Source organism: Zea mays, chromosome 1 (assembly GCF_902167145.1).
Source record: "Zea mays cultivar B73 chromosome 1, Zm-B73-REFERENCE-NAM-5.0, whole genome shotgun sequence".
Taxonomy (NCBI): domain Eukaryota; kingdom Viridiplantae; phylum Streptophyta; class Magnoliopsida; order Poales; family Poaceae; genus Zea; species Zea mays.
In genome coordinates, this window is record NC_050096.1 from 18,767,314 (window position 1) to 18,838,839 (window position 71,526).

At 44.9% G+C, this 71,526-nt stretch overlaps 2 protein-coding genes, 1 non-coding gene and 3 pseudogenes across 6 annotated transcripts; 1 reads left to right on the forward strand and 5 right to left on the reverse strand.

The window, feature by feature from the left end:
* Positions 1-14,266: 14,266 nt before the first annotated feature.
* LOC111590711 (small nucleolar RNA Z247) lies at positions 14,267-14,405 on the reverse strand. The gene has a single exon (XR_004855751.1). It is a non-coding gene; the product is annotated as a small nucleolar RNA Z247 (small nucleolar RNA).
* A 2,435-nt stretch (positions 14,406-16,840) lies between these two features.
* Positions 16,841-18,982, forward strand: LOC100277316 (uncharacterized). Its single transcript, NM_001150916.2, has 2 exons — positions 16,841-17,259; positions 18,288-18,982. Exons 1-2 carry the CDS (start codon positions 17,105-17,107, stop codon positions 18,664-18,666), a joined length of 534 nt encoding a protein of 177 aa, NP_001144388.1. The 5' UTR covers positions 16,841-17,104; the 3' UTR covers positions 18,667-18,982.
* A 6,367-nt stretch (positions 18,983-25,349) lies between these two features.
* Positions 25,350-26,639, reverse strand: LOC103631827 (cullin-associated NEDD8-dissociated protein pseudogene; annotated as a pseudogene). The gene is made up of 7 exons (NR_161277.1): positions 26,575-26,639; positions 26,376-26,499; positions 26,156-26,206; positions 26,001-26,083; positions 25,722-25,805; positions 25,547-25,648; positions 25,350-25,449 (listed from the first exon to the last, which is right to left on the reverse strand). The product of NR_161277.1 is annotated as a cullin-associated NEDD8-dissociated protein pseudogene (transcript).
* A 21-nt stretch (positions 26,640-26,660) lies between these two features.
* LOC114574113 (antheraxanthin epoxidase pseudogene) lies at positions 26,661-26,889 on the reverse strand (annotated as a pseudogene). The gene is made up of 2 exons (NR_161279.1): positions 26,841-26,889; positions 26,661-26,765 (listed from the first exon to the last, which is right to left on the reverse strand). The product of NR_161279.1 is annotated as an antheraxanthin epoxidase pseudogene (transcript).
* A 64-nt stretch (positions 26,890-26,953) lies between these two features.
* On the reverse strand, positions 26,954-28,211 carry LOC103631828 (serine/threonine-protein kinase pseudogene; annotated as a pseudogene). The gene is made up of 4 exons (NR_161278.1): positions 27,888-28,211; positions 27,506-27,543; positions 27,058-27,220; positions 26,954-26,968 (listed from the first exon to the last, which is right to left on the reverse strand). The product of NR_161278.1 is annotated as a serine/threonine-protein kinase pseudogene (transcript).
* A 34,966-nt stretch (positions 28,212-63,177) lies between these two features.
* LOC103631829 (F-box protein FBX14) lies at positions 63,178-66,070 on the reverse strand. The gene is made up of 3 exons (XM_008653598.3): positions 65,253-66,070; positions 64,633-65,149; positions 63,178-64,544 (listed from the first exon to the last, which is right to left on the reverse strand). The coding sequence occupies exons 1-3, from the start codon at positions 65,768-65,770 to the stop codon at positions 63,783-63,785; spliced, it is 1,797 nt and encodes a 598-aa protein (XP_008651820.1). The 5' UTR covers positions 65,771-66,070; the 3' UTR covers positions 63,178-63,782.
* Between the last annotated feature and the right edge of the window lie 5,456 nt (positions 66,071-71,526).

Sequence of the window (71,526 nt, forward strand, 5' to 3'; positions counted from 1 at the left end):
AAATGCAATTAAATTCATAAAATATTGATAACTATGATATGTGGTTTCACATGTTATTATGATATGTGGTTTCACTTATTATTATGGTGGTTTCACATGTAATCATTACGGGTTTCACAAATAAGTGGAAATGAAATGAAATAATTGATGACATCTTGTGGTTTTTATGGTTCAAACATTTTTGAGGATGCTATATGGACATATGTTACCCATATGCCAAATTTCGTGAATTTCTGAGACTATTTGTATATTATTAATTTGTTTTTGCAGAAAATCATCAAAATGCATTTAAATCCATAAAATATTATAGTATCGACAAAAAATTGTAAATAGGTTATCAAGACTAATAAACATTCCATAAGAAGATAACCTCAAGTCACTACATGAAAATGAGAAAGTGAAGTAAAGTTATGTTGAAACTTGGATACTTAAGCTGATTTCACGTGTAACTCACACAACAAGTGTAAGAAAATGAAAAGAATCACTGGCATCTTATGGACTTTATGGCCCAAACATTTTTTAAAATTTTATGTAGACAAATGTTAACCCTCCATCAAATTTTATGAATTTCTAAGGCTATTTGTGTATTATTAATTTCTTTCTACAAAAAACCATCAAAATGTAATTAAAATCATAAAATAATCTAGTGTCTACCAAAAATTGCAAATAAGTTACCAGGACCAATAAACATTCTATTAAAGATAATATGAAGTCCCTATGTGAAAATGATAAAGTGAAGTATTGATTATGTTAAAATTTGGATAGTTAAGGTGATATCACATATAACTCACGTAACAAGTGAAAGTGAATTGAAAGAAATGTTGGTAATCTTTAGATTTTATGGCCCAAACATTTTTGAGGATGCTATATGGGCATATATTGCTCCTCCGTCAAATTTCATGATTTTTTGAGACTATTTGTGTATTATTATAATTTTTTCTACAGAAAATTATCAAAATGCATTTAAATTCATAAAATATTTCACTATCGACCGAAAATTGCAAATATGTTACCAGGAACAATAAACATTATATAAGAACATAACCTCAAATCCCCATATGAAAATGATAAAGTGAAGTATTGATTATGTTGAAACTTGGATATTTAGGGCGATTCCACATGTAACTATCCTGAAATCTGAAATCTGGTAAGATATCTGGGTAGATGTCCGGATATCCGAAATATGAAATCCAGACAGTTATCCGAGAAGATATCCGGATATCCGAAATCCGACGGATATCAGTCATATCATATCCGTATCCGATATCCGAACTGTACTATCCGAATTCGAATCCGAAATCCGAAAATTCTGCGGATATCCGAAAAAAACTATCCAACCGAATAATTAGCCTCTTCGGACGGTCGGATGGTCGGATAATATCCGTACCATTTACACCCCTAGCTCCAACGGTCGAACCCTAACGGTCGGGTGACGTGGCTGGGGCACCGGACAGTGTCCGGTGGCGCACCGAACTGTCCGGTGTGTCATGAGACAGTAGCCTCCACCAACGGCTCCTTTGGTGGTTGGGGTTATAAATACCCCCCCAACCACCCACCATTCATTGCATCCAAGTTTTCAGCCTTCACACCTCATACAAGAGCTATAGCATTCAATACAAGACACAAACAAGAGATCAAATCCTCTCCCAAGTCCAAAGATCATTTCAATCAATTAGTGACTAGAGAGAGAGACACTTGTGTTCATTTGAGCTCTTGCGCTTGGATTGCTTTTCTTCTTCATTCTTTCTTGATTCCAACTCAATTGTAACCAAGGCAAGAGACACCAATTGTGTGGTGGTCCTTGTGGGGACTTAGTGTCCCGTTTGATTGAGAAGAGAAGCTCACTCGGTCTAAGTGACCGTTTGAGAGAGGGAAAGGGTTGAAAGAGACCCGGTCTTTGTGACCACCTCAACGAGGAGTAGGTTTGCAAGAACTGAACCTCGGTAAAACAAATCACCGTGTCATCCACCTTATTTGCTTGTGATTTGTTTTTCACCCTCTCTTTCGGACTCGAATTTAATTCTAACGCTAACCCCGGCTTGTAGTTGTGCTTAAAGTTTGTAAATTTCAGATTCGCCCTATTCACCCCCCTCTAGGCGACTTTCAGCCGCCTAGGCCATCATCGTACTTCTCATCATGGTCCTTATCGCCATCCTCATCTGCATTGGCATCGCCGGGAAGAGGATGGGTTGCCTGGGTTATGGGGTGACCCGGCTGTCCATTAGAATTGTTATGCCAAGAAGTCGGTTTTAATGAAAGTCAACCTAGCCCGTCTCGTATACTCCCTCTGTTCCAATTTATAATTCGTTTGACTTTTTTACAACTAATTTGACTAGCTTTTCTTATTTAAAAATGTCATAATTATTATTTATTCATATTGTCATATTGTTTAGCATATAATATACTTTAAGTATGGCTTTAGATTTTTCAAATATTTGAATTTTTTAATAAGACGAGCTGATCAATTTTTTAGAAAAAATAAAACGAATTATAAATTGAAACAGAGGGAGTACAAAATAGTTGTCCATCGTTATATATAGATTTAAGTACTATTCAATATCCGGGTTCAGCAAAACCCATACACAGGACTACAAATTTGTATAGTACTTCATCTGTTCCAAAATATAGTTCTTTCTAGCCTACATTTTTTCGTCCACATTCATTCAAATGATAATAAATATAGATATACATGGAAACTGCATTCATATGTTGCTTAATGAATATGTGATTAGTCTAAAACGAATTGTATTTTGGGACGGAGGAAGTAGATTCAGCGATGACAGTCATTTGCCCGCTAGCTTCTGTCAGTTGGCATGTCGGCGTGGCGAGGCCGGCCGGCGGATCAGACCTCATCAGTTATCTTCCGGTTTCCGGATTGTTCGCTTCATAGTAAAGTCAGTTGTTTGGACTGCTACAGCTGCAATTTATAAAACAGTAGAGAAAACCGATATGGATTAAAGCCAAGCGAATAAGTTCTTTGGACCAAACAAAACCCTCGTCAACGTGTGTCTCTCAACTTGCACGCCTGCCATGCCAGTGCATATATAGGTTCATCAAAGCAGAGTTGAGACAAACAATGATATAGTAGTATTGGTATAGCGTGCATGGAGACTGAAAGTCGCCTAGAGGGGGGTGAATAGGCAAATCTGAAATTTACAAACTTAAGCACACACTACAAGCCTGGTTAGCGTTAGAATTAAATGTGAGTCCGAAAGATAGGGTGAAAACAAATCACAAGCTAATAAGAGCGGATGACATGGTGATTTGTTTTACCGAGGTTCGGTTCTTGCAAACCTACTCCCCGTTGAGGTGGTCACAAAGACCGGGTCTCTTTCAACCCTTTCCCTTTCTCAAACGGTCACTTAGACCGAGTGAGCCTTTCTCTTCAATCAAATGGGACACTAAGTCCACTACAAGGACCACCACAACTTGTTTTGATTACAAGTGAGTTGAACACAAGAAAGAAGAAAGGAGAAAAGCAATCCAAGCGCAAGAGCTCAAAAGAACACAATTGTCTCTCTCACTAGTCACTATTTGTTTGGAATGATCTTTGGACTTGGGAGAGGATTTGATCTCTTGTATGTGTCTTGAATGAAGTATATAGCTCTTGTATGAGGTGCGAAGGCTGAAAACTTGGATGCAATGAATGGTGGGTGGTTGGGGGTATTTATAACCCCAACCACCAAAATAGCCGTTGGTGAAGGCTGCTATCGCATGGCGCACCGGACAGTCCGGTGCGCCAGCCACGTCACCTAGCCGTTGGGTTCTGATTGTTGGAGCTTCTGACAGCTGGGCCACCGGACAGTCTGGTGGTGCACCGGACAGTCACTGTTCACTGTCTGGTGCGCCTTCTGGCGCCTGCTCTAACTTCTGCGCGCGCAGGCGCGCACTGTAGCGCTTTACTGTACCGTTGCAGACGATCGTTGGTGTTGTGTAGCCGTTACTCCGCTGGCGCACCGGACAGTCTGGTGAATTATAGCGGAGCGGCTCCCAGAATTCCCGAAGGTGGCAAGTTTGGAGTCGGGTTCCCTGGTGCACCGGACACTGTCCGGTGGCACACCGGACAGTCCGGTGCGCCAGACCAGGGCACACTTCGGTTGTCTTTTGCTCTCTTTATTTGAACCCCTTTCTTGGTCTTTTTATTGGTTTGTTGTGAACCTTTGGCACCTGTAAAACTTATAATCTAGAGCAAACTAGTTAGTCAAATTATTTGTGTTGGGCAATTCAACCACCAAAATCAATTAGAAAAGGTGTAAGCCTATTTCCCTTTCAATCTCCCCCTTTTTGGTGATTGATGCCAACACAAACCAAAGCAAATATATAAGTGCAGAATTGAACTAGTTTGCATAATGTAAGTGCAAAGGTTGCTTGGAATGACACCAATAATCATTTCTACTAGATATGCATGGATGGCTTTCTTCTTATTTAAAATTTTGGACCACGCTTGCACCACTTGTTTGTTTTGCAATGTTTTGGAAATTCTTTTTCAAAAATCTTTTGCAAATAGTCAAAGGTATATGAATAAGATTTTGAGAAGCATTTTCAAGATTTGAAATTTTCTCCCCCTATTTCAAATGCTTTTCCTTTGACTAAACAAAACTCCCCCTTAATGAAATCCTCCTCTTAGTGTTCAAGAGGGTTTTAGATATTAATTTTGAAGAGGGTATACCAATTTGAAATTATACCAATAAGTAAGATACCAATTGAAAAATCTTTTCTTAACACAAATTTGAAAACAACATTTTTGAAATTGGTGGTGGTGCGGTCCTTTTGCTTTGGGCTAATACTTTCTCCCCCTTTAGCATGAATCACCAAAAACGGATACTTGTGAGTGAAATATAAGCCCTTTACTTTCTCTCCCTTTGGTAAATAATATGTAAGTAAAGATTATACCAATTTGGAGAGCGTTGCAGAGCGACGGCGAAGGATGAATAATTCGATGGAGTGGAGTGGAAGCCTTGTCTTCGCCGAAGATTCCGATTCCCTTTCAATCTATGACTTAGCATGAAATGCACTTGAAGAACACATGAGTCATAGCACATGAAAGAGAGATGATCAAAGGTATATAAATGAGCTATGTGTGCAAAACATCAATCAAAATTCCTAGAATCAAGAATATTTAGCTCATGCCTAAGTTTGGTAAACGTTTTTTCATCTAGTGGCTTGGTAAAGATATCGGCTAATTGATCTTTGGTGTTAATATAAGCAATCTCAGTATCTCCCTGTTGTTGGTGATCCCTCAAAAAGTGATACCGAATGGCTATGTGTTTAGTGCGGCTGTGCTCAACGGGATTATCCGCCATGCGGATTGCACTCTCATTATCACATAGGAGAGGAACTTTGGTTAATTTGTAACCATAGTCCCTAAGGGTTTGCCTCATCCAAAGCAATTGCGCGCAACAATGGCCTGCGGCAATATACTCGGCTTCAGCGGTAGAAAGAGCTACATAATTTTGTTTCTTAGAAGCCCAAGACACCAGAGATCTTCCCAAGAACTGGCAAGTCTCTGATGTGCTCTTTCTATCAATCTTACACCCTGCCTAATCAGCATCGGAATAACCAATTAAATCAAAAGTGGATCCCCTGGGGTACCATAGTCCAAACTTAGGAGTATAAACTAAATATCTCAAGATTCGTTTTACGGCCCTAAGGTGAACTTCCTTAGGATCAGCTTGGAATCTTGCACACATGCATATGGAAAGCATAATATCTGGTCGAGATGCACATAAATAGAGTAAAGATCCTATCATCGACCGGTATACCTTTTGATCTACGGATTTACCTCCCGTGTCGAGGTCGAGATGCCCATTAGTTCCCATGGGTGTCTTGATGGGCTTGGCATCCTTCATCCCAAACTTTGCAAGAATGTCTTGAATCTACTTTGTTTGTCTAATGAAGGTGCCCTCTTGGAGTTGCTTGACTTGGAATCCTAAGAAATACTTCAACTCCCACATCATTGACATCTCGAATTTTTGAATCATGATCCTACTAAACTCTTCACAAGTAGATTTGTTAGTAGACCCAAATCATTTGCAATTGTTTTAGTAAAGAGAGTAGGATCGGCTTTTCTGACTTTGAAGTCATTAGAAATAAGAAAAACTCTTAGGCATTCATACCATGCTCTTGGGGCTTTCTTGAGCCCATAAAGCGCCTTAGAGAGTTTATAAACATGGTTAGGGTACTCACTATCTTCAAAGTCGGGAGGTTGCTCAATGTAGACCTCCTCCTTGATTGGTCCATTGAGGAAGGCACTTTTCACGTCCATTTGATAAAGCTTAAAGCCATGGTAAGTAGCATAGGCAAGTAATATACGAATTGACTCAAGCCTAGCTACGGGTGCATAGGTTTCACCGAAATCCAAACCTTCGACTTGTGAATATCCCTTTGCCACAAGTCGGGCTTTGTTCCTTGTCACCACACCATGCTCATATTGCTTGTTGCAGAAGACCCACTTGGTTCCTACAACATTTTGATTAGGACGTGGAACTAAATGCCATACCTCATTCCTCGTGAAGTTGTTGAGCTCCTCTTTCATTGCCAACACCCAATCTGAATCCCTTAATGCATCTTCTACCCTATATGGCTCAATAGAAGACACAAAGGAGTAATGTTCACAAAAATGAGCAACACGAGATCGAGTAGTTACCCCCTTATGTATATCGCCGAGGATGGTGTTCAAGGGGTGATCTCGTTGGATTGCTTGGTGGACTCTTGGGTGTGGCGGTCTTGGACCCTCATCATCTTCCTTGTCTTGATCATTAGCATCTCCCCCTTGATCATTGTCCTCCTCTTGAGGTGGCTCCTCTTGATCTTCATCATCATCATTTTGAGCTTGATCCTCATCTTGAGTTGGTGGAGATGCTTGCATGGAGGAAGATGGTTGATCTTATGCTTGTGGAGGCTCTTCGGATTCCTTAGGACACACATCCCCAATGGACATGTTCCTTAGCGCGACGCACGGAGCCTCTTCATCATCTAGTTCATCAAGATCAACTTGCTCTACTTGAGAGCCATTAGTCTCATCAAACATAATGTCACAAGAAACTTCAACTAGTCCAGTGGACTTGTTAAAGACTCTATATACCCTTGTGTTTGAACCATAACCAAGTAAAAAGCCTTCTACAGCCTTAGGAGCAAATTTAGATTTTCTACCTCTTTTAACAAGAATAAAGCATTTGCTACCAAAGACTCTAAAATATGAAACATTAGGCTTTTCACCAGTTAGGAGTTCATAAGATGTCTTCTTGAGGATTCTGTGAAGATATAATCGGTTGATGGCGTAGCAAGCGGTGTTGACCGCCTCAGCCCAAAACCGATCCGAAGTCTTGTACTCATCAAGCATGGTCCTTGCCATGTCCAATAGAGTTCTATTCTTCCTCTCCACTACACCATTTTATTGTGGCGTGTAGGGAGAAGAGAACTCATGCTTGATGCCCTCCTCCTCAAGAAAGCTTTCGATTTGTGAGTTCTTGAACTCCGTCCCGTTGTCGCTTCTAATCTTTTTGATCCTTAAGCCGAATTCATTTTGAGCTCGTCTCAAGAATCCCTTTAAGGTCTCTTGGGTTTGGGATTTTTCCTGAAAAAAGAACACCCAAGTGAAGCGAGAATAATCATCCACAATTACAAGACAATACTCACTCCCGTCGATGCTTATGTAAGCGATCGGGCTGAATAGATCCATGTGGAGTAACTCAAGCGGCCTGTCGGTCGTCATGATGTTCTTGTGTGGATGATGAACACCAACTTGCTTTCCTGCTTGACATGCGCTACAAACCCTGTCTTTCTCAAAATGAACATTGGTTAGTCCCAAAATGTGTTCTTCCTTTAGAAGCTTATGAAGATTCTTCATCCCAACATGTGCTAGTCGGTGGTGCCATAGCCAACCCATGTTAGTCTTAGCGATTAAGCAAGTGTCGAGTTTAGCTCTATCAAAATCTACTAAGTATAGTTGACCCTCTAACACTCCCTTAAATGCTACTGAATCATCACTTCTTCTAAAGATAGTAACACTTATATCCGTAAAAAGACAGTTGTAGCCCATTTTGCATAATTGAGAAACAGAAAAGAAATTGTAATCTAAAGAATCTACAAGAAAAACATTGGAAATAGAATGGTCAGGTGATATTGCAATTTTACCAGGTCCTTTGACCAAACCTTGATTTCCATCCCCGAATGTGATAGCTCGTTGGGGATCTTGGTTTTTCTCGTATGAGGAGAACATCTTCTTCTCCCCTGTCATGTGGTTTGTGCACCCGCTATCGATGATCCAACTTGTGCCCCCGGATGCATAAACCTACAAAACAAGTTTAGGCCTTGTTCTTAGGTACCCAAACGGTCTTGGATCCTTTCACATTAGAAACAAGTACCTTGGGTACCCAAACACAAGTCTTTGACCCCTTGTGTTTGCCCCCAACATATTTGGCAACTATTTTGCCTGATTTGTTAGTTAGCACATAAGATGCATCAAAAGACTTAAATGAAATATTAGGTTCATTTGATGCAATAGGAGTTTTCTTCTTAGGCATTTTAACATGTGTAGAACGTCTAGAGCTAGAAGCCTCATTCTTATAAATAAAAGCATGATGAGAATGAGTCTTCTTTGCATGAATTCTCCTAATCTTATCCTCAGGATAACCAGCAGGGTATAAAATATACCCCTCGTTATCTTGAGGCATGGGAGCCTTGCCCTTAACAAAATTAGACAATCTTTTAGGAGGGGCATTAAGCTTGACATTGTCTCCCTGTTGGAAGCCAATGCCATCCTTAATGCCAGGGCGTCTCCCACTATAAAGCATGATACGAGCAAATTTAAATTTCTCATTTTCTAGTTCATGCTCGGCAATTTTAGCATCTAGTTTAGCTATATGATCATTTTGTTGTTTAATTATAGCAAGGTGATCATGAATAGCATCAATGTTAATATCTCTACATCTGGTACAAATAGAGACATGATCTACGCTAGATGTAGAGGGTTTGCAATCATTTAATTCAACAATCTTAGCATGTAAAATAGCATTCTCATCTCTAAGATTGGAAATAGAAGCATTGCAAACATCTAAGTCTTTAGTCTTAGCAATTAATTTTTCATTCTCATTTCTAAGGCTAGCAAGAGAGGCATTCAATTTTTCAATCTTAGCAATTGAACTAGCATTATCATTTCTAAGATTGGCAATTGAATCATCACAAATATTTGACTTCTCAACCTTAGCAATCAAATTAGCATTCTCTATTCTAAGGTTGGAAATAGTGTCATGGAAAGTGCTTAGCTCACTAGTTAATTTTTCGCATTTTTCAACCTCTAGAGCATAAGCATTTTTAACTTTAACATGCTTGTTGTTTTCCTTAATTAGGAAGTCCTCTTGGCTATCCAAGAGTTCATCCTTTTCATGAATAGCACTAATCAATTCATTTAGTTTTTCTTTTTGTTGCATGTTCAAGTTGGCAAAAAGGGTGAGCAAATCATCCTCATCATCACTAGAGCTAGCCTCATCACTAGAAGTTGCATATTTAGTGGAAGCTCTAGATTTTACCTTCTTCGTTTTGTCGTCCTTTGCCATGAGGCACTTGTGGCCGACGTTGGGGAAGAGGAGTCCTTTGTTGATGGCGATGTTGGCGGCGTCCTCGTCGGAGGAGGAGTCGGTGGAGCTCTCGTCGGAGTCCCACTCCCGGCAAACGTGGGCATCGCCACCCTTCTTCTTGTAGTACCTCTTCTTTTCTCTTCTCTTTCCCTTCTTGTCGTCGCCCCTGTCACTATCACTTGATAATGGACATTTTGCGATAAAATGATCGGGCTTACCACATTTGTAGCACACCTTCTTGGAACGGGGCTTTTAATCTTTCCCCTTCCTTTGCTTGAGGATTTGGCGGAAGCTCTTGATGATGAGTGTCATTTCCTCGTTGTCGAGCTTGGAGGCGTCGATGGGAATCCTACTTGGTGTAGAATCCTTCTTTTCTTCTTCTGTTGCCTTGAATGCGACGGGTTGCACCTCGGGTGTTGAGGTGGCGCCTTGCTCGATGATTTTCTTGGAGCCTTTGATCATCAATTCAAAGCTCACAAATTTTCCTATCACTTCCTTGGGAGACATTAGTTTATATCTTGGATCACCACGAATTAATTGAACTTGAGGAGGGTTAAGAAATACGAGTGATCTAAGAATAACCTTGACCATCTCATGGTCATCCCATTTGGTGCTCCCAAGGTTGCGCACTTGGTTCACCAATGTCTTGAGCCGGTTGTACATTGCTTGTGGCTCCTCCCCTTGGTGAAGCATGAAGCGACCGAGCTCCCCCTCGATCATTTCCCTCTTGGTGATCTTGGTCACCTCATCTCCTTCATGCGTGGTTTTGAGCACGTCCCAAATCTCTTTGGCGCTCTTCAACCCTTGCACCTTGTTATACTCCTCTTGACTTAGAGAGGCGAGGAGTATAGTGGTGGCTTGGGAGTTGAAGTGCCGGATTTGGCCTACCTCGTCCGAGTCATATCCTTCATCCCCTACGGATGGTTCTTGTGCACCAAACTCAACAATGTCCCAAATACTAGCGTGGAGTGAGGTTAGGTGGTGTCTCATTTATCACTCCACATAAAATATTCTTCACCGTCAAAAACCGGTGGTTTTCCTAGTGGGACGGAAAGTAAAGGGGTGCGTTTAGAAATGCGAGGATAGCGTAAGGGGATCTTACTAAACTTCTTATGATCATGGCGCTTAGAAGTGATGGAAGGCGTGTCGGAGCCGGAGGTGGAGGGCGATGAAGAATCGGTCTCGTAGTAGACCACCTTCTTCATTTTCTTCTTCTTGTCGCCACTCCGGTGCGACTTGTTGTGTGAAGGGGATCCCTTCACCTTGTTGTCGGACTCTCCCGATGGAGCCTTCCCGTGGCTTGTGGCGGGCTTCTCGCCGATCACCATCTCCTTCTTGGCGTGATCTCCCGACATCACTTCGAGCGGTTAGGCTCTAATGAAGTATCGGCTCTGATACCAATTGAAAGTCACCTAGAGGGGGGTGAATAGGCAAATCTGAAAATTACAAACTTAAGCACACACTACAAGCCGGGTTAGCGTTAGAATTAAATGTGAGTCCGAAAGAGAGGGCGAAAACAAATCACAAGCGAATAAGAGCAGATGACACGGTGATTTGTTTTACCGAGGTTCGGTTCTTGCAAACCTACTCCCCGTTGAGGTGGTCACAAAGACCGGGTCTCTTTCAACCCTTTCTCTCTCTCAAACGGTCACTTAGACCGATTGAGCCTTTCTCTTCAATCAAATGGGACACTAAGTCCACTACAAGGACCACCACAACTTGGTGTCTCTTGTTTTGATTACAAGTGAGTTGAACACAAGAAAGAAGAAAGAAGAAAAGCAATCCAAGCGCAAGAGCTCAAAAGAACACAATTGTCTCTCTCACTAGTCACTATTTGTTTGGAATGATCTTTGGACTTGGGAGAGGATTTGATCTCTTGTATGTGTCTTGAATGAAGTCTATAGCTCTTGTATGAGGTGTGAAGGATGAAAACTTGGATGCAATGAATGGTGGGTGGTTGGGGGTATTTATAACCCCAACCACCAAAATAGTCGTTGGTGAAGGCTGCTATCGCATGGCGCACCGGACAGTCCAGTGCGCCACCGGACACAGTTCGGTGCGCCAGCCACGTCACCCAGTCGTTAGGTTCTAACCGTTGGAGCTTCTGACAGCTGGGCCACCGGACAGTCCGGTGGTGCACCGGACAGTCACTGTTCACTGTCTGGTGTGCCTTCTGGCGCCTGCTCAGTTGCTCTGACTTCTGCGCGCGCAGGCGCGCACTGTAGCGCTTTACTGTACCGTTGCAGACGACCGTTGGCGCTGTGTAGTCGTTACTCCGCTGGCGCACCGGACAGTCCGGTGAATTATAGCGTAGCGGCTCCCAGAATTCTCGAAGGTGGCAAGTTTGGAGTCGGGTTCCCTGGTGCACCGGACACTGTCCGGTGGCACACCGGACAGACCGGTGCGCCAGACCAGGGCACACTTTGGTTGTCTTTTGTTCTCTTTATTTGAACCCTTTATTGGTTTGTTGTGAACCTTTGGCACCTGTAAAACTTATAATCTAGAGTAAACTAGTTAGTCCAATTATTTGTGTTGGGCAATTCAACCACCAAAATCAATTAGGAAAAGGTGTAAGCCTATTTCCCTTTCAGAGACACCCTCATCGCCATCAGCATCAAGTCATGAGTGTTGGAATATAATATAAGTGAATTGCACACCTCTTCCCATCAGCTTAAGCTTTTGGGTTGAATTGGTTGGTGCATGCAACTTTATATGGTAGCAGAGCTATCGGTGTCGGCTTCTGTTCCCCCGTGCCTGCAACAAGGTGGAGCATCGGGACTGGCACAGCAGGATGCATGGCCCCGCTTGGTTGGTGCGATGTAGCGTCCACCAGGGTGTCTCTGAGACCGCGGCAGGAATGGTACTTGCGCTTGCAGTATTAGCAGGAGAGGACGCCGGATCCTCCTCAGGTTCCATGCTGGGAGACAAGGAGCTCCGCCTGTTATCACATGTTGCATGCTCACCGTTAGTAGTTTGGTTAGTGAAATCAAACATGTGATCATCTAACTGTTCCGTCTCAAGAAAAGGCACAAGATCGGATGGGAGAAGTGCAATTTCAGCACGGAGACGGGCACCGGCATTGGAGTGAAGCGTAGAGAAAGGGAAAACTTCTTCATCAAAGATGACATCTCGAGAAATATATACTCGCCAGGATTGAATATCAAGACACTTATAGCCCTTGTGAAGGTTGCTATAACCAAGGAAGGCACACTGCTTAGAACAAAGTTCAAGTTTGTGGCGATTGTAAGGTCGGAGATTAGGCCAACATGCAAACCCGAAGGTGCGAAGAGAGAGGTAGTCTGGTTTTTTTTGGAGTAAACGTTCAAAGGGCATTTTATTATCGATGACTTTGCTAGGCAAACGATTTATAAGAAACGTGGCCGCCATAAAAGCCTCATCCCAAAATTTCAAGGGCATTGAGGCATGAGCAAGAAGGGATAACCCAACCTCGACTATGTGTCGATGTTTATGTTCAATGACCCCATTTTGTTGATGAGCATGAGGACATGATACATGATGAATGATGCCGACTTGGGAAAATAAACTATTTAATTTTTGATATTCCCCGCCCCAATCAGTTTGCATGGCAAGAATTTTTCTATCAAATTATCGCTCAACCATTTTTTGGAATTCATGGAACTTTTGGAAAACTTCAGATTTATATTTAAGGAAATAAATCCATGTAAAACGATTGAAATTAGCAACAAAGCTAACATAGTAGTGTTTTCTGCCAACAGATTCAACTGCAAGAACCCAAACATCTGAATGAACAAGTTCCTAAGGAAAACTAGTTGAGCTAACAGATCTATTGTAAGGTAGTTGATGACTCTTTGCTTGCTGGCAAGCATCACAAACTAATTGTTTATTGGACACGGAGGAACACGAGAGAGTACTATTGTCTATAACCTTGGTAACAATAGGGAGTGAGGGATGGCCTAGGCGATTGTGCCATTTAGACACGGTTGGTTTGTCAACAGCATTTGCCTGCTTGAGTGAAGAATCGGCAGGAAGGGGATACAATCCACGACGACATGGCCCCCTAAGAATCGTTCTCCTCGTATCCTGATCCTTGATGAGCAAAAAATCAGGATGAAACTCAATAAATGCAGAGTTATCTTTGGTAAGATGATGAAGGGAGACTAGATTTTTAGCAGCTTTAGGGACATGAAGGACATTGTTTAGATGTAAGCTACGTGATTGAGTTGGAACAGTAGTATGACCAACGTGTTTAATTTTCATACCTGAACCAGAGACGGTGTGGATCTGATCATTCCCATGATACTTCTCCCTCATCGTCAGTTTGTTTAGTTAACTTGTGACATGATCTGTTGCTCCCGTGTCGGTGTACCAGTTGGTGTCGACATTGTAGGCGTTCATGGCGATGGCAGCATTAACGTGGCGCTCTTCTGGGACGTAGTTTTCATCGAACCGATGCCAGCACCGGGACGCCCTGTGGCCTGACTTGAAGCAGATCTCACAGAGTGGTAGGTCATCAGACCCACTCGCTGTATCAGATCGTGGTGGTCGCCCTCCATTGCGTTGCTTCGGTGGGTCGTTTCCTCGGCCACGCACCTGGACGCGCCCACGCTGACCACAGCCACAGGAATTTCCCGAGCCACGGCTGCCATTGCCACACCCACGGTTCGCCATGTGGGCATAGGAGCCACCATCTTGCAGCTCCAGTCTGGTCTCGAAACTGAGCAATTGCGAATAAATCTCAGGGATCGAGATGGGATCCGATCTAGCTGTGACCGAGGTCACAACTGGATTGTAATCAGCGTCAAGGCCATTGCACATATGCGCCACCAGTTCTTCATCATCTAGGGCCTTGCCGACAGCAACCATTTCATCTACAAAACCTTTCATCTTAGCAACATAATCTGTGATCGACATGGTACCTTTCTTCGTAGTGGCGAGGGCAAGCCTCACATTCATTGTCTTGGCGCGAGTCTGCGCAGAGTACATTTTCTCCACGGTCGACCATGCTTGTGCCACCGTCTGGGTAGCGACGATCTGCGCCTGAACTTCCTTCCCAACGTTTGAGAGAATGAGCTCGAGGATCTGTTGATCCCGAGCATACCATGTCTCAAACGCGGGGTTCGGATTGGTGACAGTCGTGTCGTCCGCCGCCTTCTCGACGACCTCAGCATCAGGGGCCTCGGTCTTGCCGTTGATGTGCCCCTCGTAGCGAGCACCGCGGATGACGGCGAGGATCTGCGCTTTCCATAGCGCATGATTGGTCTTGGATAACTTTTCGGTCAGTTGGAAACCGAAGAAGGGATTGATGGCGATGCTTGAACCCGTCGCCATGGAACTCTAGGCTCTGATTACCATATAAAGTTGCATGCACCAACCAGTCCATCCCAAAAGCTTAAGCTCATGGAAGGAGTTGGACAATTCACTTATATTATATTCTAACAATGACAAGAAGAAATTCGCTCCCATAGCAAAAATGATACTTGCTTTTTTTAAACGAAAGGAAGAGTGCATTAATCTAGCACTGAAAATACCCTAGTCACGTTCGGATAGGCCAATCAGGGCGATAATCTAATTTTCCTAAGAGATTTATATTTTCTCAATGAAAATTAGTTTATTTTCTCTTAGAAAATTAGGAATTCTTCTCAAACTAACTCTCAAAGTTATTGCCACATCAGATGAACGTGGGCCCCTGCCATCCTCCTGGCTGTCACGGTCGCGTCATGTAGAGTAGAGGGGTCAAATAGGACCCGGTACGGTACCCACTACCCCTCTATCTCACGCCCGTGTTGCTCGCAATTTACACGGGGTGTCATTGCCAGCCGCAGCGGTTCCTCTTAAATTTCTCCCCGTATATCACTTTTTGTGTCACATCATCAACATTTCATCCTCTACTTTTTCATCAACCGCAGTGGTTCCCCTTATATTCTCCTCATATACTCCACTACAACTGTAAAATATCATTATCCAATCATATTCATCATCTATTAACATTTTTTTCACATATTTAAAAATCACCGTACAAATAAACAGTGAAAGGGGACAATAAACTCACACTGGCTACAGCGTGTTCTTGTTCTTTTCCACCGCGTGGAGGGCCTTACGAGGGGCTGCGCTGCGCGCAGGGACGGCTCTCTAGCCGCATGCAAGAGGAGGGGCTGCTGCGCGGCGACCGCTGCTGTCAGGCCCACCCCCAGCGTACAGCCAGCAAAGTCGACCGCCTCATCTCGCCCCAGCCCCACGGCACCGCACCACGTGGATCTGACAGTCGGCCATTGCCGTCTGGGCCCTCGTGGCAGTGGAGGGACGGTAACAGATACCGGCCCAAGTTGGCCCGGCCGTTCAGCGATGTCCATCCACCCAGCTGCAGTTATTCCTCAGAGGAAAGGGTTTCGCCCTGGATGTCGTCGTATTCACGGCCTTGCCACTCGCAAGGACGTTTTGTTTGCTCTCCATTTTATTACTCATGAGGTGACTTTTGCGATGGCACCTTGATAGTTATACTATTCATATGACTCCGTTTTCAGTCCCTGGCCGACCTTCCCTGCCCACCTTGGCTGTTAGTTAATTATTTTGGATCAAAATTCTTATGCTCCGATCAAATCTTATAAGAGGAGCGATGTCTGCAGCAACACTCTCTAAATTCATTATCTATATTCATCTTTTATAGCCTCCTTTAAATTTTTTTCTTTATATCTCCTCTCATTCCAACAACGTTCTTTATATCTCGTTCTCTATACATAATACCTAAATTAAATACATATTTTACTTTAAATTTTTGTACATTTTTATACTATCAAATGCATATTTTAGTTTTGATAAATATGTTGTTTTAAATATTAAAATAGATAGAGGAGAGAGAAACACAGAAACTCTCTATTTATAAAAAATATATATTAAACTCTCAAATGTATTGTGCATATTAAAATTTCTTCTGTAAGTAATTTCCCCTTATAATATATTGAAGCGGCAAGTCTTTTGCCACTTCATTTAAAAAAGAGAGAGAAACTCTATATATATAGGAGAGAAAAACTTTATATAAAAATCTTAGAGGATGTTGTCGTAAACATAAAGGATGACAATCTAATCTAAAATTTAGGATAGAGGAGGCTTTAGAAGACCAACTGGAGAGAGTCTAAATGTGTAAAACTACAAAAGGTAAAGGCGTAGACTGCAAAACCTCAACCAGTGAATAAAATAAAATATTACAGGAAATCTTTACCGGCCATGCAGGAAGAGGAGGACAAAAGAGGGCAGCTTCGGCAAGATCTTGAGATGTGTGAAGACTGCAGAAGACACCGCATCAGGCACCACCGTCCACCACACCACCACCTTCATCAATTCCTGCAACGTCCAGCCACGCCCTCCCCACAGGACATCCACCCCCAGTCTCATCACCCAGGAGGAGCGACGAGGAATCAAGCAGCCAGCTAAACAACCAACCCCATCGTCGGTAGATAGCCACGCTGCTGGGCTCGATCCGGCCGATCGATCGCATGCGGCACCTACGGATGCCCCACGCATCCGTCTTCTGAGATCTCGGTTGCTCCATGGGGAGCGGCAAGGCATCGTCCCCGCCAGGCGCCGCTGCCGGCGGGAGCGCCCCGCCGCCGGGCGGCGCCGTCGTCTGCTGCATGTGCGGCGACCGCGGCGTCCTGTCCGAGCTCTTCCGCTGCTCCGCCTGCTCCGTCCGCTCCCAGCACACGTACGTGCATCCGTCCACACCCTCCGGTCTCTCTAATCAATTCTTTTGTCATCTCAATGCGCGTCGTCGTCGCCCATGTCCGTACCTGCGGCCGATCCCTAATTCGATCTGCACTTGCAGTGGCATCGATTACGGCACTTATGAAAATATATTCTAATTTCGTTGATCTCTTTTATTTGGTTGCGACTGTTTGCGTCGGGGATTTTAATCACATTATTTAGGCGCTTTTATTTGTGAATCGAATCGATCGGGGCCAGATGTACATGTGCCTTATCTAGCTGCGGCTTTGGTTCCCCACATATATATACACTATACTATATTACTATCACTATTTCTGATAGCATTAGAAATTTCTCCAATGAATATATGCAACGATGCTGGATGCGTGGTTCTCCTGCGCATTCTCGAAGAAGAGAAAAAGGCTGTCGATCGAATTCAGAATATAATCTTGAAGAACCACGCCATCTAGCCGCGCGCTTTGAATCTAGAAATGCCCACCACACTATCGAACTGATAGTTCATGGGTTGATGTCAACCTGCACAACCTTTTTTTTTTCTGAACAACACGTGAACCTGCAGAAACTGCTCGTCAGCGCTTATTCTCGCCCCCATAAAAACTCCAAAATGGTACCATCATTTTTGTGTACTGTACATACATCTCGTCTCCATTTCCCCGCCGACGATCCCTTTCGTCTTGCCCGTCCTTATAGTTTGCTCCGGACACTTTCCCTCACGTCCCCAAATTTGTCAAACGAAACGGGGCCCACATGCACATTCGCTGGACGTTGATTTTTTTTTTGTTTCAAAAAATTATAGAGCTGATTTTTACCCGAATATTACAGCGCCACTGTTTATTACCAGCGGGTCTTAATTAGTTCACGTGAAAATGTACGTGTTCACCTCATAATTTTGCATGCAACAACGTACATACACGCCAGAATATATAAATCTATATTTACATGACCATCTGGCTAATGTATATTAATTCTGCTGTTCGCGTATGTACGTGTACGTGATCGTGTATCCAGATACTGCACGGATAGGTACCCGAAGGCGGAGTCGTACGGCACCTGCAACTGGTGCCTCAGGGCGGATGGGCGCGTGGCTTCTACTTCTAACTCGCCGAGATCCGCTGGCAAAGCGGCTGCCCGGCCGCCATCTCACGGTGGTGACACGATCGGCAGCGGAAGATCGCCCAAGGTTGCCGCTCGTGGCGACTTTGCGTCTTCCAACCTGAGCAAGCCTGTCAAGAAGCAGCATGCGCAGCGGATCCTGCTGCGGCGGTCGGCGTCGGACCTTGGCAGCCGCGTTCCTACCGACCACAACGCGCCGCCGTCGCCCGGCGTCGCGCGTGGCAGGCCGAAGGTCCGGAGGTACAAGCTCCTGGAAGAGGTGATCAGTAGCTAATAATAGTCTAACTAGCGATACCCGGTGCGGTGTCGATGTCGTGGAAAACATTATCGAGTGCGTGTGCGTATTAGATGTATAATACGTACGTGCATGTGTATCTAGCTAATATATAGGGGTAGACACGGCATCTTGCGGTGCTGCCATGCATGCATGGAAATACTACGTGCTGATCGATCTCAAGCATTACTCAGGGTGCTCGCGTCGTGTTGTATTTGTATATGAGGTATTGTATAAAGCATCGGTTCCCACGGTTTCTAACATCGTCGTGGGAGTTATGCATAAATGAGCACACTACCTCACTGGTATTCTTTTACAAGTGTCTCAAACATTTGTAAAAGTTTTTTTATACTCGGTAAAACCTTTGCCTAGTGTTACACTCGATAAATATTTTATCGCAAATGATTCTATGACAAAATGATTTCAAATAAAAAAAATTCGTAATTACACAGTTTTATAATATTTCAAGACCTATAACTTTTATTTTGGTGGTTTTTCAATCGAGTTCGTTTGAAAATTTCGAATTTTAAAATTTAAACAAAGTTTTGCATGACAAGGTAATTTCAAATCAAAATGTTGTCAACTATAAAATTTCATAAATTTTTAAGATCTACAACTTTTATTTTGATGGTTAGGCCGTTTTGAAAATTCAAATTTTTAATTTTTAAAATTCAGACGTAGTTTTCGTTTACAAGATGACTTCGGATCAAAAAGTTGCCAACTACAAAATTATATAACTTCTCAAGATTATATAACTTCTAAAATTTATTTTGGTTGTTTGGTCATTTATTCATCCCACATGTTGGTTCTAACATTATTAACAAATCTTATACATCTCTCTTGTAGTTTCATAATCTACGAGAGAGGTATAATTTTTATGAACAAATTTTTTTTGTCGTGTGAAGAAATGACCAAAATATAAATTGTACATCTTGATGAGTTATATAAATTTGTAGTTGAAAATTTTTTCATTTAAATTATTTTACTGCTTCAAAATACGATTTTTAAATTGTCTTAGTCTATTGTTCAAAAAAACACTCGGCAAAGAAAAAACCCTTTGTCGAGTGTTTTTTTAGCACTCGGCAAAAAACTTCTCTGTGGAGTGCCTGAAAAAACACTTGGTGAACTATTTTGTACTCGTCAAAGAGCCAGATTCCGGTAGTATAATTCGTATCAGCTTCTATCGCTTCTACAATATTTTGTCTCTATGGATTGCGGTTGCAGCAATCCTAACAAATCACGCCCCTACATCTATAGAAAAGGATAGGTTCTAAACCCACCCAGGAATGACCGACGAGCCCCATGTTTTTTGACAAGGCATATGCTCGTACGAAATTTTAGCAGTATAACCCCGTTGTTCTCCAATCGCTCGCGTGAAAACGGTGCAATTGGAGAACAGAGAGGTTATGGTGCCAAAACTACGCAGGAGCACATGCCTTTGTCATAAACACGAACTCTGTCTTCACCCCGAGGTTGTCCAATAAAGGGACAATTTCGGCACAACACACCTCACATGTGTTGTGTGTTGTACCGAAATAGATGATGCCTAGGTTTCGTTTGTTGACACAATGATACACTATCAATAACTATAATCATCGTGCATCATTACATAGTTCAACAAATAAACCACCAATACTATATTATATACGAAATAACATTATTATAGGTGACTGAAAGTCGCCTAGAAGGGGGTGAATAGGCGTAATCTGAAATTTACAACTTTAAACACACACTACAAGCCGAGGTTAGCGTTAGAGCTTAAATCAAGTCCGGGAGAGAGGGGAAAACAAATCAAATGGAAATCAAGCGAATGAACACGGTGATTTGTTTTACCGAGGTTCAGTTCCAAAGAACCTAGTCCCCGTTGAGGAGGTCACAAAGACCGGGTCTATTTTAACCCTTTTCCTCTCTCAAACGGTCACTTAGACCCCGAGGATCACCACACACTTAGGTGTCTCTTGCTTTGATTACAAGTCCCTTTCGAACAAGAATGAGTAAGGAAGAAAGCGATCCAAGCAACAAGAGCGCAAATGAACATGAACACACACTCTCTCAAGTCACTAGGTGGTTGGGAATGAATTTAGGACATGGAGAGGCTTTGATCTTTTGAATTGTGTCTAGGAACAAATGCACTAGCTCTTGTATTGATTGAGAACTTCAGAAACTTGGATGCTTGGAGTTGTGGTGGTTGGGGGTATTTATAGCCGTCAACCACCAAGTAGCTGTTGGGGAAGGCTGCTGGCGATGGGCGCACCGGACAGTCCGGTGCGCCACCGGACCGGTCCTGTTCACTGTCCGGTGCGCCGCCACGTCACCCAACCGTTAGGGTCTGGAGCCCGGTCGACCATTGGGGGCTTTGTCTGCTTGTGGCATCGGACAGTCCGGTGCGCCTCTGACTCTGCGGCTCTGACTCTGCACGCACTGTTCCTCTGTCAGCGGCTTTTGCAGTCGATTGTTGCGTGAGTTAGTCGTTGCTCCGCTGGCACACCAGACAGTCCAGTGGCACACCAGACAGCCCGGTGAATTATAGCGGAGTGCGCCTGCGGACACCCGAGAGTGGCTGGTTCAACCCTGTACGGGCCTGGTGCACCGGACACTGTCCGGTGGCACACCGGATAGTCCAGTGCGCTAGACCAGAGCACACTTGGTTTCTTTTGCTCCTTCAAATTGGATCCCTAACTTGGATCTTTTATTGGTTTGTGTTTGAACTTTATGCACCTGTAATACATGAGTTCTAGAGCAAACTAGTTAGTCCATTTGTTTGTGTTGGGCATTCAACCACCAAAATTAATCGTGGGAAAAGGTTAACCCCATTTCCCTTACAATCTCCCCCTTTTTGGTGATTGATGCCAACACAAACCAAAGCAAATATATAAAGTGCAGAAATGAACTAGTTTGCATATGGTAAGTGCATAGGTTACTTGGAATTAAACCAATTGATAATCTCACTAGATATGAATGGATTGCTTTCTTTTGTTTAACATTTTGGACCACATTTGCACCACTTGTTTTGTTTTTGCAAACTTTTTGGAAAATCTTTTCAAAGTATTTTGCAAATAGTCAAAGGTATATAAATAAGATTGCAAGAAGCATTTTCATGATTTGAAATTTCTCCCCCTGTTTCAAATGATTTTCCTTTGACTAAACAAAACTCTCCCTGAATAAAATTCTCCTCTTAGTTTTTAAGAAGGTTTTTAATAGATACCAAATTTGAAAATCTACCTTTAAATATACCAATTTGAAGAAATTGTCATTACAAGATCCCAATTGAAGTTTAAAACAATACCAATTGAGATTTTGCTTTCTCAAGATAAGTGAAGCATGGATATCAATTGATATATTGTCATGACATAGATACCAATAAAAAATATCAATTAAAGCTTTATTTTAAAATTTTTGAAATTGGTGGTGCGGTCCTTTTGCTTTGGGATTAATATCTTCTCCCCCTTTGGCATTAATCGCCAAAAACGGAGAGTTTGAGAGCCCTTTTACTTTCTCCCCATTGGTACAAGTAAATAAGAGTGAGGAATTATACCAATTTGGAGTGTTGTGGAGTAACGGCGAAAGATAAATGATACCAATAGAGTGGAGTGGAAGCCTTGTTTTCGTCGAATACTATATTTCCCTTTCGATCTACGACTTATCATAGAAATACACTTGAAAACACATTAGTCGTAGCCTTGGTACATAAATAACAAGAAATATGCATATGTACCAAATTAAAGAGACATGATCAAAGGTATATAAATGAGCTATGTGTGCAACGTTTCAATCAAAATTCTGAGAATCAAGAATATTTAGCTTATTCCTAAGTTTGCTAAAGGTTTTCTCATATAATGGCTTGGTAAAGATATCGGCTAGTTGATTCTTGGTGTTTACATAAGCTATCTCGATATCCCCCTTTGTTGGTGATCTCTCAGAAAGTGATATCGAATGTCTATGTGCTTAGTGCTGCTGTGTTCAATAGGATTATCCGCCATGCGGATTGCACTCTCAGTCACATAGGAGAGGGACTTTGCTCAATTTGTAGCCATAGCCCCTAAGGGTTTGCCTCATCCAAAGTAATTGCGCATAACAATGGCCTGCGTCAATGTACTTGGCTTCAGCGGTGGAAAGAGCTACGGAGTTTTGTTTCTTTAAAGCCCAAGACACTAGGGATCTCCCCAGAAACTGACAAGTCCCTGATGTGCTCTTCCTATCAATTTTACATCCTGCCCAATCGGCATCGGAATATCCTATCAAATCAAAAGTGGATCCCTAGGGGTACCAAAGCTCAAACTTAGGAGTGTAAACTAAATATCTCATGATTCTTTTCACGGCCCTAAGGTGAACTTCCTTAGGATCGGCTTGGAACCTTCCACACATGCATACAGAAAGCATAATATCCGGTCGAGATGCACATAAATAGAGTAAAGATCCTATCATCGATCGGTATACCTTTTGATCTATGAATTTACCTCTCGTGTCGAGGTCGAGATTCCCATTGGTTCCCATGGGTGTCTTGATGGGTTTGCCATCCTTCATGCCAAATTTCTTAAGTATGTCTTGAATGTACTTTCACTACAAGAAACTGGTTAAAGAACGTGGGTGAAAAACCGTCGAACTTAATGTAATAGGTCGTCGAACTTACCATAAGAACGTGGGTTTACCGACGAATATAGCCGACGGCGATTTTTGGACGAACTTAAAGAAGTAAGTTCGACGGCCCCCACGTTCTTAAGGTTAAGAACGTGGGTACCGTCGAACTTAAATGTAAGAACGTGGGTACCGTGGAACTTAAAGTTAAGAACGTGGGTTTTTAAGTTCGACAGGGGCCGTCGAATTTGTTCCCATAAGTTCGACGGCACCCACATTCTTACATTTAAGTTCGACGGGGCCACGTGGCCGTCGAACTTATGGGTCCTGCGTGGGTCGGCGAGGGCTGCCCATTAAGTTCGACGGTACCCACGTTCTTAACCTTAAGAACGTGGGTACCCACGTTCTTAACTCTTTTCCAGAAAAAAATAAAAAATACAGAAATGGAAAATTAGGCACACATAATATCACATGCAACACAGAATATCACATACAATACAGATTTCAAACACATGGATATATGTTCATATCACAAATTCACACAAGTCCAAATACATAAGTTCACAAATTCACATAATTGGGTAGAATAAATGCATTCTCATTTTATTACTAATTATTGGTCTATGAGAAATGTGATGGTAATAGATCAACTTATTCTATTCCACAAACCGAACACTTCTCTATTAACCTTTGAGATGTTTAATTGGATACAAAGATATATGTAACCTAAGCAGTTCAAAGCATTTAGAAGAAGAAAAAATTCTCATTCGAGGGACTCTTGTCATGTCAATGCAGGTCTGTGGGCTCTGCTGATGCATGCCTGTACGCTGAAATCAGAACCAGAATTCCAGTACGCAGAAAAAATTCTCATTCGGATGCCCTGTTTCCTTAGAGCCTCACACTTGTCCCTGTACGCTGCGACCACTCTTTTCTCTACACAGAACGACGCCACAGTTCCGATACTGCCGACAGCATCAGTCGCCACTTGTCTTGCATCCTCGTACATCTCCTGCGTTGTGATTGGAGTGGGTTATAATCAGTGTTCTTTGTGAAGGACAGTTGTGATATAGGACATTTAATATCTGCACAACAGTATCTGTTTTTCCCGTACTAGGAGGACCAACAACCATCGTCAACCTAGGTTGAATACCAGATATTATAGCACCAATCTACAAATAAATAATATTGTCACATTCAGAATTTTAAGGTGAATAAGATCCACACTCATCATGAAAGCAAAGACACTAGCAGACCATACTAGACTTATTCTATTTACTTAAGAGACCAAATATGTTATATACTCGAGTTCCAGTCAGATAACGATTGCATGTACACTTAGATAAAAATAATGATGCTTGACCAGAGATGATATCATATTTCTAAGTTGGAAGAAACATCTAATATGCACAAGAAATGCTCTCGATGTGCCTCACATTCATTACCAGACATGCACCAATTGAAATATTGGATTGTCTGATAATCTGAAGAGTACCTGAGTTGGTGTGAACCTCACTGAGTTCTGTTTAGGTTTATCTTAAGGATACGGCCCAGGATCAGCTGGAATGTAAGTCTCAACAATTAGTTTCTCTTTCTGAGGCTCCCCATCGTCCATATTATTTCTGCTCTTAACAGTCAAATTGGAGTTCATGTTGCCAGGTAAAGCATGACTGCTTTCCCTCATTTTCTTGGATAGCCTGATTTTAAAAGGGGGACTTGGATGCAGGTTTTTTGTACCATCAGAATTGATAAATGTAACCTGAAAAATTCAAGCATTAGAAGCTTGGAGATTGAAGATGAAAACGAGAATAGATACACTCCAAAAAAGCAAAAAAATTAGTCAAAATATATACCTGGTAGTCTGGAAAACTTTGCTGAACATGGTTGGCATCAAGAAAAGTGTCCTTGAAATCTATAACTTCCAGAAGATCAGGCATATTCATCCACTGTGCGGCAGAAGGATTTCCATAACCCAAGAATATGATTTACAATCAGTAGCCACTCCTATAAATTTGACAGTATAGGTGCAGAAAGTGCCTGGAAATTTGATTTACAATCAGTAGTCACTCCTATAGTCTCCAAATTCTACTCAACATTGATAGACTACAATACCTTGATGTATGGATGAAACACAGATGGCGAATGTGAAGCCATAACAAGCCTTGTTAATACAAGTGCTTCAATCTTCAGGTTGGAGGTAGAAGACTTGTCCTGTCAAATCGACTATAAGTTCAAAAATGTTTCACAAGAAGTTTTTTAGGGGCTGAAAGTTTTTGTCCAAAAAAAGGGAGTGAAAGTCACAGCTAACATTCAAAGCCTTCTCAATCCCAGGAACAAGTGATCCAAAATGATCAGCAAGACAGTCTGGTAATACAACCACAAGCTCCTTCAGTACTGAAAATGTCCCAACCTGAAAAATGTTAGGAATATAATCAGACTTACAGTTCCAGAACCATGAATTGCAGGAAAACTGAAGGACTGACCTTTGTCTTGATTGATTTTTCACGTAACTGCCTGTTGATAGACTTGACAACTTTTGGACCTCTTGCTTCAGCAACCAGCGAGGGCTGAAAAGCAAAACAGAATGATGCATGGGGACAGGAGACACTGAGACAGAACATGCAATCTAAATGCAGAATTTTTCTGCTAAGCATAGCAACAAAAACAAGATATACATTCATATCTAGTGCCCAGTATGAGACCAGATTACCACGTTATAATAATGGCACCAGTTTTTCTAACTGCAGTTCGATGAACCTCACCTGGACTCATCGATGTCGCCTTGTCCTTTCGTAACATTACCAGTTTGGCGTAACAGCTCAATGAAGGTGTTAAATATATCCATCTAGAATCGGATAGAAGCTTCATAAGATTTAGAAAATAAGAAGTTTTACATACGAATTTATCATGTATTTACCTTTACATTCTCTTCTCTTTCCCGAAATCGTTCAATTAACTTTGGACAAGCCTGCACAAACGAAACATATTAGTCAAAAGAATCAGAAGGCATATTCCTCACAAATTATTGAAGGAAAATTATTAGGCTCATTTTTGGTGCATTTATTAGTAATTGGCTAAATGACGTCTCAAAAACATTGAAAAAATGACATAGATATGAACTATTATTGTCAACAAACCTCTAGAAACATCTTCACCAACATTTCAGGACGAGACACTATAATTGCAGATAGGCACTTTGATGATGCCCTACGGACTTTCCAGCTTGCATCCTCATCATCTGTGTACTCATTTGCACTCTCACTGGAACAAAATGTTAAAAAGTTTTAATTACACAAACTGACCAGTTTAAAAGTTTTTATTACAATACAATTGGACCTGGGCGGCCTAAATCCTGCAGTCTGGTGATACTTTATTGCCGAGACAGCAAGGGACATCACCATAAGTCGCAAAAATAGGGGAACATACCCAACCGTATCGATATCAGGCGGCACAAAATCTGCAATTCCAGTGTAGCAGGTGTAACCTGAATAGGTGGCATCTGAGTGCCCGAATAGTGTCTTCCTCACCTATTCAGAAAACTTCAGTCAAATCAGGTTTCGTTTGTGCTTGATTCTGACCAAAAGGAGAACTAACTGTATTACCTTTGACCATATTCCATCGGCACCAACCAAAAGGTCACCTTCAAATATTCTACCGTCCTCCAATATGGCAGTTCAAATATTCTATCGTCCTCCAATATGGCAGTAACCTACACTCAGCCGAAGAAGCACTGCAAGTTTAAAGACAGGCAATGGAAACTCCTGCAGCCAAATTTAAGTTTAAGTTCACAAAGCCACAGAAACATATCTGCCAGTTCACCTTACTGCCATCATCTGTAAAATTGACTACATGGCTTCCATTCAATATAGCGTCATACCCAACTGCTCGAGCAAGGATCTGTTGCAGCGTCATGCGACTAATGACCCTTGTGACCGGGAGCCCCCGCTCAGCTGCAGGAGTAAATGTATCAAACTTGATGTACCTGAATCCAACTTGGCACTGTCAAATGGCTACCTCCAGCGAAGGGATATATCTATCTTGAAGCTAAGCAGAAAAGATACACGGTGTGGGAATTTGGAAACAGAAGCTGTAAAATAAGGACCAAAGAAATTAGAGACTTGCATGAGCAGGCTAGTGTCACGACTAGTCAACCACCATGTAGCGTAAAAAGCAATCAAATTCGGCCACATGGTGGCTTGGAGTTGGAGGCTTGGTGCAAGAGTTTTGCTCTGACGTGGGAACGACCCTGCCTGCCTCCCTCCCTTACCAGGAGCTAGAAACGCCGTCGACGATCATATACTGCATCTGTACTAAATTGACAGACAGGTCATCAGCATTAAAACAAAGCATAAAGAACCATAACGGGTGCAGTGGTCAGGAGAACCTTCAAAATCTTTTGTGCTTCTTTTAAGCTCTCTGCATTAGTGATGTATGAGCAGAAATTGAACTGCATCTGTAGCTACCAACAAAGCTATTGTTTTGCTTGTACTACCATGTACCATCATCAGGAGCAATCAAAACCAAGTCAAGGCCCCGATCTTATACTAATCTTATACTAGGCACCCTCTATTGCAAGATTATTGTCATTGTTATTTAATATGTAGTACTAGATTATATAGAAGCGAAAAAAGGAGCAGGATTTTGTTTACCTGCCATTCCTCAAACCCCTGCATGCTCTCTGAGTTGAGCTTCTTGACCGCAACAACCATGTCGGTGCCGTTCCTGGTCGGCGCCATGGTCTTCTCATCCACCCACCCTTTGTAGACTCTCCCGAACCCTCCTTCGCCGAGGACGCTGTCCGGACGGAAGTTCTTGGTGGCCGTCTTGAGCTCTATGAATGTGAAGGTGTGGAGGTTGGGCGCCTTGAGGATCTGGCCGTCGAAGTACTTGGCCCCCTCGTCAAACCCGCCGCTGGTGCTGCGGCTGCCAGCGGACGCCATGAAGTTGCTGCCCACGGAGGAGAGCTTCCCCATGGTGCTCAGGCTGGTGGTTATGCTGCCACTCGTCTTGGAGGTCATTGTTGTCCCTGTCACACGATTAGGAAACGATTCGTAAGCGTGGTTACTGATTAGGGTGGGGATTAGTGAAGAACGCAGAGAATTCACAAAAAAAGCTTAGCCTTTTACCACCCTTCCTAGCGGATAAAAATTGCGAATCTCTGATGAAATAAATAGAAGTGAAGAACAAAATTTAAGATCGGAAAGTGCTGCCCCCGCCTCTAAACAAGCCATGATACATTCAAGGGACAAGAAATATTAATCTAGGATCTAAACAAGGCATGCATCTTCAGCTAGTGGAACTTCAGAATGAAACTTGCAAGAAACAAAATTTAGCAGAAGGCAGGAAAGTTTCCTCGACCAGGACAGGCCGCCCCAGCCTCAGGATCCATGAATTGGAAGAATTGGATGAAAAGCTAGAGGAGATGCAGGCCTCACCTGGCTAGTGCTTGATTGATGCAGGCCTCACCTGGGCTTGATTCACCTGAAATCCTCGGCCACCTGGTCATTCCCGGAGCCACTGCAGATGTTCCCTGCTGCGGTGGAGTGGCGGGGCGCGGTGGGCCGGCTGCGCGCGAGTAGGCGGAGGCGGGGCGCTGGCGGGGTGGCGCGCGGTGGGGCGGGGGGGGCGCGGTGGGCCGGCGAGGCGTCGGGGCGCGCGCGGCCGGTTTCTGGCGGCGGCGGTGGGGCCGCAGGGTGGCGAGGGCTGGCCGCGCTGGTGGCGGCGCGCGAGCCTGCGCGCGGTGGGGCGGCGGGGCGGGCACGGGGTGGAGGCGGGGCGCACGTGGCGAGGTTGTGGCGGCGGGCTGGCGGCGAGGCGGGTAGCTTCGGGCGCGCGCGCGCGGTGTCCACAGGGAAAAGAAGACAGACGCGCGTGGTGAGAGAAATTTAGGTTATAGGTTAAGTTCGACGGGGTCCACGTGACCCACGAATTTAAGTTAAGAACGTGGGTACCCACGTTCCTAATATTATAAGTTCGACGGTTTTCCCACGAGCCCACGAATTTAATATAAGAACGTGGGTACCCACGTTCTTAAATTAACCCACGAACATAACTCAATTAAGAACGTCGGTACCCACGTTCTTAAATTAACCCACGAACTTTTATTAGTTTCTTGTAGTGTTTGTTTGGCTGATGAAGGTGCCTTCCTGGAGTTCCTTGATTTGAAATCCTAGAAAATACTTCAACTCCCCCATCATTGACATCTCGAATTTCTGTATCATGATCCTACTAAACTCTTCACAAGTTGATTTGTTAGTAGACCCAAATATGATATCATCAACATAAATTTGGCATACAAATAAATCATTTGCAACAGTTTTAGTAAAGAGAGTAGGATCGGCTTTACTGATTTTGAAGCCATTAGTGATAAGAAAATCTCGCAGGCATTCATACCATGCTCTTGGGGCTTGCTTGAGCCCATAAAGTGCCTTTGAGAGTTTATACACATGGTTAGGGTACTCATTATCTTCAAAGCCGGGAGGTTGCTCAACATAGACCTCTTCCTTGATTGGTCCATTGAGGAAGGCACTTTTCACGTCCATTTGATAAAGCTTGAAGCCATGGTAAGTAGCATAGGCAAGTAATATGAGGATTGACTCAAGCCTAGCTATGGGTGCATACGTTTCATCAAAATCCAAACCTTCGACTTGTGAATACCCTTTGGCCACAGTCGGGCTTTGTTTCTTGTCACCACACCATGTTCGTCTTGCTTGTTGCGGAATACCCATTTGGTACCTACAACATTTTGATTTGGACGTGGAACTAAATGCCATACCTCATTCCTCGTGAAGTTGTTGAGCTCCTCTTGCATAGCCAACACCCAATCTGGATCTCTCAGTGCATCCTACATCCTGTATGGCTCAACACGAAAGAGTAATGTTCACAGAAGTGAGCAACTCGAGATCGAGTGGTTACCCCCTATGAATGTCACCAAGGATGGAGTTGACGGGGTGATCTCTTTGAATTGCTTGGTGGACTCTTGGGTGTGGCGGTCTTTGACCCTGAATTTCTTGACCATCTTCTTTGTCTTCATTAACTTCATCTCCCACTTGATTATTGTCCTCCTCTTGAGGTGACTCATCCTGTTGATCTTCATTTTCGTCATCTTGAGTCTGATCCTCATCTTGAGTTGGTGGAGATGCTTGATTGGAAGATGACGGTTGATCTAGTGCTTGTGTGGGCTCTTCGGATTCCTTAGGACACACATCCTCAATGGACATGTTCCTTAGTGCGACGCATGGAGCCTCTTCATCATCTAGTTCATCAAGATCAACTTGCTCCACTTGGGAGCCATTAGTCTCATTAAACACAATGTCACAAGAAACCTCAACTAATCCAGTGGATTTGTTCAAGACTCTATATACCCTTGTGTTTGAGTCATAACCAAGTAAAAAGCCTTTTACAGCCTTATGAGCAAATTTAGATTTTCTACCTCTTTTGATAAGAATAAAACATTTGCTTCCAAAGACTCTAAAACATGAAATATTGGGCTTTTACCGGTGAGGAGTTCGTATGATGTCTTCTTGAGGATTCGGTGAAGATACAACCGGTTGATGGAGTAGCAAGCAGTGTTGATTGCTTCTGCCCAAAACCGGTCTGGTGTTTTGTACTCATCAAGCATGGTTCTTGCCATGTCCAGTAGAGTTCTATTCTTCCTCTCCACTACACCATTTTGTTGAGGTGTGTAGGGAGAAGAGAACTCATGCTTGATGCCCTCTTCCTCAAGAAAACCTTCAATTTGTGAATTCTTGAACTCCGTCCCATTGTCGATTCTTATCTTTTTGATCCTTAATCTGAACTCATTTTGAGCTCGTCTTAAGAATCCATTTAAGGTCTCTTGGGTTTGTGATTTTTCCTGCAAAAAGAACACCCAAGTGAAGCGAGAATAATCATCCACAATAACTAGACAGTACTTACTCCCGTCGATGCTTATGTAAGGGATCGGCCCGAATAAATCCATGTGGAGTAGCTCGAGCGGCTTGTCAGTCGTCATTATGTTCTTGTGTGGATGATGGGCGCCAACTTGCTTTCCTACTTGACATGCGCTACAAATCATGTCTTTCTCAAAATGAACATTTGTTAGTCCTAAAATGTGTTCTCCCTTTAGAAGCTTGTGAAGATTCTTCATCCCAACATGGGCTAGTCGACGATGCTAGAGCCAACTCATGTTAGTCTTAGCAATTAAGCAAGTGTCTAGTTCAGCTTGATTAAAATCATCTAAGTATAGCTGACCCTCTAGCACTGCCTTAAAAGCTATTGAATCATCACTTCTTCTAAAGACAGTAACACCTACATCTGTAAAAAGACAGTTGTAGCCCATTTTACATAATTGAGAAACAGAAAGCAAATTGTAATCTAAAGAATCTACGAGAAAAACATTAGAAATAGAATGGTCAGGTGATATAGCAATTTTACCCAAACCTTTGACCAATCCTTGATTTCCATCCCCGAATGTAATAGCTCTTTGGGGATCTTCGTTCTTCTCATAGGAGGAGAACATTCTTTTCTCCCCTGTCATGTGGTTTGTGTACCCGCTATCGATTATCCAACTTGAACCACCAGATGCATAAACCTACAAAACAATTTTAGGCCTTGTTCTTAGGTACCCAAACAGTCTTAGGTCCTTTAACATTAGAAACAAGCACCAAGGGTACCCAAACATAAGTCTTTGGACTCTTGTGTTTGCCCCCAACATATTTGGCAACTATTTTGCCTGATTTGTTAGTAAGCACATATGATGCATCAAAAGTCTTAAATGAAATGTTGTGTTCATTTTATGCAGCAGGAGTTTTCTTTTTAGGAAATTTAACATGTGTAGAATTCCTAGAGCTAGAAGCCTCATTCTTATACATAAATGCATGATGAGAAATAGTGTAAGGTTTCTTAGCATGAATTCTCCTAATTTTGTGCTCAGAATAATTTGCAGGATATAAAATGTAACCCTCATTATCATGAACCATGGGAGCTTTGCCCTTTACAAAATTAGACAATTTCTTAGAGGCATTAAGCTTGACATTGCTCCCCTATTGGAAACCAATGTCAGGGCGTCTTCCATTATAGAGCATGCTTCTAGCAAATTTAAACTTTTCATTTTCAAGTTCATGCTCATTGATTTTAGCAGTTAATTTGGCTATATGATCATTTTGTTGGTTAATCATGGCAAGGTGATCATCAATAGCTTTTACATTAACATCTCTACATCTAGTACAAATAGACACATGATCAACAATAGATGTAGATGGTTTGCATGTTTTTAATTCTTCAATCTTAGTATTTAAAATAGTGAAAGGGAAATAGGCTTACACCTTTTTCCTAAATAATTTTGGTGGTTGAATTGCCAAACACAAATTATTGGACTAACTAGTTTGCTCTAGACTATAAGTTCTACAGGTGCCAAAGGTTCAACACAAACCAATAAAAAGTCCAAGAAAGGGTTTAAATAAAAAGGAGCAAAAGACAACCGAAGGCAGCCCTGGTCTGGCGCACCGGACTGTCTGGTGTGCCACCGGACAGTGTCCGGTGCACCAGGGTGGATCAACTCCAACTTGCTAGCTTCGGGTTTTCTGGGAGCCACTCCGCTATAATTCACCGGACTGTCCGGTGTAGCACCGGATTGTCTGATGTGCCAGCGGAGCAACGGCTAACTGCGCCAATGGTTGTGTGCAAAAGTCTACAGTGAACAGTGCAACTGCGCGCGCAGAAGTCAGAGCAGGCGCTAGATGGCGCACCAGACAGTGAACAAGACCTGTCCGGTGCACCACCGGACTGTCCGGTGGCCCACATGTCAGAAGCTCCAACGATCGAACCCTAACGGTTGGGTGACATGGCTGGCGCACCGGACAGTGTCCGGTGGCGCACCAGACTGTCCGGTGCGCCAGTCGACAACAGACTTCCCCAACGACCATTTTGGTGGTTGGGGATATAAATACCCCCCAACCACCACTCTTCAAGGCACCCAAGCATTCACTACTCCTCATTCAATACAAGAGCAATACACAACACTCCAAGACACAAATCAAAGCCTCCGATCAAATCAAAGTCCACAATTCAACTCTAGTTTTTAGGACTTGTGAGAAGATCGACTTGTGTTCTTTTGTTGTTCTTGTTGCTTGGTTGGCTTTCTTCTTTCTCTCATTCTTACACTCAAAGCCTTGTAAGCAAAGCAAGAGACACCAATTGTGTGGTGGTCCTTGTGGGGTCTAAGTGACCAGGGAAATCAAGGAAGGAAGCTCACTCGATCTAAGTGACCGTTTGAGAGAGGGAAAGGGTTGAAAGAGACTCGGTCTTTGTGACCACCTCAACGGGGAGTAGGTTTGCAAGAACCGAATCTTGGTAAAACAAATCATTGTGTCACTCTTGCTATTTGCTTGTGATTTGTTTTTCGCCCTCTCTTTCGGACTCGATTATATTTCTAACGCTAACCCCGGCTTGTAGTTGTGCTTAAACTCTATAAATTTCAGATTTGCCTATTCACCCCCCCTCTAGGCGACTTTCAATTGGTATCGGAGCCCGGTTCTTCATTAGAGCTTAACCGCTCGAAGTTATGTCGGGAGCTCACGCCAAGAAGGAGATGGTGACCGGCGAGAAGCCCGCCACAAGCCACGCGAAAGCTCTATCGGGAGAGTCCGGCAACAAGAAGAGGGAGGAATCGCCTCCCCGCGTCAAGTCGCACCGGAGTGACGACAAAAAGAAGAAAATGAAGAAAGTGGTCTACTACGAGACTGATTCGTCGTCGCCATCCACCTCCGGCTCCGACACGCCGTCCGTCACTTCTAAGCGCCATGGGCGCAAGAAGTTTAGTAAGATCCCCTTACGCTATCCTTGCATTTCCAAACGCACTCCTTTACTTTCCGTCCCACTAGGCAAACCACCGGGTTTTGATGGTGAAGATTATTGTATGTGGAGTGATAAAATGAGGCACCATCTAACCTCACTTCACGCTAGTATTTGGGACATTGTTGAATTTGGTGCGCAGGAACCATCCGTGGGGGATGAAGGCTATTACTCGGACGAGGTAGCCCAAATCCGGCATTTCAACTCCCAAGCCACAACTATACTCCTCGCCTCTCTAAGTCAAGAGGAGTATAATAAGGTGCAAGGGTTGAAAAGTGCCAAAGAGATTTGGGACGTGCTAAAGACCGTGCACGAAGGAGATGAGGTGACCAAGATCACCAAGAGGGAAACGATCGAGGGGGAGCTCGGTCGCTTCATGCTTCATCAAGGGGAGGAGCCACAAGCGATGTACAACCGGCTCAAGACCTTGGTGAACCAAGTGCGCAACCTCGGGAGCACCAAATGGGATGACCATAAAATGGTCAAGGTTATTCTAAGATCACTCGTTTTTCTTAATCCTACACGAGTTCAATTAATTCGTGGTGATCCTAGATACAAGCTAATGTCTCCCGAGGAAGTTATAGGAAAATTTGTGAGCTTTGAATTGATGATCAAAGGCTCCAAGAAAATCATCGAGCAAGGCGCCACCTCCACACCCGAGGTGCAACCCATCGCATTCAAAGCGACGGAGGAGAAGAAAGAAGAGTCTACATCAAGTAGGATCCCCATCGACGCCTCCAAGCTCGACAATGAGGAGATGGCTTTAATCATCAAAAGCTTTCGCCAAATCCTCAAGCAAAGGAGGGGGAAAGACTACAAACCCCGCTCCAAGAAAGTTTGCTACAAGTGTGGTAAGCCCGGTCATTTTATTGCAAAATGTCCATTATCAAGTGATAGTGACAGGGGCGACGACAAGAAGGGAAGAAGGAAGGAGAAGAAGAAGGGCGGTGATGCCCATGTTTGTCGGGAGTGGGACTCCGACGAGAGCTCCACCGACTCCTCCTCCGACGAGGACGTTGTAAACATCGCTGTCAACAAGGGTCTTCTCTTCCCCAACGTCGGCCACAAGTGCCTCATGGCAAAGGACGGCAAAAAGAAAAAGATAAAATTTAGAGCTTCCACTAAATATGCAACATCTAGTGATGTGGCTAGCTCTAGTGATGATGAAGATGATTTGCTCACCCTTTTTGCCAACTTAAACATGCAACAAAAAGAAAAATTGAATGAATTGATTAGTGCTATTCATGAGAAGGATGAACTCTTGGATAGCCAGGAGGACTTCCTTATTAAAGAAAATAAGAAGCATGTTAAAGTTAAAAATGCTTATGCTCAGGAGATAGAAAAATGTGAAAATTTAACTAGTGAGCTAAACACTTGCCATGACACTATTTCCAACCTTAGATGTGAAAATGATAAATTGATTGCTAAGGTTGAAAAATTAAATGTTAGTGATGATTCTCTTGTCAATCTTAGAAATGATAATGCTAATTTGATTGCTAAGATTGACAAATTGAATGCATCTCTCTCTAGCCTTAAAATTAAGAATGAAAAATTAATTGCTAAGGCTAAAGATTTAAATGTTTGCAATGTTTCTATTTCCAATCTTAGAGATGAGAATGCTATTTTACATGCTAAGATTGTTGAATTAAATACTTGCAAACCATCTACATCTACCGTTGAGCATGTTACTATTTGCACTAGATGTAGAGATATTAATGTTGATGCTATTCATGATCACCTAGCTTTAATTAAACAACAAAATGATCACATAGCTCAACTTAGTGCCAAAATTAATGAGCATGACTTAGAAAATGAAAATTTTAAATTTGCTAGAAGCATGCTCTATCGTGGGAGACGCCTAGGCATTAAGGATGGCATTGGCTTCCAACAAGGAGACAATGTCAAGTTTAATGCCCCTAAGAAATTGTCTAACTTTGTTAAGGGCAAAGCTCCCGTGGTTCAGGATAACGAGGGTTACATTTTATACCCTATCGGTTATCCCGAACACAAAATTAGGAGAATTCATTTTAGGAAGTCTCACTCTGGCTCTCATCATGCTTTTATGTATAAGAGTGAGGCATCTAGTTCTAGGCAATCCACTCATGTTAAAATGCCTAAAAAGAAATCTCCTATTGCATCAAATGAGCCTAACATTTCATTTAAGACCTTTGATGCTTCATATGTTTTAACTAACAAATCAGGCAAAGTAGTTGCCAAATATGTTGGGGCCAAACACAAGGGCTCAAAGACTTGTTTTTGGGTACCTAAGGTGCTTGTTTCTAATGTGAAAGGACCCAAGACCGTTTGGGTACCTAAAAACAATGCCTAAATTTGTTTTGTAGGTTTATGCATCCGGGGGCTCAAGTTAGATAATTGATAGCGGGTGCACAAACCACATGACTGGGGAGAAAAGGATGTTCTCCTCCTACGAGAAAAACCATGATCCCCAAAGAGCTATCACATTCAGTGATGGAAATCAAGGTTTGGTCAAAGGACTTGGTAAATTTTCTATATCTCCTGACCATTCTATTTCCAATGTTTTTCTTGTAGATTCTTTAGATTATAACTTCCTTTTAGTTTCTCAATTATGTAAAATGGACTACAACTGTCTTTTTACGGATATAGGTGTTACTGTCTTTAGAAGAAGTGATGATTCAGTAGCATTTAAGAGAGTGTTAGAGGGTCAGCTATACTTAGTCGATTTTAATAGAGCTGAACTCGACACTTGCTTAATTCCTAAGACTAACATGGGTTGGCTCTGGCATCGCCGACTAGCCCACGTTGGGATGAATAATCTTCATAAGCTTCTAAAGGGAGAGCACATTTTGGGACTAACAAATGTTCATTTTGAGAAAAACAGGATTTGTAGCGCATGTCAAGCAGGGAAGCAAGTTGGTGTTCATCATCCACACAAGAACATCATGGCGACCGACAGACCGCTTGAGCTACTCCACATGGACATATTCGGCCCGATAGCTTACATAAGCATCGGCGGGAGTAAGTATTGTCTAGTTATTGTGGATGATTATTCTCGCTTCACTTGGGTGTTCTTTTTGCAGGAAAAATCTCAAACTCAAGAGACCTTAAAGGGATTCTTGAGACGGGCTCAAAATGAGTTCGGCTTAAGGATCAAAAAGATTAGAAGCGACAATGGGACGGAGTTCAAGAACTCACAAATAGAAGGCTTTCTTGAGGAGGAGGACATCAAGCATGAGTTCTCTTCTCCCTACACACCACAACAAAATGGTGTAGTGGAGAGGAAGAATAGAACTCTACTTGACATGGCGAGGACCATGCTTGATGAGTACAAGACTTCAGACCGGTTTTGGGTGGAAGCAATCAACATCGCTTGCTACGCCATCAACCGTCTCTACCTTCACCGAATCCTCAAGAAGACATCATATGAACTCCTAACCGGTAAAAAGCCCAATGTTTCATATTTTAGAGTCTTTGGTAGCAAATGCTTTATTCTTGTTAAAAGAGGTAGAAAATCTAAATTTGCTCCTAAGGCTGTAGAAGGTTTTTTACTTGGTTATGACTCAAACACAAGGGCATATAGATTCTTTAACAAGTCCATTGGACTAGTTGAAGTTTCTTGTGACATTGTGTTTGATGAAACTAACGGCTCTCAAGTAGAGCAAGTTGATCTTGATGAGCTAGATGATGAAGAGGCTCCATGCATCGCGCTAAGGAACATGTCCATTGGTGATGTGTGTCCTAAGGAATCCGAAGAGCCTCCACAGGCACAAGATCAACCATCTTCCTCCATGCAAGCATCTCCACCAACCCAAGATGAGGATCAAGCTCAAGATGATGAAAATGAAGATCAAGAGGAGCCACCTCAAGAAGAGGACAATGATCAAGGGGGAGATGCTAATGATCAAGACAAGGAAGATGATGAGGATCCAAGGCCACCACACCCAAGAGTCCACCAAGCAATACAACGAGATCACCCCGTGAACTCCATCCTCGGCGATATTCATAAGGGGGTAACTACTCGATCTCGTGTTGCTCATTTTTGTGAACATTATTCTTTTGTGTCTTCTATTGAGCCATATAGGGTAGAAGATGCATTAAGAGATTCAGATTGGGTGTTGGCAATGCAAGAGGAACTCAACAATTTCACGAGGAATGAGGTATGGCATCTTGTTCCACGTCCTAACCAAAATGTTGTAGGAACCAAATGGATCTTCCGCAACAAGCAAGATGAGCATGGTGTGGTGACAAGGAACAAAGCCCGACTTATGGCCAAGGGATATTCACAAGTCGAAGGTTTGGATTTCGGTGAAACCTATGCACCCGTAGCTAGGCTTGAGTCAATTCGTATATTACTTGCCTATGCTACTTACCATGGCTTTAAGCTCTATCAAATGGACATGAAAAGTGCCTTCCTCAATGGACCAATCAAGGAGGAGGTCTATGTTGAGCAACCTCCCGACTTTGAAGATAGTGAGTACCCTAACCATGTTTATAAACTCTCTAAGGTGCTTTATGGGCTCAAGCAAGCCCCAAGAGCATGGTATGAATGCCTAAGAGATTTTCTTATCGCTAATGGCTTCAAAGTTGGAAAAGCCGATCCTACTCTCTTCACTAAAATAATTGTAAATGATTTGTTTGTATGTCAAATTTATGTTGATGATATTATATTTGGGTCTACTAACAAATCTACTTGTGAAGAGTTTAGTAGGATCATGATACAAAAATTCAAGATGTCTATGATGGGGGAGTTGAAGTACTTCTTAGGATTTCAAGTGAAGCAACTCCAAGAGGGCACCTTCATTAGCCAAACGAAGTACATTCAAGACATACTCACCAAGTTTGGGATGAAGGATGTCAAGCCCATCAAGACACCCATGGGAACCAATGGGCATCTCGACCTCGACATGGGAGGTAAATCCGTAGATCAAAAGGTATACCGGTCGATGATAGAATCTTTACTCTATTTATGTGCATCTCGACCGGATATTATGCTTTCCGTATGCATGTGTGCAAGATTCCAAGCCGATCCTAAGGAAGTTCACCTTAGGGCCGTGAATCGAATCTTGAGATATTTAGTTCATACACCTAAGTTTGGTCTTTGGTACCCCAAGGGATCCACTTTTAATTTAATTGGATATTCAGATGCTGATTGGGCAGGGTGTAAGATTGATAGGAAGAGCACATTAGGGACTTGTTAGTTCTTGGGAAGATCCCTGGTGTCTTGGGCTTCAAAGAAACAAAATTTCGTAGCTCTTTCAACCACCGAAGCCGAGTACATTGCCGCAGGCCATTGTGGCGCGCAATTGCTTTGGATGAGGCAAACCCTTAGGGACTATGGTTACAAATTAACCAAAGTTCCTCTTCTATGTGATAATGAGAGTGCAATCCGCATGGCGGATAATCCCGTTGAGCACAGCCGCAGTAAGCACATAGCCATTCGGTATCACTTTTTGAGGGATCACCAACAAAAGGGAATATCGAGATTGCATATGTTAGCACCAAAGAACAATTAGCCGATATCTTTACCAAGCTATTAGATGAGAAAACCTTTACCAAACTTAGGCATGAGCTAAACATTCTTGATTCTAGGAACTTTGATTGATTCCTTGCACACATCGCTCATTTATATACCTTTGATCATATCTCTTTCATGTGCTATGACTAATGTGATTTTCAAGTGCATTTCATGCTAAGTCCTAGATTGAAAGGGAAATGGAGTCTTCGGCGAAGACAAGGCTTCCACTCCACTCCATCGACTTATTCATCCTTCGCCGTCGCTCCACACCATTCTCCAATTTGGTATAATCTTCACTCATATATTGATTACCAAAGGGGGGAGAGAAAGTAAAAGGGCTTATATTTCACTCACAAGTATCCGTTTTTGACGATTCATGCCAAAGGGGGAGAAAGTATTAGCCCAAAGCAAAAGGACCGCACCACCACCAATTTCACAAATGTAGTCCTTCAAATTTGTATTAAAAGAAGTTTTTTAATTGGTATCTTATTTTTTATATAATTTCAAATTGGTATGACCCCTTTCAAAATTAATATCTAAAACCCTCTTGAACACTAAGAGGAGAATTTCATTAAGGGGGAGTTTTGTTTAGTCAAAGGAAAAGCATTTGAAATAGGGGGAGAAAATTTCAAATCTTGAAAATGCTTATCAAAATCTTATTCATATACCTTTGACTATTTGCAAAAAGACTTTGAAAAGAATTTCCAAAACTTTGCAAAAACAAAACAAGTGGTGTAAGGGTGGTCCAAATTGTTAAAAATGAAGAAAGCATCCATGCATATCTTATGAAATATATATTGGTTTAATTCCAAGTAACCTTTGCACTTACCTTTTGCAAGCTAGTTCAAATTCTGCACTTATATATTTGCTTTGGTTTGTGTTGGCATCAATTAGGGGTGGCAACGGATCGGATTCGGATCGGATATTATAAATATCCGCCCGCAACCATATCCACGATCGCAGATAATATCCGCCCGCGACTAAACCCGCGGATAGAAATTCATATCCATGCACATGCCCATCGGGTTTTGGATATCCATCGAATGTCCATCGGATATGACAAAGAACCATTTTCAACAATTCAATAACATAAAATTTATTCCCAATTCACCATATGCACAACTAAAAACTTAATAAAAAATTAAACAAATATACATGTCCTTCAACAAGTAATATTCTCAACATGACAAAAAATACATGTCTTGAATTGCAATAATAAATTGAGAATAGAAAGTTGCACATATTTGCATGATTAGCTAGTTATCAACAAATACATGTCTGCATGACAAATAAATAGTTTAAGTACATGTCTGCACGTCAACAAATACATTTTCAAATGACAACAAATACATGTCTGCATGTCTCCTCTGCCTTTGGCCTTCAACCTTCTGCCTTCTAAAGTTTTGATGATCTGATCCTAGTGTAGTAGTGAGCACTTGAGCTAGCGCTAGGAGAGCTAGAGAGGGGAGCACAGAGCAGGCACACTGCCATAGGGTATCTTTCAACAACAAGCCGGCTGGGCCGTCTACCTGTCTGGGGAAAAATTGAAGTATTGGTTAATTTCGGATATCCAACGGATAATCCATGGGTGAGATTTAATATCCAAATCCATGCCCACTTTACATCGGGTCGGATACAGGTCTAACCCGCGGGTCAAAAAACATATCCATATCCGGATCTGTCGGGTCGGATATCCGATGGATATCCGAATCCATGGATTATATTGCCATCCCTAGCATCAATCACCAAAAAGGGGGAGATTGAAAGGGAAATAGGCTTACACCTTTTCCTAAATAATTTTGGTGGTTGAATTGCCCAACACAAATTATTGGACTAACTAGTTTGCTTTAGATTATAAGTTCTACAGGTGCCAAAGGTTCAACATAAACCAATAAACAGTCCAAGAAAGGGTTCAAATTAAAAGGAGCAAAAGACAACCGAAGGCAGCCCTGGTCTGGCGCACCGGACTGTCCGGTGTGCCACTGGGCAGTGTCCGGTGCACAAGGGTGGATCAACTCCAACTTGCTAGCTTCGGGTTTTCTGGGAGCCACTCTGCTATAATTCACCGGACTGTCTGGTGTGCCAGCGGAGCAACGGCTAACTACACCAACGGTCGTCTGCAAAAGTCTACAGTGAACAGTGAACAGTGCAACTGCGCGCGCAGAAGTCAGAGCAGGCGCCAGATGGCGCATCGGACAGTGAACAGGACCTGTCCGGTGGCCCACATGTCAGAAGCTCCAACGGTCGAACCCTAACGGTTAGGTGACGTGGCTGGCGCACCGGACAGTGTCTGGTGGCGCACCAGACTGTCCGGTGCGCCCGTCGACAGCAGACTTCCCCAACGGCCATTTTGGTGATTGGGGCTATTGATAGTCGCCTAGAGGGGGGTGAATAGGGCGAAACTGAAATTTACCAAAATAAACACAACTACAAGTCGGGTTAGCGTTAGAAATAAAATCGAGTCCGCGAGAGAGGGTGCAAAACAAATCACGAGCAAATGAAGAGTGTGACACGTGGATTTGTTTTACCGAGGTTCGGTTCTCGCAAACCTACTCCCCGTTGAGGAGGCCACAAAGGCCGGGTCTCTTTCAACCCTTTCCCTCTCTCAAACGGTCCTTCCGACCGAGTGAGCTTCTCTTCTCAAATCAAAGCCGGGAACAAAACTTCCCCGCAAGGGCCACCACACAATTGGTGCCTCTTGCCTTGATTACAATAGAGTTTTGATCACAAGAACAAGTGAGAAAGAAAAGAAGCAATCCAAGCGCAAGAGCTCAAAAGGAACACGACAAATCTCTCTCGCTAATCACTAAAGCCTTTTGTGGAATTGGAGAGGATTTGATCTCTTTGGTGTGTCTAGAATTGAATGCCTAGCTCTTGTAAGTGGTTGAGAAGTGGAAAACTTGGATGCAATGAATGGTGGGGTGGTTGGGGTATTTATAGCCCCAACCACCAATAGTGGTCGTTGGAAGGTTGTCTGTTCGATGGCGCACCGGACAGTCCGGTGCACACCGGACATGTCCGGTGCCCCCGCCACGTCATCATTGACGTTGGATTCTGACCGTTGGAGCTTCTGACTTCTGGGCCCGCCTGGGTGTCCGGTGCACACCGGACAGCTCCTGTTCATTGTCCGGTGCGCCAGTATGGGCGCACCTGACTTCTGCGCGCGCAGAGCGCGCATTAAATGTGTCGCAGGTAGCCGTTGGCGCCGAAATAGCCGTTGCTCCGCTGTTACATCGGACAGTCCGGTGTACACCGGACATGTCCGGTGAATTATAGCGGAGCGGCTGCGGTGCGTTTCCGAGGCTGGCGAGTTCCGAAGGCCGCGCTTCCTTGGAGCACCGGACACTGTCCGGTGTACACCGGACAGTCCGGTGAATTATAGCGCGACGGCCTGCGAAATTCCCGAAGGTGGCGAGTTCGAGTTGGAGTCCTCTGGTGCACCGGACACTGTCCGGTGGTGCACCGGACAGTCCGGTGCCCCAGACCAGAGGTGCCTTCGGTTGCCTCTTTGCTCCTTTGTTGAATCCAAAACTTGATCTTTTTATTGGCTGAGTGTGAACCTTTTACACCTGTATAATCTATACGCTTGGGCAAACTAGTTAGTCCAATTATTTGTGTTGGGCAATTCAACTACCAAAACTATTTGGGAACTAGGTGTAAGCCTAATTCCCTTTCAATCTCCCCCTTTTTGGTGATTGATGCCAACACAAACCAAAGCAAATATTGAAGTGCATAATTGAACTAGTTTGCATAATGTAAGTGCAAAGGTTGCTTGGAATTTGGGCCAATAAATACTTACAAGATATGCATGGATCGTTTCTTTCTTATTTAACATTTTGGACCACGCTTGCACCATATGTTTTGTTTTTGCAAACTCTTTTGTAAATCTTTTTCAAGGTTCTTTTGCAAATAGTCAAAGGTAATTGAATAGGATTTTGCAAAGCATTTTCAAGATTTGAAATTTTCTCCCCCTGTTTCAAATGCTTCTCCTTTGACTAAACAAAACTCCCCCTACATGAGATCCTCCTCTTAGCGTTCAAGAGGGTTTTGATATATCATTTTTGAAATACTATTTTCTCCCCCTTTTGAACACAATAGGATACCAATTTATAATATTCTTGGAAACACGAAATTTTTGAAATTGATGGTGGTGCGGTCCTTTTTGCTTTGGGCTCATACTCTCTCCCCCTTTGGCATGAATCGCCAAAAACGGAATCATTAGAGCCCTCGAAGTACTTTCTTCTCCTTTGGTCATAAATAAATGAGTTAAGATTATACCAAAGACGAAGTCCTTTTGCTCTCTCCCCCAAAGATGGAGAGTCTCTTGGAGCGACGGCGACGAATGAGTTACGGAGTGGAAGCCTTTGTCTTCGCCGAAGACTCCAATTTCCTTTCAATACACCTATGACTTGGTTTGAAATAGACTTGAAAAACACATTAGTCATAGCATATGAAAGAGACATGATCAAAGGTATATAGAAGAGCAATGTGTGCAATTTAACAAAAGAAGTTCCTAGAATCAAGAATATTGAGCTCATGCCTAAGTTTGTTAAAAGATTGTTCATCAAGAGGCTTGGTAAAGATATCGGCTAATTGATCTTTAGTATTAATGTATGAAATCTTGATATCTCCCTTTTGTTGGTGATCCCTAAGAAAATGATATCGAATGGCTATGTGTTTAGTGCGACTATGCTCGACGGGATTATCCGCCATCTTGATTGCACTCTCATTATCACATAGCAAAGGGACTTTGGTTAATTTGTAACCGTAGTCCCGCAGGGTTTGCCTCATCCAAAGCAATTGCGCGCAACAATGGCCTGCGGCAATGTACTCGGCTTCGGCGGTGGAAAGAGCAACCAAATTTTGCTTCTTTGAAGCCCAAGACACCAAGGATCTTCCCAAGAACTGGCAAGTCCCCGATGTGCTCTTTCTATTGATTTTACACCCCGCCCAATCGGCATCCGAATAACCAATTAAATCAAATGTGGATCCCCTAGGATACCAAAGCCCAAACTTAGGAGTATAAGCCAAATATCTCAAGATTCGTTTTACGGCCGTAAGGTGAGCTTCCTTAGGGTCGGCTTGGAATCTTGCACACATGCATACGGAAAGCATAATATCCGGTCGAGATGCACATAAATAGAGTAAAGAACCTATCATCGACCGGTATACCTTTTGATCCACGGACTTACCTCCCGTGTCGAGGTCGAGATGCCCATTAGTTCCCATGGGTGTCTTGATGGGCTTGGCATCCTTCATCCCAAACTTGTTGAGAATGTCTTGAGTATACTTTGTTTGGCTAATGAAGGTGCCTTCTTGGAGTTGCTTTACTTGAAATCCTAGAAAATACTTCAACTCCCCCATCATAGACATCTCGAACTTTTGTGTCATGATCCTACTAAACTCTTCACATGTAGATTCGTTAATAGACCCAAATATAATATCATCAACGTAAATTTGGCATATAAACAAATCATTTTCAAGTGTTTTGGTAAAGAGCGTAGGATCGGCCTTTCCGACTTTGAATCCATTTGCAATAAGAAAATCTCTAAGGCATTCATACCATGCTCTTGGGGCTTGCTTGAGCCCATAAAGCGCCTTAGAGAGCTTATAGACATGGTTAGGGTACTTACTATCTTCAAAGCCGGGAGGTTGCTCAACATAGACCTCTTCCTTGATTGGTCCATTGAGGAAGGCACTTTTCACGTCCATTTGATAAAGCTTAAAGCCATGGTAAGTAGCATAGGCTAGTAATATACAAATTGACTCAAGCCTAGCTACGGGTGCATAGGTTTCACCGAAATCCAAACCTTCGACTTGGGAGTATCCCTTGGCCACAAGTCGAGCTTTGTTTCTTGTCACCACACCATGCTCATCTTGCTTGTTGCAGAAGACCCATTTGGTTCCTACAACATTTTGGTTAGGACGTGGAACTAAATGCCATACCTCATTCCTAGTGAAGTTGTTGAGCTCCTCTTGCATCGCCACTACCCAATCCGAATCTTGGAGTGCTTCCTCCACCCTGTGTGGCTCAATAGAGGAAACAAAAGAGTAATGTTCACAAAAATGTGCAACACGAGATCTAGTAGTTACCCCCTTATGAATGTCGCCGAGAATGGTGTCGACGGGGTGATCTCGTTGGATTGCTTGATGGACTCTTGGGTGTGGCGGCCTTGGTTCTTGCTCATCCTCCTTTTCTTGTTCATTTGCATCTCCCCCTTGATCATTGCCGTCATCTTGAGGTGGCTCATTTGATTGATCTTCTTCTTCATCAACTTGAGCTTCATCCTCATTTTGAGTTGGTGGAGATGCTTGCGTGGAGGACGGTTGATCTTGTGCATTTGGAGGCTCTTCGGATTCCTTAGGACACACATCCCCAATGGACATGCTCCTTAGCGCGATGTACGGAGCCTCTTCAATACCTGTCTCATCAAGATCAACTTGCTCTACTTGAGAGCCGTTAGTCTCATCAAACACAACGTCACAAGAAACTTCAACTTGTCCAGTGGACTTGTTAAAGACTCTATATGCCCTTGTGTTTGAATCATATCCTAGGAAAAACCCTTCTACAGTCTTAGGAGCAAATTTAGATTTTCTACCTCTTTTAACAAGAATAAAGCATTTGCTACCAAAGACTCTAAAATATGAAATGTTGGGCTTTTTACCGGTTAGGAGTTCATAGGATGTCTTCTTGAGGATTCGGTGAAGATATAACCGGTTGATGGCGTAGCAAGCGGTGTTGACCGCCTCGGCCCAGAACCGATCAGAAGTCTTGTACTCATCAAGCATGGTTCTTGCCATGTCTAGTAGAGTTCGATTCTTCCTCTCCACTACACCATTTTGTTGTGGCGTGTAGGGAGAAGAGAACTCATGCTTGATGCCCTCCTCCTCAAGGAAGCCTTCAATTTGAGAGTTCTTGAACTCCGTCCCGTTGTCGCTTCTTATTTTCTTGATCCTTAAGCCGAACTCATTTTGAGCCCGTCTCAAGAATCCCTTTAAGGTCTCTTGGGTTTGAGATTTTTCCTGTAGAAAGAATACCCAAGTGAAGCGAGAATAATCATCCACAATAACTAGACAGTACTTACTCCCGCCGATGCTTATGTAAGCAATCGGGCCGAATAGGTCCATGTGTAGGAGCTCTAGTGGCCTGTCGGTCGTCATGATGTTCTTGTGTGGATGATGGGTTCCAACTTGCTTCCCTGCCTGGCATGCACTACAAATCCTGTCTTTCTCAAAATGAACATTTGTTAGTCCTAAAATGTGTTCTCCCTTTAGAAGCTTGTGAAGATTCTTCATCCCAACATGTGCTAGTCGGTGATGCCAGAGCCAGCCCATGTTAGTCTTAGCGATTAAGCAAGTGTTGAGTTCAGCTCTATCAAAATCTACCAAGTATAGCTGACCCTCTAACACTCCCTTAAATGCTATTGAATCATCACTTCTTCTAAAGACAGTGACACCTATATCAGTGAAAAGACAGTTGTAGCCCATTTTGCATAATTGAGATACAGAAAGCAAGTTGTAATCTAATGAATCTACAAGAAAAACATTGGAAATAGAATGGTCAGGAGATATAGCTATTTTACCCAAACCTTTGACCAAACCTTGATTTCCATCCCCGAATGTGATCGCTCTTTGGGGATCTTGGTTTTTCTCATAAGAGGAGAACATCCTTTTCTCCCCTGTCATATGGTTTGTGCACCCGCTGTCGAGTATCCAACTTGAGCCCCTGGATGCATAAACCTACAAAACAAGTTTAGTTCTCGACTTTAGGTACCCAAATGGTTTTGGGTCCTTTGGCATTAGACACAAGAACTTTGGGTACCCAAACACAAGTCTTTGACCCCTTGTGCTTGCCCTCAACATATTTGGCAACTACTTTGCCGGATTTGTTAGTCAATACATAAGATGCATCAAAGGTCTTAAATGAAATGCTATGTTCATTTGATGCATTAGGAATTTTCTTCTTAGGCAACTTAGCACGGGTTGGTTGCCTAGAGCTAGATGTCTCACCCTTATACATAAAAGCATGGTTAGGGCCAGAGTGAGACTTCCTAGAATGAATTCTCCTAATTTTATCCTCAGGGTAACCGACAGGGTATAAAATGTAACCCTCGTTATCCTGAGGCATGGGAGTCTTGCCCTTAACAAAATTAGACAATCTTTTAGGAGGGATACTAAGTTTGACATTGTCTCCCCTTTGGAAGCCAATGCCATCCTTGATGCCAGGGCGTCTCCCATTATAGAGCATACTACGAGCAAATTTAAATTTTTCATTTTCTAAGTTATGTTCGACAATTTTAGCATCTAATTTAGCTATATGATCATTTTGTTGCTTAATTAAAGTCATGTGATCATGTATAGCATTGATATCAACATCTCTACATCTAGTACAAATAGTGACATGCTCAATGGTAGATGTAGTTGGTTTGCAAGAATTAAGTTCAACAATCTTAGCATGTAGAATATCATTTTTATCTCTAAGATCGGAAATTGTAGCTTTGCAAACATCTAGTTCTTTAGCCTTAGCAACTAAATTTTCATTTTCTACTCTAAGGCTAGCAAGAGAAATGTTCAATTCTTCAATCTTAGCAAGCAAGTCATCATTATCATTTCTAAGATTGGGAATTGAAACATTACAAACATGTGAATCAACCTTAGCATTTAAACTAACATTTTCATTTCTAAGGTTGTCAATCATCTCACGGCAAGTGCTTAGCTCACTAGATAGTTTTTGACATTTTTCTACTTCTAGAGCATAAGCATTTTTAACCTTAACATGTTTCTTGTTTTCTTTAATTAGAAAATCCTCTTGGGAATCCAAAAGATCATCCTTTTCATGAATAGCACTAATTAATTCATTTAATTTTTCTTTTTGCTCCATGTTAAGATTGGCAAAGAGAATACGTAAATTATCCTCCTCATCACTAGCATTATCATCACTAGAGGATTCATATTTAGTGGAGGATTTAGATTTAACCTTCTTTTTGCCGTCCTTTGCCATGAGACACTTGTGGCCGACGTTGGGGAAGAGAAGCCCTTTGGTGACGGCGATGTTGGCGGCGTCCTCGTCGTCGGAGGAGTCGCTTGAGCTTTCATCGGAGTCCCACTCCCGACAAACATGGGCATCGCCGCCCTTCTTCTTATAGTATCTTTTCTTCTCCTTTCTTCTTCCCTTCTTGTCATCGCCCCTGTCACTGTCACTTGATAATGGACATTTAGCTATAAAGTGACCGAGCTTACCACACTTGTAGCAAACCTTCTTGGAGCGGGACTTGTAGTCTTTCCCTCTCCTTTGCTTGAGGATTTGGCGGAAGCTCTTGATGACGAGCGTCATTTCCTCATTGTCGAGCTTGGAGGCGTCTATTGGTTGTCGACTCGATGTAGATTCCTCCTTCTTTTCCTCCGTCGCCTTGAATGCGACGGGTTGAGCTTCGGATGTGGAGGGATCATCAAGCTCGTTGATCTTCCTCGAGCCTTCGATCATGCACTCAAAACTTACAAAATTCCCGATAACTTCCTCGGGGGTCATTTTAGTATATCTAGGATTACCACGAATTAATTGAACTTGAGTGGGGTTAAGGAAAATGAGAGATCTTAGAATAACCTTAACCATTTCGTGGTCCTCCCACTTCTTGCTCCCGAGGTTGCGCACTTGGTTTACCAAGGTCTTGAGCCGGTTGTACATGTGTTGTGGCTCCTCCCCTTTGCGAAGCCGGAATCGACCGAGCTCCCCCTCGATCGTTTCCCGCTTGGTGATCTTTGTGAGCTCATCTCCCTCGTGCGCGGTTTTGAGCACATCCCAAACCTCCTTGGCGCTCTTCAACCCTTGAACTTTATTATACTCCTCTCTACTTAAAGAGGCGAGGAGTATTGTTGTTGCTTGAGAGTTGAAGTGCTCGATTTGGGCCACCTCATCCTCATCATAATCCTTATCCCCTATGGATGGTACCTACGCTCCAAACTCAACAACATTCCATATACTTTTGTGGAGTGAGGTTAGATGAAATTTCATTGAATCACTCCACCTAGCATAATCTTCACCGTCAAAAGTTGGCGGTTTGCCTAATGGAACGGAAAGTAATGGAGTATGTCTAGATGTACGAGGGTAGTGTAAGGGGATCTTACTAAACTTCTTACGCTCTTGACGTTTAGAAGTTATGGAGGGCGCATCGGAGCCGGAGGTCGATGTTGATGAAGTATCGGTCTCGTAGTAGACCACTTTCCTCATCCTCTTTGGCTTGTCCTCACTCCGATGCGGCTTGTGGGAAGAAGATTTTTCCTTCTTCTCTTTGTGGTGAGAAGAAGATTTCTTCTCCTTCCCTTTGTTGGAGGAGCTCTTCTTCTTCTCCCTCCTCTTGGTGCGGGACTCTTCCGATGAAGTGCTCCCGTGGCTTGTAGTGGGCTTTTCGCCGGTCTCCATCTCCTTCTTGGCGTGATCTCCCGACATCTCTTCGAGCGGTTAGGCTCTAATGAAGCACCGGGCTCTGATACCAATTGATAGTCGCCTAGAGGGGGGTGAATAGGGCGAAACTGAAATTTACAAAAATAAACACAACTACAAGCCGGGTTAGCGTTAGAAATAAAATCGAGTCCGCGAGAGAGGGTGCAAAACAAATCACGAGCAAATGAAGAGTGTGACACACGGATTTGTTTTACCGAGGTTCGGTTCTCGCAAACCTACTCCCCGTTGAGGAGGCCACAAAGGCCGGGTCTCTTTCAACCCTTTCCCTCTCTCAAACGGTCCTTCCGACCGAGTGAGCTTCTCTTCTCAAATCAAAGCCGGGAACAAAACTTCCCCGCAAGGGCCACCACACAATTGGTGCCTCTTGCCTTGATTACAATGGAGTTTTGATCACAAGAACAAGTGAGAAAGAAAAGAAGCAATCCAAGCGCAAGAGCTCAAAAGGAACACGACAAATCTCTCTCGCTAATCACTAAAGCCTTTTGTGGAATTGGAGAGGATTTGATCTCTTTGGTGTGTCTAGAATTGAATGCCTAGCTCTTGTAAGTGGTTGAGAAGTGGAAAACTTGGATGCAATGAATGGTGGGGTGGTTGGGGTATTTATAGCCCCAACCACCAAAAGTGGCCGTTGGAAGGCTGTCTGTTCGATGGCGCACCGGACAGTCCGGTGCACACCGGACATGTCCGGTGCCCCCGCCACGTCATCAATGCCGTTGGATTCTGACCGTTGGAGCTTCTGACTTCTGGGCCCGCCTGGGTGTCCGGTGCACACCGGACAGCTCCTGTTCATTGTCCGGTGCGCCAGTATGGGCGCACCTGACTTCTGCGCGCGCAGAGCGCGCAAATGTGTCGCAGGTAGCCGTTGGCGCCGAAATAGCCGTTGCTCCGCTGTTACACCGGACAGTCCGGTGTACACCGGACATGTCCGGTGAATTATAGCGGAGCGGCTGCGGTGCGTTTCCGAGGCTGGCGAGTTCCGAAGGCCGCGCTTCCTTGGAGCACCAGACACTGTCCGGTGTACACCGGACAGTCCGGTGAATTATAGCGCGACGGCCTGCGAAATTCCCGAAGGTGGCGAGTTCGAGTTGGAGTCCTCTGGTGCACCGGACACTGTCCGGTGCCCCAGACCAGAGGTGCCTTCGGTTGCCTCTTTGCTCCTTTGTTGAATCCAAAACTTGATCTTTTTATTGGCTGAGTGTGAACCTTTTACACCTGTATAATCTATACACTTGGGCAAACTAGTTAGTCCAATTATTTGTGTTGGGCAATTCAACTACCAAAACTATTTGGGAACTAGGTGTAAGCCTAATTCCCTTTCAGCTATAAATACCCCCCAACCACCACTCTTCAAGGCACCCAATCATTCACTACTCCTCATTCAATACAAGAGCAATACACAACACTCCAAGACACAAATCAAAGCCTCCAATCAAATCAAAGTCCACAATTCAACTCTAGTTTTTAGGACATGTGAGAAGATCGACTTGTGTTCTTTTGTTGTACTTGTTGCTTGGTTGGCTTTCTTCTTTCTCTTATTCTTACACTCAAAGCCTTGTAAGCAAAGCAAGAGACACCAATTGTGTGGTGGTCCTTGTGGGGTCTAAGTGACTCGGGAAATCAAGGAAGGAAGCTCACTCGGTCTAAGTGACCGTTTGATAGAGGGAAAGGGTTGAAAGAGACCCGGTCTTTGTGACCACCTCAACGTGGAGTAGGTTTGCAAGAACCGAACCTCGGTAAAACAAATCATCGCGTCACTCTCGCTATTTGCTTGTGATTTGTTTTTCGCCCTCTCTTTCGGACTCGATTATATTTCTAACGCTAACATCGGCTTGTAGTTGTGCTTAAACTCTATAAATTTCAGATTTGCCTATTCACCCCCCTCTAGGCGACTTTCAAATAGCATTCTCGTCTCTTAGACTGGAAATAGAATCATTGCAAACATTTAAATCTTTAACCATAGAAATTAAGCTAGCATTTCCGTTTCTAAGGCTAGAAATTGACTCATGACAAATGCTAAGCTCCTTAGATAAATTTTCACATTTTTCTACTTCCTGAGCATAAGCATTTTTCAATTTAACATATTTTTTTGTTTTCTTTAATAAGGAATTCCTCTTGGCTATCCAAAAGTTCATCCTTCTCATGAATAGCTCCTATTAGTTCATTTAATTTTTCCTTTTGTTCCATGTTGAGGTTGGCAAAAAGAGTAAGTAAATCATCTTCATCTTCACCTTCACTAGAGCTACCCTCATCACTAGATGTTGTATATTTGGGGTTGGCTCTATAGTGTACCTTATTTTTCTTGCCGTCCTTAGCCATGAAACATTTGTGGCTGATGTTGGGGAAGAGGAGGCCCTTGTTGACGGTGATGTTGGCGGCGTCCTTGTCGGAGGAGGAGTCGGTGGAGCTCTCGTCGGAGTCCCATTCCTGACACACGTGGGCATTGCCGCCCTTCTTCTTATAGTACCTCTTACTTTCTTTCTTCTTCCTCTTCTTGTCGTCGTCCCTATCACTTTCACTAGACATGGGACATTTAGCAATGAAATGACCGGGCTTACCACACTTGTAGCACACCCGTTTGGAGCGGGGTTTGTAGTATTTCCCCCTCCTTTGCTTGAGAATTTGGCAAAAGCTCTTCATGATGAGCGTCATCTCCTTGTTGTCGAGCTTGGAGGCGTCGATTGGAAGCCTACTTGGTGTAGACTCCCTCTTCTCTTCTTCCGTCGCCTTGAATGCGACGGGTTGCACCTTGGGTGTGGAGGTAGCGCCTTGCTCCAAGTTGATAATGTGTTTGGAGTCTTTGATCATAAGTTCAAAGCTTACAAACTTGCCAATAACTTCCTCGGGAGACATTAGTTTATATCTAGGATCCCCACATATTAATTGAACATGAGTAGGATTACGAAAAACGAGGGATCTTAGAATAACCTTGACCATTTCATGGTCATCCCATTTGGTGATCCTGAGGTTGCGCACTTGGTTGACCATCGTCTTGAGCCGGTTGTACATGGCTTGCGACTCTTCTCCTTTGTTGAGGACGAATCGATCAAGCTCACCCTCGATCGTCTCCCGCTTGGTGATCTTGGTCACCTCGTCCCCTTCGTGTGTGGTCTTAAGCACGTCCCAAATTTCTTTGGCGCTCTTTAACCCTTGTACCTTGTTATACTCCTCTCGACACAAGGAGGCGAGGAGTATAGACGTGGCTTGGGAGTTAAAGTACCGTATTTGGGTGGCCTCGTCCGAGTCATAGTCCTTATCCCCCACCTGTGATACCTGCTCTCCAAATTCAACTATATCCCAAATGCTTTCGTGGAGTGAGGTTAGGTGATGCCTTATTTTATCACTCCACATACAATAATCTTCACCATCAAAATATGGTGGTTTGCCTAAGGGAACGAAAAGTAAGGGAGCGCGCTTAGAAATATGGGGATAGCGAAGTGGCATCTTACTATACTTCTTGCGCTCATGGCGCTTAGAAGCGACGGACGAGTCAGAGCTTGATGAAGTGGAGGGTGACGAAGAGTCGGTCTCGTAGTAGACCACCTTCTTCATCATCTTCTTCTTGTCACACTTCCGATGCGTCTTGTTGGAGGAAGAGGATTCCTCCTTATGCTTGTGGCCGAACTCCCTTGAGAGGGTTCTCCCCGAGCTTGCGGGCTTGTCGCCGGTCACGATCTCCCTCTTGGCGTGTTCTCCCGACATCACTTTGAGTTGTTAGACTCTAATGAAGCACTGGGCTCTGATACCAATTGAAAGTCACCTAGAGGGGGTGAATAGGCGTAATCTAAAATTTACAACTTTAAACACATACTACAAGCCAAGGTTAGCGTTAGAACTTAAATCAAGTCCGGGAGAGAGGGGAAAACAAATCAAATGGAAATCAAGCGAATGAACACGGTGATTTGTTTTACCGAGGTTCAGTTCCAAAGAACCTAGTCCCCGTTGAGGAGGTCACAAAGACCGGGTCTATTTCAACTCTTTTCCTCTCTCAAACGGTCACTTAGACCGAGTGAGCTTTCTCCTTAATCAAACGGGTCACTTAGACCCCGCAAGGATCACCACACACTTAGGTGTCTCTTGCTTTGATTACAAGTCTCTTTGGAACAAGAATGAGGAAGGAAGAAAGCGATCCAAGAAACAAGAGCGCAAATGAACACGAACACACACTCTCTCAAGTCACTAGGTGGTTGGAATGAATTTGGGACTTGGAGAGGCTTTGATCTTTTGAATTGTGTCTAGGAGCGAATGCACTAGCTCTTATATTGATTGAGAACTTCAGAAAACTTGGATGCTTGGAGTTATGGTGGTTGGGGGTATTTATAACCCTCAACCACCAAGTAGCTGTTGGGGAAGGCTGCTGGCGATGGGCGCACCGGACAGTCCGGTGTGCCGCCACGTCACCCAACCGTTAGGGTCTGGAGCCCGGTCGACCGTTGGGGGCTTTGTCTGCTTATGGCACTGGACAGTTCGGTGCCACATCGTACACAGTCTGGTGCGCCTTTGACTCTGCGGCTGACTCTGCGCGCACTGTTCCTCTGTCAGCGGCTTTTGCAGTCGACCGTTGCATGAGTTAGCCGCTGCTCCGGTGGCACACCGGACAGTCCGGTAAATTATAGCGGAGTGCGCCTGCGGAAACCCGAGGGTAGCTAGTTCAACCTTGTACGGGCCTAGTGCACCGGACAGTCCGGTGCGCCAGACAAGAGCACACTTGGTTTCTTTTGCTCCTTTAAATTTGATCCCTAACTTGGATCTTTTATTGGTTTATGTTTGAACTTTATACACCTGTAATAAATGAGTTCTAGAGCAAACTAGTTAGTCCATTTGTTTGTGTTGGGCATTCAACCACCAAAATTAATCGTGGGAAAAAATTAATCCCATTTCCCTTTCAGTGACAAATCAGCATATAAAATGACCTTATTTTCGAGGGCATAATAATTACCCTTAAAATTAAAATTTTAAATTATCTAAGCACTATTAAATAAACTAAAACAAGGTAATTTAATTATATAATCAAATTCTGGCAGTCGGAAATAAGAAACTAAACAATTTTAACATACACATCATTTACTTCAACATTAAGTAACAACAATCCATCAACACATGCATATAAACAATTCTAAATAAAATTCTAAGAATAAAATTAGTTACTTTGTTAATGGCACGACCACGGCAGCAGGGCGGGCGAGATTGACGATGGCGCGGGCGCGAGCGAGGTCGGCGATGGCATGGGCGTGGGCTCGGCGGTCGTGTTCACATTGCACAGGCTCCTGCGTCGTGGCAGTGGGCGAGGCAGCGCGGGACCGCTGAGGTGTGCTCGGCCATCGGCGAGTGCGCCGATGAGAGCAGCGGCGGTGAGGCAGAGTTGAAGCGGCGGCATTGGGTATAGAGCGAGAGAGGAGAGAGCGCGTGCGATAAATGAAACGGTACGCTCGGGTGCCATTTGCTAAAACTTCTTATGTTTGATAGCTACCAAGGAAGCTATCGAACATAAGACTTATGTCTGATGGCTGACAGATAAGCCGTCGAACATAAGTTAATGTCCGAGGGCTGTTTAAAGTCGTCTGATACAAATATGATAGCTGTCCATTAAGTCGTAGGAAATAATACAGCCGTCGGAAGTCTTCTGTTTTCCTGCTGGGCGGAAGGCAGGCAAGTGTTCAGTGTTAAATGAAGAGTATGCTCAGAACTCAGAAGGTTTTAGAAAAAGAATCTGCCGAAATATACTTGTACAGCCAGCTACTATTTCTAATCATACTGACAACCGACAAGTGTGGCTCATGTTGACCAAAGACACGATTGCACAGCCGCACAGGTCAACTCATCTCCGTTGGTGGTGCCAAATCCTGATGCTCCATCGATGCGACGTAGCTCGATCATCGGCACTAGGACTTTTCTTCGCTGGATCCTCGTGCACCTTGTTGGCATGTTGCGAATTGTTTATGCAAAATATCCTAATAAGTTGACACTGACTGAAGCTATGACGTGATTATATATTTCTCGGTGCTAAAGTAATTGACGGTTTTGATTTTTAGATGTTTAACTATTTATCTTGTTCAGTTTTTAAATAATAAAATTATTTTTTTTGTTAAAATGTCTCTAGTAATAAAATAAGTTATAGCAAAAACAAATAATATTTACATAAAAAACTTAACTAAGGCGCGCGAACAGTTAAAAAAAATATCTTTAAAACAAATATTAACTATTTTAGGTTTGTATACATATATAGCGCTCTTCTATGCGGCAGCTCGTACTAAGTACTGCCTTTTTTCAGTAGCATAGCACGATAAGGGCATACGTGGTGTGGTCAGAAGGTAGGTAAAGCGTAACCTAACAGAGTAAACGGTGACAATTATTAATCGTCTTCGAACTTAATTCAGGAAAAAGGACACCTAAGCTAGTTTTGCGTAACAAAACCATTTTCTTGAGCCTTGACCTCTTGCTGTATAGTCATGTCATGATTCTTCAGAATCCAATCCTAACGTTCAGTACTTGACGACCTTTAGAAGAAGAAAAAAATATAATAATAAACGTTCAGCGCTCTACCAGTTTTCCTAAAGCAAGATGCCGTATCCCCTAATTGGGTGAATTACGTGTGACTCTAGGACGACGCTTTTTGACAAATGGAGGATCATCTTGCCCGTTGCAGTTGTTTAAGCTCCTCGCACTTGTCAACCTTTGCGTGGATTCTGCACTGAACCGTGGAATCACTTCTTTTTTTTTACGAAGGTGAACTGGTGGGTGGCATGCAACGAACCAGAGCAGCAGACGAACCTTATCCTGGCTTACAGGCAGGCAGGCAGCCTTGATTCTGTTATCCTCTTACTTCTGAAAGCATATACCTGCGTGTCAGGATTTCACAAAGGATGGGGTTGGATGTGGTGCCTTTTGTGGATAGATTCACCCTGTCAGCTCACGCATGATCATCATGTTCTACAAAGATAAGATCCGGTGACTGCATTGGTTTGGTCGATACATTACAACAACACAAAAGGTGCCAGAGACAGGGCGTTCAAAACTGCACAAATATCTCGTCGCTTAAACGTGAACATATGAGCTACAGCTACATCATGTGCCCACCAAACAACCGGCGGGAGAGTGATGAGTTGCAGATGTGTTATAAAAGACGGGCCTGAAACCAAAGCTGTTTTTTTTAGTGCCCGTCCTAGATGGTCCACCCAAAGTTAATTGACTGCACAGCCTGCAGCAGTGATAAAAAGAAATACAGCGGTAAATTCCAGGTAATTGCATCCAGCGTGTAGAATACCTCCCGCACCTGTTCATATAACTACGCACAGACTTCGCTGATTGAGAGAGAAAGCCGTGGACGCCAAAAGATTGCAGTGATAGAAGAGAGGACCCCAGCAAGCAGCATTGTGCATGCATATCCTGCAGCAGCAGCAGCAGCAGCACAGGCACAGGTGGTGTTGGTGTGTGTAACATATGCAGAACTGAATCCAACTCATTCTTTTGAGGCATGCCTCCGCATCAGTGACTGACTATCTATCTATCTATCTATCTATCTAGCTAGCTAGCTAGCTAGCCGCAGAGATGCCTTTACTTTCCCGCTCTGCTCGTGCCACTGTGCAGCATTCACTCCACTCGTGCGGTCGTGCTCTTCTGCGACCAGCGCTCGAGCCTTTCCATGGCCAGGCCACAGCAAATTAAGCCAGTTGGATGATCCGTCCGTCCACCTCGAAGACGACTAGAGGAGGCTGTGGAAGCGCTGGCTTCCGGTTGGAATGGATCCATCGCCTTGGATTGGATGTGCATTGCAGCATTGGCCCCAGCACAGACTGAGCACTGATAATAACTGGAGATCATGGCAGCACAGCGCTTTTGCCTTTGCAAAGAGAGGCCGGACCCCCCCCCCCCCCCCCCCCCCCCTCCCCACCGGGGGATTGAATGGCACGCCTTTGACCGCCTCGTCTCGTTTCACAGTTGCCACAACCAACATCAGACTGCTCTCTTCAAAACTGAGCTGTTACCAGTTGAGGACCTGATTGATTAAGGCTTCACTTTTGAAGCATATATTATATTGTATATAAGCTCAAAAGATTCGTGGTTTCTGCAAGTAATACATGCAGCCTTCAGGTTTGAGGTCGTGCATCATACTAGAAGTAGAAGACCGTGGCGTGGACCGTGGAGTACGCGTAGGGCCCAGCGAAAGCTGGTAGCCGGTGAGATAGTTTTCACTTGGTAGTAGTGCTACTAGTTCAGAACTGGCGAGTAGGGATGAAAGGCAAAAATGCATCTGCAATTGCAACTTGGGCCTCTGCAAGGCAAGAGCAAAACGCAGCCTTTCCTCCTTTTTTTTTACCTCTCATATCAATGTTCAGTTTGATGCGGTTCGTGTCCCAACAGTGCATAGTTCTTGGGGTTTGAAACGATGAAGAAGATTCCCCCCCCCCCCCTTTTTTCTCACTTTGATCAAGGTTAGGGAAAAAAAGAAAGAAAGAAAGAAAGAAAGAAAGAAAGAAATGAGGAAGGTATACTGCAGCAGAAAAACGTTTAGGCCCTGTTTGGGAACAAAGTTTTTGAAAACCACAGTTTTTGAAATACTACAGTATACTTTAGTATGACAATACCGCAGTTTACAATACCGCAGTTTTGAAAACTGAGATCCAGACCTAAGTTTAGAATAGCTTAAAACTACTATAGTATTTGCAATACTTCAGTTTTGAAAACAGAGATTTTAGCCAGCTTGCCAAACACCATTCTGTGTATAATACTGCAGTATTTGAGAATACTGCAGTATTCTTTCAAAACTGTGAAAAAACTTCACTCCCAAACACCCTCCTTAGACAGCATCTCTTGCTCCAAGTAACTCATGCATGGCATCTGTACTGTACATGCAGCTAGCATTAAAATACAGAATATCTGCCATATGATCAACTGCAGCACGGCTGTCAATCAGGTCTGTGCTGCAAAGATAGATAATACAAAAAAAAAGAGCAGGCCTGCAACTAATCTGAAACGAAAAAAAAAACAGAACAGAACAGAACAGGGAGAGAGTGAGATCAAAGAATCGGTTCAGGGAGTTTGTCCTGCCATGCTGCAACCTAACTAGACTAGACCCCTTGTTTGCTTCTCCTCAAGCCCTTGTGCCTGTTTCGTGTAGTGGCTGTCGCCTGCGCTGCGCGCACAAGCAGCCGTGCTGTAGATCTGCGCTCGCTGCGAACATTGAGGCTATCCGCAACCGTTACCTCTAAATTTTTCCCCCTATATCACTTTTTCTCCCTATTTTCCCCCCTATTTTTTCATCTCCTGCAGCGGTTCCCCCTAAATACTCCCCTATACCCCACTACAACTATAAAATATCATTTTCTATATCAACTATCAATTTTTTTATCTACTAACAATTACTCGTGGACCCACAACACAGTGTTTAGGGTGATAAACAGTGACACGCTAGATCTGGGGGGAGAGAGAAGGGTGCCGATGCGTAGGGGGTGCTGTAGGGGGCACCGCTGCGGCCGTGGGGTGCCCCCTACAGCCGGCATGCAAGGGGAGGGGGCTGCGTAGGGGCTGCCGTTGCGCACAGCCTGATGCCCGCATTGCGACTGGCTGGCTGGCTGGCTGGCATGTGCGCGTACTCACCTGCAACTGGCTGGCTTCACGTGCATGGTGATTGGTGAACCGCGAGCACGAGCGCGAGCACGGCCCCATTGTTTCGCGCCACGGAACGGAAACCTCACCTGCTGTACTGGCCGCTTTGCTAGGACAGCGATGGCGGCTGTGCCGTGCATGTTCGTCGAGGAGGCCGGAACTGGATTGGTCGGGGCGGTCCAGATCCGGAGATGACCCCGGCTGAGTTGTCCTCTCCGAGTCCGATGGTTGGCCGCTCGAATGGACGGGAGCAGCTCGCAACTTGTGGATTGGCATGTTCATGCATGCTCACGTTCAAGTCCCGGACGAGAGAGAGAGAAGTGAGCTGTTGATCAGCAGCAAAGTGCTTGGCTGATGAGGCAATGCGGCTCCAAATGCTTTTTTATTTAGTAGTCATAATAAATTTTCCTCAGATCTTAATATCATTTGTTTCGCATTCACTTTGAAAAAAAACGAATGCTGACCTGCAGGCAGATAATTTATTATCCTATAGATCTCTCTACCTTTCTGGCATTTTAAACGGGCGGTTTGTACCATAATATACGACGACGCGCTCACCTGCCTGTTGTTTTTAGGGAGAAAAAAGGTACTCCCTCCGTTACTATTTAGTTGTCGCTGGATAGTTCAATTTTGCACTATCCAGCGACAACTAAAACGAAACGGAGGGAGTACCTGTGTCATCTGTTGATTGATGAGAACATCAGCAAGACTCGGGGAAGGAAATTCTTGTACGGAGTTCTATGCGAGTTCAGCTTATTTTTTATATGATGTGAACTAGGTTAAAAAATAACAGATTCCTCTCACAAAATATACAATCAATCACCTCACCCAGAAACGTTGCACACGTACCAGAAGCCGTTGACTGGCGGGTTCAGATTATTACAGAACATGTTCTCGCAATCCAGCTCCCACCAATCCAAATCCGCTTTGCTTTGCCCCTTTTTTTCCCCTATAAAGCAAAGCGAAATATGTCCTCCTCCCTGCTGATGTTTCGACGAAAGATGCGCATTGCATTTCGTTTCACCGTGCAAGAACTTTGACATTTGGGTGCACTAGACGAACGATTCCTTTTTCCCCCGGGCCGGCACGAGCGTCAGCGTCAGGGTCAAGAGCTCAAGCGCATGCTTTCCTCCCTCCCTCCCTCTCTCTCTCTCTCTCTCTCTCTCTCTCTCTCTCTCTCTCTCTCTCTCTCTCTCTCTCTCTCTCTCTCTCTCTCTCTCTCTCTCGGATTTAGTGGAGCATTCCTCTTTCTAGGGCTCTTCTGGTGGCATGTGCTAACCTTGGGATATTTAGGAACATGGCCCTGCTACCTCAATCAACAAAGGGTGAGAAAAGGTGACATGACCAAAAAAAAAAAAATCACACCCTCAAAAAAAATCTAGGGTGTTCACGCTTTATAAAGTAACCCCTAGAAATCCAATCCCTTCACTGTTCGCATATTCATATGATTGCAAGCCCTATTCGCCAGTGGCCCACCAAGCAGTTAGCTAGCTAGGAGTTAAGCCTGCGCTTGATAGCCTCGTAATCATGATCCCCAAAGGCGATGAGCGGCCATGCTTACTTCGTATATACGTATGCAGTTGGGTCCAAGCAGTCGAGCCATGCATGGTCTGTCTGACAACAAGATCTGAATGATGGATAACTTAAAAAACCGCTAATGCATCTGCCTCTGCAGATTTGAGAACACACGACGATCCACGTGTCCGTGGTGATGGCCGTTGAGAAGGAGAGTTTACCTCGATTCACCTTCTTTTCCCCAGTTTCAATTCGGAGCCGTTAAAACAGGCGATGAGTCGGCGGTGGATCATCTTTTCTGCCATCATTTCCACCCTTTTTACCGAACATAATGTGCCTGGGAAAGGCGTGGTTTAGACGACCGTAATGAGAAAGGTGGGAAAGCACGGGGCACGGCAATCATACATCGCAGGAGAGAGAGAGAGAGAGAGAGAGAGGATGCATGCGCTTTGCCATGAATGATCCTCCCCTTGCTAATCAGCACCGTAATGCACTTTGCCATGAACTTTTTTTTTTCTTCCTTCCTTTGAGGACTGAACTGAAGAAACAGGCATTCCTGTCCTGTACCCGTCCAAGTTGCCGTGCAGTAGCAGTGGTGGCCCTCGCCCTAGTTTGAGAGAGTAACAAGTCTTGCACATACATACCCAGCGCTAGCGTTCCACATGGCGCACAGCAGTTGCAACTTTCGCGCGAGGTGAACCGGCCCGCCACAGTTTCCCCCCTCATCCGATGGCCACCTGCATCGCTCGAACAACACAACACAACCCACAAAAAGCCTTGCACATCGCCTCAAGAACAGAACAGAACGGCACGGCCGCTTTGCACGCAGCCGAAGCATGAGGGCCACTGGATCTGCCGGATTTCCCGATCCCTTTTCTCTTCCCGGAGGCGGGGCATGGAACAGCATCCAATTATTTGACATGATGCGGCCTCAAGAACAGCGACGGATCCCAACCGCTAGGCCTCTCGAGACGACCGGAACGGATGGAGATGGAGACCTCTCCTCTCCATGGAGATCGCAGTCTGTAGCGTTCGGACGATTGCTGGGGCGAGGCGATCGGTGGCCGCCAGTAAATCCAACTTTAATAGGTAACTAGCTCAAACCTTGTTTAGATATACTAGACTAGAAACAAACAAATAGACACGGTAGAATTACCGCCTGATACTGATATATTATAGAAGTGAAAACTTATTACGTTATGTATATGGGCACCCCTTGCACATGTCTATTGCTATAATTAGCAATAAATTTGACTGCGGTCCTGTCCGGGACAGCGAGATGAAGTCCCTCTCACCAGCAGCAGATTTCACTGTCCTTCTGAAATCTCTAGCCCCTCATCCTCACGCTCGCTTGGCGTCTACTACCGCGTTTCATCACTCACCATCGCCATCGACCGGTCATCACTCCCTCATCATTTACCATCCCCAGTCGTCCGGATCCACCACCAGGGGATTTTTCCTTTGTAGGACCGGTCGGCGGTCGCCATCCAAGCAGTTTCCCGCCTTTCGCGAGAAGAGAACTGTGACCGGCAGGGACATCAGGCTGAAGCTGCGAAAGGGAGAGGGACGTGGTGGCATGGCAGCTGTTCCTTCCGCCACAGCGAGCATGATACTTGCTCTGGGGGGGCAAAACCCATCATCAATCATCAAGTCATCATCACCATCATATAATCGCTAACCTGCAGGAGTTGATGGGGGGATGGGCGGGCTTTAGTATATGTAGACCCAACCATCGCTATCGCTATCGGCCCATCGCCGGATGACTGTGGCCGGCGAACACGTCGGCGAGAAACTAGGGCTTGTCATGCCTATCAAGACAAATGGACGCCAGGCAATCATCACTTGACGGACCAGGGCCTAAACCATGACCCTTTCAGTAGGGAGGGAGGGAGGGGAGCCCATGGGGTAGATAGAGCTTTCAGGTTGTGACTGTAGTAGGTCCTCCAGTAATGATAGCAACAGCCAAAGCTCCGGATTCTGATGAGATATCGAAAAGACAGGCGCGGGGACTTTTCAAAAACATCAAAAGATATCAGATCAAACAACTTGGGACTCTAGGAACATTGGCATTTAACAATATACAGTAGCTCAGATCAGGAGGTCTTTCTCATCTCATCTCATATAGTTCTAAAGCGAGAAAAAATGAAACAGAAAATATGCAACAACAACAACATAAGGGTAAGTTCTAATGAATCTAATCTAGTCTGATATGACAGGTTTCATTTCGAAAATTTGAAGGAAAACATGGTGGTTGCACCGGCACAGAAAATATGGTCCTCAAACCAGAGCCCCCTCCAGAGCAGCAAACAAAACTGAGGCAGCCATGAGGCCCCCTCGAAGAAGCCTGCTCTGCTGCACTTAGTCCTCCTGCCGTGAACGCTTTGGATACACTGATGAACTCCTACTAGATAAAAATGTACCACATCTGATGAACTCCTACTACATGATACCCCCGCCCGCCCCGCTCCAGTACAGTGCTTCGAAATCTTTCTAAGAGATAAAAATGTACCACATCTGCAGCTCAACAACTTACATATATATTCCGTTAAATGATCTGCACTCAGCCAGCATATCAAGTGCAGCAGCCTGAATACTACACTGATAGCGATACCCAGCCATCTCCGCAGAAGCGCAGCTTCACAGGATCTTCACGAACGGTGGAACATCCTCCCTTGGACCATCGAGTGACCGATACATGTATAAGATGTCCACGCTTTCATTCCTTTCGTTCTCATCAGACTGGCCATTTATCAACTCCACCACCATCCGTGGCAGCACCTGAGCCACCTCCTTGCACCCTTGCAGGGTCAGGTTGCAGCCTGACATCCAGACGAACCGCATGTTGTAGAAATGGTGCATCCCGGCGAAGAGGCCAGCGTCACCGAAAGGGCAGTCCCTTATCTCAAGCTTCTCTAGCTTTGGACAGCCCTGGAGGATGTATTGCAGCGCCACATCACTGTTTCCAGCAAATGCTACGGAGAGCGTCCGCAGGGACTTGCCATGCCTGCCAATGTACTCAAATGCCCGATCAGTAAGTTGCCCGGACGTGGATAGCCTGGTAAGCTTGCTGCAATTCTGAACGATGGCACCGAATCCTTCATCCATAGGCTCCCCAGTCGCATGGTCCGGCTGGTGCCGTCCCATTATACATAACCGGAATACCTTCAGCTCCGGGCAGTTCCGCGACATGTCCACAACAGCAGCGTTGGTCATGGTCTGGCAAAAATATAGTATCGAACGGAGAGCAGGGCAGCCCCGTGAGATGGCGGTAAGGCCAACCTCTGACACCAACTCGTCGGCGTCCTCATGTGCATTCAACGGGAGCACACGAAGAGACTGGAGCTTCTTGCAGGAAATTCCCACGGCGTCGAGCCCTTCGTCGCGCACCGAGTCAAGTACCTAGCAAGGACAAGTCTTCCATCAGAAACACGGAGCACAAAACCAGGTAATTAAAACAAAGTCGACCAAGCAATCTACGGTTTCATACCCATAGTGTCTCAAGGTTGTAGCATTGCCCAATGAACATCAGAATCTGATTCGGGGTGACCGCGGAGTAGCTTAAGTCAAGGCTCTTCAAGTGGGCGCACACCACGGCGATGGTCGGCAGGTACTCTTGCGCGAGGTCACGGAAGCCGGAGAGGGAAACAAGCGTGCGCGCTCGCCCAGCGGCCACGAATGCAGAGACAACCTCCCCGAATCCTGTCCCCTCCTCGCCGCCATCCGCCGGCCGGAACGACCCGGTGCCCAGGTGCGACAAGCGCGGCGCGTGCGCCATGAGGCGGCACAGCTGGCCGAGCGAGACGTGCAGATTGACCCCCAGGCGTCTGAGGCGCGGGGACCGCTCCACGAGCGCCTCGAGCGCCGCGAAGGCCACAGGCGGCTCGTAACACTCGAAGGAGAGCGACTCGAGGTTAGAGGGCTCCTGCGGAAACGCGGCCACCCAGTCCACAACCTCCTGCTCCTCGGCCATGTCGCACTCCACCACGTCGAGCACTCGCAGGCCCCTGTCGTGTCGGGTGTCGGGTTCAAGTTCAAGTCCAAACAGGTGAACAACGCGAGCACACGTCGAAAATGGCGCAGAGGAGCAAGAGGAAAAAAAAAAGATACCTGCAATGGGAGGCGATGGACGCGAGCCCGCGCGAGGTGAAGCCGTCGCAAAGGTGCAGGGTGAGGTCACGGAATGACGCCGGGAGGGAGCGGGAGAGGAGGTCCAGGTCGGCGTCGGTGACGGGGATGCGCTTGAGGTAGAGCGAGGTGAGCGCGGGGAAGGCCCCGGCGGCGACGGCGGCGGCCCAGGGGCGGAAGGCGGAGGCGTCCCATCCGTGCGGGAGGAGGTTGAAGTCGGCGAAGCGCGGGCGGCCCTTGAGGAGGAGGCTCCGCGCGTTGGGGAAGCGGCGCGCGGTGCGGGTGGCCGACACGGCGAGGAGGTTGCGGACGGCGACGGACTCGCGGGTGGCGGACTCGGCGCTGTGCCAGGAGCGGCAGACGAGGGAGGCGGCGCTCCTGTCCCGCGGGGCGTCCAGGAACTGGAGCACCGTCTCGAGCACGTTGTCGAGCACCTGGTCCGCGGGCGGCGACGGGCTGGGTCGCTTGGCCGGCGGCTGGTCCTCGTCCTCCTCTGACATCGCGGCGCGGGCTGAGGCGGCCGAGCTGGAGAAGGAAAAGGAGGAGGAGCGGGAGAGAGGGAGGGGGAGCAGAGCTGCAGAGTGGAGGTGCAGGGCGCCTGCGCTGCTCTGCGCGGCGGGCTGGGTGGTGGGTGTGAGGTGTACTTGTGTTCGCCTGAGTAGTCACTAGTCAGTCGACGGCTCGACGCAGCCGCCCGCCCGCTGCTTGTGCATTGTGCATGTGCTACTGCTGAGCGGTAGATCTCCTTCCCTTTTCTTTTTCTTCCTTTGCCAAGGCGGTAGATCTGGTTATCCGTCCATTTTCTTCAGGTGCCAAGTAAAAAATCGTCAGTAAAAAATTGGTTCGGTTTTATTTATTTATATTTACTGATCGCATTTTCACTTGCTATCCACGGTCGCTCTCCCTAAGTTTCTCTCCCGTACCACCTCACCAACATATCTCTCCCTCACTACCTTCCGCAATGGTTCACCCTATATTACTCCTCCTTCATTTAATCCTAGTATACATAAAATTATTTTCATTCGAACCGGAGCAGTACTTCAGCGTACACCTGAGGCTATCCGCAACCGTTACCCCTAAATTTTTCCCCCTATATCACTTTTTCCCCCTATTTCCCCCCCTATTTTTTCATCTTCCGCAGCGGTTCCCCCTAAATACTCCCCCTATACCCCACTACCACTATAAAATATCATTTTCTATACCAACTATTAATTTTTTATCTACTAACAATTACTCGTGGACCCACAGCACAGTGTTTAGGGTGATGAACAGTGACACGCTAGATCTGGGGGGAGAGAGAAGGGGGCCAGCACGTAGGGGGCGCTGTAGGGGGCACCGCTGCGGCCGTGGAGTGCCCCCTACAGCCCCCATGCAAGGGGAGGGGGAAGGGGAGGGGGATGCGTTGCGCACAGCCTGAACAAGGTGACCAAAAAAACAATGTCGCCACAGTCACGGAGGAAGCCGGAGGCGTGTGGGCGTGCCCGAGGAAGGAGGCGTGATAGCCATTACATATGAAGGTTGTGGCTCGTGCTACCCTCGTCGCGGAAGGAGGAGTTCCAGTGGCCATCGCGGTGGAAGGAGACATGCGGCCGTCGCAGAGGAAGGAGTTAGGGGCTGTTTGGTTCGTGGCTAAATGTGCCACACTTTGCCTAAGGTTAGTCGTTCGAATTGAAGAACTAACCTTAGGCACAAAAGTTAGGCAAAGTATGGCAACTTAGCCATCAAACCAAACAGGCCCTTAGTGCGGTCGTCAAGGAGGAAGGCCATAGCCAGCAAGTATCCGCAGTGAGGTCATGGAGGTTGGCAGCGCTTTGTTTCTTGCGACAAAATCAAGCAACAAACGACGAGTCCGAGCACGATTTTATTGGATGTAGGGAGCCCTGGTTCAATGGGGAGAGAGAAGCTACCATTCGGATAGAGGCAGACATAGAGGTCGTCGTTGCACGGTTTGAGAGCACCTATAGCCCGTAATGGGGGGATGGGAAGGGCTTGCCCACTACCGGAATCAACATCTCCGCCGAGTGCCGGAAGCACTCGGCGAAGCCTTATAAACACTCGGCAAAGGCTTTGCCGAGTGTAACACTCGGCAAACAGTGCATCGGTAAAGACTTCTTTGCCGAGTACTTTTTCTCGGGCACTCGGCAAAGATCTTTGCCGAGTGTCAGGGAGCACTCGGCAAAGAAAAGCGACCGTTACGGCGCCGGTTGACGGAGACGGCGGCTTTGCCGAGTGTCAACGGCGACATTCGGCAACGAAGATATCTTTGCCGAGTGTCCTCCTGGCAGCACTCGGCAAAGAGCCCGCCAGGGAGGGTCCCCATGTCAGGCTCTTTGCCGAGTGTCCCAATTGGCACTCGGCAAAGACGACCTCTTTGCCGAGTGCTAGAGACATAACACTCGGCAAAGAACCTAAGCCGGTGCCTAGGTCTGTGCTCTTTGCCGAGTGTTATGACCTGGACACTCGGCAAAGCGCCTCTTTGCCGAGTGTTACACTCGGCAAAGTGACCAGTATGTACCTTTTTTATTTGTTTTTTGTTTTCCATCCACACAAACAGAAGATATCACATATATATCACATATATACATCACAGATATCATCACAGACATAAATAGCCAACACAAACATAAAACCGTGACCACAAACATAAATATTCATCACAAACATAAGTGTTCAACACAAGTATTAAACACAAACATAAGTCTCAAACGTCGCAAGCTCTCACATAAGTATCAAACAGAAACATAAGTATTATACATAAGTTCTGAAGTCTAAAACAATGACTCATGGAGGTGGGCGGTTTGGCCGGGGTTGCGTTGGGCTGAACCCTTCCGGAGGGTTGTTGGATGCCGCCCCAGATTGGCCCTGCACAGAGAAGAGATAGCATGTGTTATACCAGATGCATTACAAACATCTAACTACAATATTGATACTCACAGGAGTGTGGAAGACAGTAGGGTCAACTGGGAGGAACAATGGAGGTGGCGGAGCGATGCCATGTGCGGCGCCAAGGCTCTGCATGTACTGGAACATCTCCGCCATCCTCTGATCAGCCGCCGCCCGCTCCGCCATTATCCTCGCCTCCATCTCTTCTAGTTGGGTCTGTAATATTACAAGCCAACGTTATAGTAACTCAAAGACTAGGTATATAACTAAAGGAAGGACGAGTTACAGAAGCACTAACCTCGAGTTGCTGTATGCGATGCTGTGAGCTGTCGTGCCGAGGTCGAATGGCTGGGCTCGAGCCCGTGCTCCTTGCTCTCACCTGAGACAGAGTGGGAGTGGAGGACGAGTCGATTGCCCCGTCGGCAATCCAGTACCGCCCATGTCTCTTGCCTCCTCCGACCCTCATGAGCACCTCGGGGTCGATAGGCTCGGTGCTCGGATCATAGTCTGGGCCATGGACCTCCTGCGCCATGGCGGTGTAGTCATGGAGGCGGCTGTAGACGGCGGGGTTGGTGTAGGCCTCGGGCCCGTCATCCGGGTTGTAGGTGACGTCGGACGTCGCCTTACCCTTATGGGCCATAGCATAGGCCGAGAAGGTGGAACAAGGTCTGCCACCATGTGACGTCGACTGCAACGAAAACCAACGAGATAGTTAGAAATAATATCTAACTTAGTGCTATATATCTAAATAAAAAAGGTGGCGTACCCATGCTTCGGCATATTGGCCCAGGCTCCGGCTGCCTTGGTGGTGCGAGGGGCCTTGCATCTGCAAACGCCGTTCCCGGCTAGCTGTGTGCACCTCGTCCCACTCAGCCGAACACCACCTATCCACCATCTGCTCCCAGCACAGAGGATGTGCGGCGCACCAATGTGGAATCACCTGCAAAGTAAACACATAAAGTGCATATCAGAAGATAAAATAAAATTCATGCATGGAGTACTGGTACCAAACATGCATGACTTTACCTGCAGGTACTGCTCCCTGGTCAACGACATGGTTCGGGCTTGAGGTTTGGTCACCTTCTCCCCAAGGACGGAGCCGTGGTAGGTGATGATGGCCTGGATGCGGGCCTCATAGTGCATGTCCACGACGAGCTTCTTACAGCACGTGGTGGCCACCACATCCGCCCTAGCCTCGTATCCAGCATCGCATCTGAAGAAATCCTGCATACAAAAACGATGTATCCATACATTATTTCAAGAATTTGCAACGAATGCGACATATTTTATATTATACTAAGACTTACCCACATCTCTTGCTTCATCCGCTCCGCCTTGTTATTGAATTCCCTGCCGTCCCGGTCTACTGCATCGGGGGCGACGGCGTAGTGGTCGAAGGTGAAGGCTGGACCCGTCACTCCGGCGTACTCCACAAGTCCAGGGAAGTGTTCCCTGCACAGCAGGCCGAGGATGTTGTTGGGGGGGCGACGATGACCCCCAGCATAATCCAAAACCGTCCAAGACCTGTCCAAGTGATAAATAAAAAGTATTAGTTTATATTATGATTTTGAACACATAATATGAACAAGAATGAAGAACATAAAGTTACATACCTCTCCCCTTCCGGCCGAATCAACGGTCGTCTGTCCCGAAGTATGGGACGCGGCGGGAGACTCGCGGGGCCTCGCAGGTAGATGCTCCTCGAACTAGAGCCGCCTGAACCTGAGGCGTCCTGCTGCTGGTCGTCGTCGTCCTGCTGCTGGTCGTCGTCGTCCTGAGGCGCCGCCTGCTGCTGCGCTGCCTGCTCTGCCTCGTGCTGCTGCGCTGCCTGCTCTGCATCGTCCGCCGTCCTACTCCTCCTCCCCCTCCTCCTCCTCAGGAAACCGCCCACCATATTTGTTCAACAACCTGCAATTAAGAGTAAACAAATAAGCACATATAAAAAGATGTATTTAAAAACAGGTGCGAAATAAAAAAGTCATATAGCATTATATCGATTAAAAATAATCTTCATATGTGTCGGGGTTAGCCGGATCATAACTCTCATCATCACTATCAAGCATTTCAATCTCACGGTGAATGTCATCAAAGTGTTTCCATGCTTCACCATCTGATGCGTGCACCATCTTGTCAGGATTGTATCGTTTTCCATTTTTGTGCCATGTCATCTGTTTCGCAGATTCCTCTGTCATGTAAAGACGCTGGATCCTCGGTATGAACGGAAGGTGTCGTAGGATTGTCAAGGGGATGTCGAGCTGCCTCTTCTGTCCATCACCAGAGTCTACCTCCATAAACCTAGACGAATTACACTTGGGACAGTACTTTGCCACCGCGTATTCTTTCCTAAATAGCACGCAGCCCTTCGGACAAGCATGAATCTGCTCATACGTCATCTTGAGTGCACGAAGTAGTTTCTGTGCCTCGTACATGCTCTTTGGCAGAACGTGATCATCCGGAAGCAGACTCCCAATAACCGTCAACAAGCCATCGAATGCGTCTCTACTCATGCTGTACTGCGACTTGAACGCCATTACACGCCCAATGGCATCCAGTTGAGAAACCTTTGTCTGGCCGTGAAGGGGTTTCTGTGCCGCGTCGAACATGTCATAGAACGCCTTTGCAGTCGGCTCTAGCTCGTCATCCATACATCCTCCCGTGTACTGTGCCTCCTGATAGTCGTTCAACATATCTGCTACCCCCGCATCCGCGTCATAATCCTCGACACGTTGTCTCAACACCTCCTCTCTCGTACGATGCGCTTCACCATGAAATATCCATCGAGTATAGCCCGACGTAAATCCATTCTTCCAAATATGTTCTACCATGACCTTCTTTGGTTTTCTTTTCCGATTGTCACATTTGCCGCACGGGCATGGGACTAGCTTCGCCCCTTTAGCAGCTTCGCCATATGTCCGTTCCACGAAATCATCGGTCTTTCTAATCCATTCAGTGGTGACATCGTTCCTTCCTCTACGGCCCGTGTACATCCACTCACGGTCCTCCATCCTATAACATATTTAACCAAAGCCTATCAACAAAAAAATCCGGCAGCACCTCCCCTGCACGGGGAGGTTTTTAAAGCCTGTAAATATAAGTAGCAGCACGATGGCTGACATCCACACATATACATATCCACACATATACATTAATGCCTAAATAACCACATAAACATAATTTGTGCAATTAAAAGACTTACCTAATGCAAGCAAAGTGACCATTAGAAACCTAACTCTATTTCACAATACACAATCACACACAAACAAACTGACTCTATTTCATACACAATCAAAATGAGTTTGTACCTAATTGCTCGGCGTGGACGGCGACGGCGGCGAACCGGATGGCGAGGGGCGCGACGACGGCGAACCGGGCG

What these genes read in the sequence shown, in the direction of transcription:
- LOC100277316 (NM_001150916.2), top strand. Translation starts at nt 17,105, where the DNA reads ATGGGGAGCGGCAAGGCATCGTCCCCGCCAGGCGCCGCTGCCGGCGGG. An exon ending in TCCGTCCGCTCCCAGCACAC is followed by an intron (nt 17,260 to 18,287) that starts GTACGTGCATCC and finishes TCGTGTATCCAG; the next exon opens with ATACTGCACGGATAGGTACC.
- LOC103631829 (XM_008653598.3), bottom strand. Translation starts at nt 65,770, where the DNA reads ATGTCAGAGGAGGACGAGGACCAGCCGCCGGCCAAGCGACCCAGCCCG. An exon ending in TCCATCGCCTCCCATTGCAG is followed by an intron (nt 65,150 to 65,252) that starts GTATCTTTTTTT and finishes CCGACACGACAG; the next exon opens with GGGCCTGCGAGTGCTCGACG. An exon ending in ACAACCTTGAGACACTATGG is followed by an intron (nt 64,545 to 64,632) that starts GTATGAAACCGT and finishes TGTCCTTGCTAG; the next exon opens with GTACTTGACTCGGTGCGCGA.